The following is a 72,089-nucleotide window of genomic DNA, read 5'->3' as shown; positions in this document are numbered from 1 at the left end:
CACTAAATACTTAATGTAAGTTATGATTTTACACAATCATACTGCCCTCTACAGTATTAAAGGTGACAGTACATAGATATAATATTACTCATTGATCAGCAAACCTTCAGCCTCTTAAAGTTACTAATGAAGTCAATGCCAACTCATATTTATCTTTGACATTGTCTCACAATAAATAATGGATTCCAGCAATAGATTGTCAATTACATTTTAAATGCCTAACATAGACAACCTCTCAAGAAATACAGTTCATGGTGGAAGATTATTGTTTGTGGTCTTAAAGGAAATGCTCAACTTCCTGCCCCACAAGCAGCAACTGCCAGAGCCCAACAGTGAATTAGTCAGAAACATGCGTCAAACATTTGAGAAACTCTTTACTATCTTTTCAGTTACTGAATGTTGTCTACTTCAAAACGGCATAAATTGTTTTCCTAGTGCATATACTGCCTGAAATGTATGTGTTGTTAGAGTGCTTCATAAAGCAGAAATAAACATAAGCACATATATTATTTTTAGAAAGATGTTATCTGCATCTCTGCAACGTTTTCCTGGTAGATGTGGTAGATGTTTGCACATAAATCATGTAAAAATCTCATATAAAACATAGAAAAATGAATGAGTGCCTAAACAAAAATGAGATGTTAACAAATCCAGTAGAACCGATCATATAGCTGTCGAGGAATTACTCAAAACAAACCTAGAATAGTAAGCAGAACATAAGGCAAATAGGGGTTATGCACAAACACATGCATTAACATTAGCATGCACTAAGAGGCAAATGAAAACCACAGAATACAGGAAATACAGACGAAATACAAGCTCACTGTTGTTCGGCTGAACATTGAACTTTATCCTCTTCTGCATCTGTAGGCTTGTGTCTTACGGTGTGATAGACAGCAGGCTTAAAACCTTGTGTTTAACACCATACAGATCTACACTATAATCTGAGGTTAAAGGTCCAAGATTTTCTTCACAGACAAACAATTTAAATCTTGTTGGAATTATGGGAAATTGTTTAACGCGATGCTCATCTAGAGAGAAAAGGTACGTACTGGAGACATAAGTCAAACAATAATCTATTTTGTGTACATGCATGCATGTGTGTGTTGTCACATGTCCTGATCAGTAATAGTGGATTTTAAATGTATAAAATGGTTAATTATGTGTGCAATAGATTCTAAGATTTAAATGACATCTTTCTTTCCTCAGCAAAACGAAAGAGGAAACTGGTAAGATAATTATTTAGTTTATAAACATTGAAAGATTTGTGAAAAGGGTCAATGCATTTTTTATGACTGTATAACTTCCTTTTTAATTCATTTGTCCTGCCAATGTTCATGTCACGCTTAATGTTTCTCTTTTCAGGCATACACTTCTGTACTTATTGAATATGAATAGTTCCTTACATTGTTTATGTCCATTTAATTGACAGAAATCAGTTATGCTCTGTTTTGTTTATTTTATCTAGCTGATAATGAGAACCAAAGTGACACAAACAAAAAGGTAAGAAATTCTGCTAAACAATCACATTAAAGAGAGATTTATCATTGTGATTTTTGTGGTAACACCTTATTTTACCACACATTACACTCTAAAAAATGATGGCCGTTGGGTGATAAAGTGATGAACCCAACCCGTTGGGTTGTAATTTAACCTATAATATTGTTTCAACCAAAAATTTGGGGTTTTTTAAGCAATTGTTGTGCACAAATTTAACCCAACGGCCGAATTTGTCTCTTTTTGATCAAACATTGGGTTGAAAATAACCCAGAATTCTTTATAGTGTACATGCAATTACACTACCAATTTTATTTACTGCTAAATCACTAATAACATAAATTATGTGTAATTACATGCATTGTTTTGTCTTAAAACGCACAAATGTAGGGTTTTTGTAAGGTTTGTTTGTAAAAACGTCTTAAATTACCTAATATTAATAAGTCTAGTCCTGGATTAACCTAAACCCTGTCCGGAAAACCGCCCCTAAATGTTGTAAATCATTATTATTCAATACTTAAATGTTTAAAATAACAGTGACACCGTAAAATAAAGGGTAACCACTTTATCTATATTTATCAGATTGTCTGTTAAGATGAGACTTTCTTCTTTATTTGCAAAAAATAAACTTTTTATGCATTTGGTTACGGCTTTATCCAAACAAACTTACATTGCATTCAATCAATCTACACTCTTATAAAGGAAGTGTTAATTTTTTACACATCTTTGTGCGTTACGATTTTAACACATTTTGTGTAATTTTAACACATTATGTGTCATTTTGTGTTAAAATATAATACAAGTTGACCTTTGCATTGCCAAAATGAAGACAATACAAAATAAAGGCTTAACAAAGATGATGCAATCATAGGAATACATCAGCCATTAAATAAATGAGTATAATCTGTAGCTCTGTGTCTCTGGGCCCTAATTTAAATATGGTATATATAGTGTGTAAACTTTATCATGGTTGTTCTGGATCTTCCGCCTAAACTGGTGACTCAACAGCATTTTATGTGTTTGCTTGTTTTGCATTTTGTGGCATCAAATCTGCTATGAATGAGTCTGTTGACTGAAATATGCAAATGCCAAACTGTATTTAGTCACAGTCACCTGGTAGTTTAAATGTCAAGATGATACTATAAATAAGATATCAATGGAACGTTAGATAACACAGGGTTGGAAATGTAAAGTTTACACAAAATGATTCAGATACTTACAAGAATACAAAGACAGGTGCATTAACTGCAGATATGTGCAGTAAGCAACATAATTATCCTCCAATCCATACGTTTGCTGTGGTCGTTTGTCCATGTCGCCAATATGACCAACAGAAGCATTTACTAAATTAGCGCCTCTACTGGCAGTAAGTGAAACTTCATATATTAGGGTATGAAATTATATTTTGGGGTATAATTTTGCTATGACGACATGTACTGGAATATGATTTTCAATTTAAACCACCAGGATTAATTGAATTTTATTTCACATTACTCAGGCATTTAGGGCAAATAACGTACCCATTTATTTATTATAAACACAGCATACAACACATTCACAACTTTTTTGAGGTCAAACGATTGATTTATTTGAAGAAAAGAAGCAAAAGTGATGACAATCCGCTGTAAATATCATGATCTGGTGTACTCGTTCAAAAACTGCGGCCAGAAGAAGCGATGATACCACTGGCTCTCGTGTGTCTCTTAACCGAGACAAGAACGTAAAGCGCTTTTGGCTCTTGTGGCAGATTGCATCATGCTCTAATGTTCCCGTTTATGTTTGAATGAGATCTGACTGTGCATTTGTTGTTCATATAAAGTGGCTTCAGTTTGCAAGGTTTGCAACGCCAATTGTTTGTAATACTTTTACATGTTGTGTTTTATATGGTTGAGAAGTGGTTGGGTTAAGAGTAAGGCTGGGGTTAAATGCTCCTACATATCTTTAAAATCATAAATGTTTATGAAACCATTTTAACGTTTTCAAATTTGTATAATCTGACGTATAAGGCAAAAAACCTTAAAATGTTACTCCAGGTTGTATAACATACTGGCGCAAGAGGGGATTATTCCCTTAATACATCACTTTACGTCGTAATAACGTGCTTGCACAAATGACCTATGAGGTCATTATTTTTGGAGGACAGTCTGGCAGTAAATGTTAAACAAATATTTTATTAAACCAATACGTTTAAAAACATAAATACTGTACAACTACCCACACATATTATACTTTTCTTAAGGATGTCGACATGTCAGACAAGATGTCAAAATATGGTCCCTAGCTGTCACTGTGTTGGTACCCTTTATCAAAGTACAGCTTTGCACCTAAATAGTTCATATCAAGTTCCTCAAAGGTACATATTGGTACCAAATGTACATATGTACATAAAAGGACATTTTTAAAGGGTACTGCCCCAGTGACTGTCACGATTCTGTCATGTGTTCATTGTTCTGTTCATTGTTCAGGTCTTTTATTATGTAGTTCTGTTTTGTGTTCATGTATTTTATTTTGAAAGTGTTCACTGCCATGTGTGTCTCTTGTTTCCTTATTCCCTGATGTGTCATGTTCTGATTGGTTCTTTACCTGTATATATAGCCCTCATGTTCCCATTATCTTTGTTTGATTATGTTTGATTAAACTGCACTTTGGTTCTCTTTACTCTCGCCTGTCAGTGGATTATAACAGTGACAGCTTGTTACCTTTTTTTTCTGACAGTGTAACATATGTATGTAATGCATAAATATGTGACTTAGATGACTCTTTGGTTATGTATTTGAATGGATTAATAGCTTCATTGTGATAGATTTATGTTGTAATTTAATGTAGCAATAGAAATTGCTTGTATACTAAAGTTTAATTGCTGTAAATGTATGAACTGACACACAGTTGAACCAATAAGATAAAGGACTTTTAAATAGGATGGATTCAGATTTTTCATGGTTTCTTACGGCTTGTAACCAAAGGGTCAATAGTTTGATTCTCACGACTGGCAGGAAACGAATGAGGTGCTCTTGATCAATGACCTTTCCTCCAGTTGCTCCCCGAGCATTGCACTGTAAAAAAAATTGTTGACTGAAATAAATTATTTTTTAGTAACTAGTTCCACAGAAATTGTATGTTCACTACATTTCTGTCTCCAAAGTGTTACCTGGATTGTTGTTTTTTAGTTGGCCCAAACTTGACTCAAATATAAAAAAGTTGTTTGCTCAACTAGCTTTATAGTTCATTCAACTAAAATGTTTTAATCAGTTGAATCTTTAAAAACTTACATCAAAGACTCTGTCAATTAAAATGTAAGTATTTACTCGATTTTTTATGTATTAATTCAATTCATATTTATTATTTGGGAATTTTTAATAAACTTTTTACAATTATTTATCAATAATTTAATGCTGGTGTTGTTATCAAAATTATTAACTAAAAACAAAAGCTTTATTCACTTATTCACTTATCATACAGACTGAACATACAGAATTAAGTCTTCTCTAAATAGAGGGCATAAAACAGTTCAAAAAAGCACTCCAAAGTCAGTCAGAAAATCTGCAGGGCCATTAGGAGAACTTCTTCAGCCCGTACAAGAGGAAACTGTCTCGCCATGTATCCCTCTGGTCTGCCTCTCACACCATCTCCGCTCTGGTTTGATAAACAGAGGAATATAAATACACACACACATACATAAATACATGTTTAATATAATAAAGCTTGACCGTAAAATATTTTATTCCCTAAAGTAATGTTAACGTTAGGCCAAATTTCCCTCAGACATCACACGTAATTGAATTAAACACTATTGGGCGGTTTTCTCAGACAGGGTTTATCACTGACTAAAATACTGACATCTCTTAAAATATGAGTGCTATTGTTTTGTCTCAAAATGCACGCCAGTATTGTATTTTATAAGGTTTGTTTGTAAAAATGTCCCAATTATAATTAAGACCGAGTCCTAAACCATGTCTGGTAAACCCACTCTATATCCAGGCTATCTTAACTAAAATAGCTCCACTTTAACTCGGACACATAACACAACACACCTTTATATATCTTGTATCTTTACAAAAACGTCAAGTTTCTGCATCTTTGCCAATTAATATCTAAGGTCTAAAATTAACATTTATTTACAACCACTTACCTGACGTGAACTTGAGAAAACGGCTGATGACTTGTGTTGTTGTGTGAAACAGTGAGTGATTCCGGCTGTTACGTGCGGATTGATCTCAGATGAAATGACCTGTGATCCAGATCCTTCCGAGTTAAGACATTTTAAATTCAAGACACGCACATACATACATACATACACACACGCGGGGCGCGCACACACACGGGTATATTTAAAAGTTTTATTTAAGATTGTTATGATATTGGGACTATTTCTCCACCCGCTCCTTCAGCTCTGAAGTTCAAATTCGCAGCAGGACACAGTCGGGTTATAACAAATGTAAAAGATATGAAACATCACTCAAAGCGATATCAATTAAGTGCAATCCTAAAATATGATTTAAAACATAACCCGTTCATTATTAAGTATGAGAAATTAAAATGAATTAAATCAAAAGTTTAAACGGAGCCAGCAGTCGATTTCTGATGGGCTTGCCGAAGCGAGGCTGCGATGGGCGGGGTGTGAGCGCTTGAGCGACGGTGATCCTCTGGATCTTATCTCTGTCCAAAAGTGTTGAGCACATTTTTAAATAGACGCTATCTTTATTAACCGACTGCATTTTTAAACTTTAAGCACTTTAATACATTCACGCCTCAACAACTCTTACAATTACATTTTGTGACCAAATAACAGTAATATTATGAGCATTTTGTTGTCAGGAAACAAAGTCCAAATATTTACCTGATTTGTCTTTATTAGTTCAGTCAACATAGCCATTCTGAATGTTGACTGGATTTGAAAATAACCATTAATTTAATGTTTTAAACACAGATTTATCTAGACTTAAAATAATATGTCTTCTCAACTAAGCTCAAACAAGAAAACTGGTTTAACTTATATATTTTTGCCTGTGCAACATTTCATTAATTGGATTTTTTACAGTGTGCACTGAATGGCTAACCGCTGCTCTGTGTGTGTTTACTAGTCACTGAGATGGATTAACCACTTAACTACAGCATTCAGAAGCCAAAGAAAAATATGTGTATAAAAAACTATCAAATGCAAATGAATGGTTAAAGGGAACATTTTCAAGAGTCAGTATCATGCAGAAGTTCACAGTGCCGCCTCTGTGACAATACACCATTGTTGTACAACACAGTTAACTTTATATGAGAATCATTGCTATGGCCTCATGGAACAAAGACGAATTTAACCTAAACCAAATGTCCATGCCAGTTCATGTAATACAAATGTCTGGTATAATTCACATTTGTTTTTCTCTTCGACAGACATCGGGTAACGAAGACATCCTATATGCATCCATTGACCACAACAATCCCAAATCAGAAAGACAACAGAGAGACGTTGAGGAAAATGATTGTGATTATGCAGTTGTGAAGATGCCTGATAAGACAAAAGACAGACACAAAAGCAATGAGGACTGTTCAGATGATTATGTGCTTATGGCCTGAAGTCACTGCATTCTGCTGGATGGACAATCTGAGATAAAGTACATAAACCAAACTGTAAAGACCTTTGTAAAGGTTTTAATGACTTTAAGCTGTTTTATATTTATTTGTTGATTTTGCATTTCTTTCCATTTGCAGATTACGTTGTTATTTAAATATGTCGCTGCATCTATACCGCAAACATTTTTGTATATTTTGATATATCAGGGCACAAAATATGTGAAATGATTCTGCCTTTGCCAATGTGTACAGTGAATAAAATGAATATTGTGCCCTGTGTACTGTATGTCATTTTATGTATGTGTCAGGATTACATTGTACATTGTAGTTCACAGAAGGGTCAATAAAATAATGAATGACTGTACAGTAACGACAATGCATTGTGCTGGGAAAATCATTCAGAGCCGCTCACATCCAGGACACTTTCTGTTTCAGAATTATATAAAGGGGCTTTTGTTTTCAGCTCTTTTTAATATATAATCTTATTTGATCACATTATATCTTATCTGAGCTCCAGTTGGAAATGCATTCAACCAAATTTGCAATGGATTGAAAGTGACCCATTTTATTATTATATTTTTTGTGTTGTTTGTTTTTATAGTACATCAGTTCATTTTTATTAGTTGCAATTCAATATACTGTAATACTTTTACAGCATTTTTTTAAAATCTTTTACATTTAATACATTTTCACGTTTCAAGTTGTACAAGTTAAAGGTGTAAAATGTAGAATTCGCGGCTAGAGGGTGCCAAAACAATAACAATGACGTAGATTAATGACGCTCTGAAGCAGCCTGGAATTATGGGATTTGTTGTCTTTAACTTAACCGCTGATGGCCATCAATCAGGTGGAACGAGAAATCATGTTGACTGATATGGTAATAAGTAATCAAGTCTTATAAATGTTACGTTTGATGACATTGTTTTATTCCATTATGTAAGGTTTCATGTAATGTTCACAACTAAATTGTTTGTCATAGATGTTACAGTATTAGTCTAATTTGATTATGTGTTAACACAGTACAAAATTAAATGTTCAAACTTACAATCTACAATGATTTTTCACATAATGTATTGACAGTACAAATCTCTACTCTATTAGTAATAGGGGTGGCACGGTTCATGAAAAAATCCGAACCATTCGGTTTGCTTGTCTCGGTTCGGAGCGTGTGTGTGTCGTACGGTTCAACGGTTCATGGCATTCGCAATGTAGCCTCATGCCCTGTATGTGACCTCAGATAGCGTGTTTCCCTTTCGCGAATAGCGCGAAAGAAGAGGTGACTGGTGTGGAGAGTGAGTGCTGCCGGTCATGTCACGTGTAGAAATGGCAAGAGGGAGAGAAAAAGAAGTCTGCCCGGAGTTGGAGGATGCGCCAGCGTCGTATAAGTTTGGTGTGTTTTATGTTTTATTTCATGTTACCTATGATGACAGCAGAAATAAAAAGATAGATAGAACTGCAGTGGGTTGAATGTGTTCGAACAGCCACAGGAGACAGCCTTCTCTCTGACCATTTAATCTGAGGTACTGAACACAATGTTTTACGTCTTTTCGTATTCAGTGCTTTTTTTAGCCTTTCATTGATAAAACGAAAGCGGCTGATTTCCGCGTAGGTTCATTTTGCTAGCGTGTGAAAGTTGCGCGATCTTATTTCATAAACTGCCCCTTAAAGTAATCAGGACAGTCAAAAGTGGACAAAAGAGACGGATTTAAATATTACAGGTGAAAACGTTATGTAGTCTCTCAGTGATAAATCTTATATCGCTACACTGAAGTTGGCATTTTGATAAATGCAAGTTATCTTTGTGTGCTAAAAAGGCACACAAAGTTCATTTAGATGGCAATACACATTCTCTTTTTTGCCAAATAAATAAAAAGCATGTTGAAATCATCAATGTCTTCCCTCTTGCTGTGTCGATCTGGCTTTCCTCAGGGATGGTCCCAATAATGTGCTTAAAGTCAGATTCAGTTTGTGCATGATTACATGATTACATTAATACTGTATCCTAAATTATGGATAATTAATACATTAATAAGATAATACATTTCTGGAGTGTTAAAAATTAAAAGAAAAATTAACAAGAAGAACCGTACTGAACCGAGAACCGTGAACATAAAACCGTGATACGAACCGAACTGAGGGTTTTGTGAACCGTGCCACCCCTAATTAGTAAGTGTCTGAAAATGACCATCTTGACATGACACCATTGAATGTTGCGTTATGTTATATTGGAGTACAATACATCTTGATGTGCATTATATCGTCTGCGGGAGGACACACTGATTACAGTTAGGGTTGCCACCTTTGATTTGTTGATTTGAAAAACCAGGACACTCAGATGAAATGTATTTTTGTTTTGTTTTGTTTTTTGGAGGGGGGATCAATAACATTTGCAAATATACTATGTTAACAGTTGTAGGACTCTATTCCCTCTCTTACCTATTTGTCCTGAAGTAGATGCACTCCCTGATGTAGATGCACTCACTCTGGACTCCTTTCTACATTAAATACATACATTAAATACACTTTTGTATAAACATTGTGTAAACATACTGCATAATTATATTCTATTATAAAATATAATCATTTGTACAAATATAGGATATATTCTTTAGCAATTAAAACATGATTACATGTATTATAACAGATTATAAACAGCTTTTTGTTTTTGTTAAAGAGCATTTTCCATGACATTTTGTGAAACAGATTTTTTCTTAAATGTTAAAGCAACACTATGTAGTTTCCATGTAAAAATGACTTACAGCTCCCCCATGTGGTTGAAAAGCGCAACAGTGCCTGATATCAGACACACTCTTCTGCAGGCAAGGGGGAGGGGCGTGGCTGTGTGCTCTACCCTCCACCGCCACTTTCAGAGTGTGCTTGTAGCAGCTAGGAGGCTGCTCAGGTTGCAGCAACAGTACAATTTGTCCAGTTAAAAGTTGGTCTATCACTGAAATAATTTTAGAGACATTATTTAAAGGTAAAAAAGTACATAGTGTTGCTTTAAAATATTTTCTGTAAAACTACTATAATGAATCCAACCAAAAGCTCAAAGAAAGACAAAAATCACCACAGCACATTCCATCTCCATGGTGAAGACAATGAAGAAGGGCTGTATTAAAACAGTAGACCCTTACTTCTTTGTCTATTTCTTTACTTTGTCACTGAAATCTGAAGTGCGAGTCTAGCGGTTTATTAAAGGACAACACTCACAGAGAGAAGCATACACCTGCTCTCCTGTATATCGCTCTTAAAAAACACAAGAGTAAGAAGTAAGAAGGCCCAAAGTGATCGAACTGCTAAGAGAAAGAGATTTCAGAAGCCATGGTTTACATGTTTTCATAATTTATGGAATGTCTGTTTATCTCAATAAATTGGAATGTTGTGGAAAATTTCATTTATTTCAGTAATTCAACTCAAAGTGTAGAACTTGTGTATTAAATAAATTCAATGCATGCAAACTGAAGTACTTGTGTCTTTTTTCTTGTAATTGTGATGATACATTTAGATAAATATATTTCATACAACTTCTTATGCCTAAATATTTATAGAATAGCAAAGTATCCCAAGCATTAAATATACTTTAAAAAAGTGTACTAAGTATATTTTCTACAATTTGTACTATTTTCGTCAAATCCAAGTATAGTTAAGTGTATTCAATTATGTATTAACTTCAACTAAACATCTATTTGACTATACTTCAAGTGTAAATGGTATATTAAAATGGAACAACTTTTTTAAAACTTCAAGTGCACTAAAACACATTACTGAAAATAAAAATTTATGAGCAATTAAGCGCACATTTACAGTACAATTGCATTGCATTGCCATTCTAATGGAAATATACTTAAAAAGGCATTGCAGCGCAAATTATAGTTGTGTTTAAGTACATTTTGTGCGTACACTAAAAGTATAGTTTTAAAAAGTATATATTAAATACTCTTCAAATAAAGAACAAGAACCATACTTGTTTTATACTTCATGTACTTCAATCATATTTCTAATACACGAAAGTATACTTCTTTTTAACCTGGGATGCCTAATCAGTATACAAGACTGAACCAAATAGGGGCTGTTTACACTTGGTATTAAGATGTGTTTTCATCGATCGGATCACAAGTGGACGAGAGAGACACATTACGTTTACACCTGGTATTTAAATCCGTCTCTTTTGTCCACTTTCGACCGCTTCTGTGCTGAATACTATGAGGGGGTGGTCTGTGAGACGGTGGGCGAGTCTCTCTGCTGTCATTCAAACCCGAGCGGGAGTAATTATGAGTTTATATGGACGCAAACTAATATTATGTCGGAGTGCACTGCTTGTTTAGCAAGTAAACATGCTGTGCAGTGTTTTGTACATGAGTATGTAAGAGCTTTCTTTGAATCTTCAGCGCAATTGATGAAATAGGATCGCGCAACTTTCACACGCTTTCAAAACGAAACTACGGAGATCAGACGCTTAGTTTTATCAATGAAAGGCTAAAAATAGCGCTGTTCACCGAATGTTCACGCCAGAAGTCAAAAAAAGACGTAAAACTTGTGTTTAATACCTCAGATTAGATAAATGGGCGGAGAGAAGGCGGTCGCGTATGGCTGTTCGAACGCATTCAACCACATGTGCGTTCCGCAACTCCAAAGCGATCAGATCGAAAGTGGTTTCGACCACCTCTGGATGTGGTTGAAAGTGGACGAGCTCAAAACGTTTTGAACACCGTTTACACCTGGCATTAACGTCGTCCACTTGTGATCCGATCGACGAAAACACATGTTAATGCCATTGCCAAGTATAAACAGCCTCATAATAGATGTGAAATATAAAGGCTATCATGATCATTTTGCCAACAATGAACCATGGATTTGTTAAGTTTATAATATGTCTAAAACCTCTTCAAAGACCCCAGTCTTTTTTAACCTTGAGCTATCTAAATCCATAATTATTTATTAAGAAACCCATCAGAAATGATTGACACATTATGAGACGGGAGGGAGCGGGACACAAGAACAGATCTTTTATATCTTTTAATATAATCACTTTCTTATCAACTATATTTGAGTTTTAAAAATCCACATCATACGAGCCTCTGGAGACGTCTGATGGACAAGGAACGTTGACATTGCTCCCTTCTGTGCCCGCAGCCTCTCGCTCCTCTTGTGATTATCTCCTCATGTGTGCTGTTTAATAATATCACACACTCCACCGTGACAAACAGAATAAACGCTACAGAATATGGTACAGTTGGCCTTGTATTCATTGTCCTCCATGCATTCCAGCCAAGGGTATTCATTTTCTCAAACAATTCTATATTTTTGTGCTTGTTTCTTTTTCGCCGGCTGCTCGGATGCAGTCATTTTTACCTTTCTCGCTGTTGTCACTTGTCGTCATCGTTGCTATGATACGTGACATCAAAATGACTAAAACGATTAATTAAAAGGGCATTCCCCGATGATGCTGCAAGATGTTAAAAACGCTACGCTGATCATAGACAAACAAGGGAAAAAATTATCTTATACAAAGATAATTTTCTTATACAAATGGCGCAGTCTTCGTTCATCGTCTGACATATTAGAAGCTATGTGTCTGTCATGTATTTGCACTGAATTGATTTGCAAAAAATATGGAACAAAGTGCGTTCCGTATCAGTTCAATACGGAACAAGAATTTTATGTGTCAAATATAGGACGATTCCGTATTATACGGAACGGTTGGCAACCCTAGTTGTCCAGAAGACAATCATTGACACGCTTCACGAGGAGGGTAAGCTACAAACATTGCCAAAAAAGCTGGCTGTTCACATGCTGTATCTAAGCATGTTAACAAAAAGTTAAAGGAAAAAGTGTAGATGCACAACTGAAAGAACTACAGCCTTGAGAATTTGAGTGAACTTCACAAGTAATAGCCACCAAACACAAACATGTCAAGGAATTTGGCTGCAGTTGTCATATTTCTCTTGTTAAGCCACCCCTGAACCACAGACAATGTCGGAGGCGTCTTACCTGGGCTAAGGAGAAGAAGAACTGGACTGTTGCACTGTAAAAAGTCATTCTGCAGGCTTGTAGATTTGATGAAATTGAATATGTAAACTTTATTTAATAAAATTAATTTCATGTAGTTTGGTAATTTGTTTGTGTTAAAATTCTTCTAAAAGAACTGGAATAAAAACAACTTATTGTTTTTGTGAAGGATTTAGCTATCAGTTCAGGTTAATATGCAGGTCGTGAGCGCTGAGCAGACGGATTTAGGAAATATTTCTGTTATTGTGCCAAATATCAAAGTTTTGAAAGCATTTCAGTCGAGAATGTATGTTTTTTTAAACAAGAATATGCAGTTGGTTCATAAAGATATCGCCTATTTAAACATTTCCTTCGAGTTCTTGGCGATGGGAGCTCCAGATAATCAGCCGGTGCTTAGGGCTCATATATACAGGACAACAGCGCCTCACCTCGGCCAGTCTTGCTGAAAATCACCGTAGTGTTTAAACTGTGGATACAATTCATTTCGGGTAAATTTATCAGGCAATCTTTGGTCTTATAAGTATATAAGCAGTGTTTCTTTGTATAATTTGTTTGTAATTCGTAAATATTATTTACAATAAGGATTAATATGAACTGGGTTTGGACGTAACTTCAGCTTTAGGACCTTAGGAGGTCGCATATCTAGGATGCATTCATCATCAAGTCAAGTCTTATTTCAGCATATTAACAAGCTGACTTTTATTCTTAGTTAATCGTAAATTGTTGTAATATGCATATGACTTGCGAATGTAATACTTAGTTTACTTAAACAAACCAGGCTTAATGTCGTATGCAGTCTGCACAGTCTGAAGGTGCGTTCCATTCGACCGTAAGTGGACTGCGAAGTGGACTTCACAGGGTATTCCGCCATCTTAAGTGAGATTCCAATCCGAAGGGAGCGAACATGTTCAGTTCGAAGGGCACTGCGCACGGCATAGGGAATCAGGGAACATCGATAGACCCTTTGCAAACACGTGACCTAGACCACGTGACGACGCCATGCTGGACGGCAAAATCACTGACGCACTAGGTTGATTAGTAATAGACGAGCGGGATTTTTGATTAGTTTTAAACAATTTAAATATATATTACACTAAAATACATGGCTTCTTATATTAAAGGCGGAGTCCATGATGTTTGAAAAGCCAATGTTGATATTTGAAATCACCTAAACAAACACGCCCCTACCCCAATAGAATCTGGACCTTCTGTTGATAGACCCGCCCCACACATACGCAACCCGGCATTTGATTTGATTTTATTGGCTGTAAGTGTGTTTTGGTAGTCGGCCCGTCTCCTTTTCCAACGCGTTTTTCAAACATCGTGGACTCCGCCTTTAAGGAAGTTGTTGTGCCGTTATCGGTCGAGGTAGGGCATTTGGTAGGTCCTCACTAAAGCGCTATTTAGAGAAGTTAGAGATAGCGGGACTGGATACCGACCCTTACCTTCCTCCTCCTTCAATTTTCACGGACCTCATTAAACGCCGAGTCTGCCCGACTTCAGCCCGCATGATTTGTACCACTATGTGGTAAACGGGATATCCCCATACACTGGTGCTGATCTTAAGGCTTTTAAAAGTCTGCAGAGCTGCCAACTTCTGAGTTCAGCTTGGAGTGAGATTTTTTTGGGGGGTGGGGGTTTGTGGTAATAAAAAGTCCTAACCATTTGCCAATTGATAATAGTGTGGATTTTAGCTATTTCTGTGTTAAATAGTTGGGAAAGACTGCGTTAAAATGGTTCACAATACAAATCGAATCATATTTTAGAAATTAAATTGAAATAAAAGCTTTTACTGAGTTTATGCCTGAGATTAGAGTCTTTACTATTATTTTATACACTTCTATTATGCTTTCCTTCTGATAAAAGTGCCAAAAAAGTTGTTAAAATCTAATGAATAGGCTACTGGTCTCTGTAAAATGTATAACTGCAGATAACAGCAGCTTTGATTCAGTTTATCCACTGAGAAAGAGAAGCGTAAAGTGATGATTTGTGATTGGTGATAGAGGGACTGTCACAATCAAATAAACCAAATGAGTAGTTTAATATTAAACTAAAGCAACAGATAATGAGTATGTCAAGACCATATAATTATATTTCGTATATATTATTGTTTATAGATGTCAAATATCAATTGACTTTTTTCTCTTTTATTAAAACCTGTCACCGCAAACATCACGCAGGCTTGTACTGCTTGCAAACATGCACACGCGAGTGATGGTTGATTAAAATAGCTGTTTTCTGAGGGTATCTGCGTGCGTGGAATCCGGGCAAGTCTCTGCTTTTCATCCAGACCTTGAAGCTTTGTGTGTTCGACTGGTACGGAGCTGACTGATCGGCGTATGACATCAGAGTAACGCGAGAGCAAAGGTAAAGGCGGACCCTTTTGTAACATTTCGACTTGCTCTCGCGGTACTCTGATGTCCTCGCTGCCGAACTTCCTGCGCAGCGCCACATAAAGTGAAATGCTCTTTGACTCTTTGCAGCAAAGTACCAGCAACGTGAGAAGGTGGCACGCAAAAGACAGTGAAGGTACGCTAAAATATAAAAGTGTCAGTACTGCGAGCACTGGTTTAGCTACTTACATCGTGAAAATGGATGTGTGGCGTGAGAATGGGGTCAATTGCGTGGGTCTCACGGTGAATGCGTAAGAGTTGGCAGCTATGAAATGTATGGTGTCACTGTAGCATTAAACAATAACATTCATGTAAAAATAATGTATTTATGCCACTTTTCTGTAATGGTAGGTGCATCATAGCAACACGAAATAACCATTTAATGACCCTAACGAACACAAACACGTACTTGTTCGGCTTGCCGTCCGTCTACAACATAGCACTTCCGCCGTCCATCATGGCGTCCATAATTCGCGCGAGTAGAGCGTGACGTCACGTGCAAGGGGTCTATACATCACTTCACAGGAAGTGGAGTGGAGAGCGATAATCACCCAACTGTCATTGCGCGCATCACGTGATCACCCGTCCGAACGGTCAGACCGATATGCAATTATATGACAAGCGTTTAAAAACACATATATACACATAGTTAACCAAATAAAAGTTTACTTTCATATTTGCATGACAGTTACAGCAGGGCTTCAATTCTGTTAATAGTCAAGTAATAGCAGCAATAGTCAATTAAAGTGTATAATAAACATACGTTTTTCATTACGTAGTACTCTATGTTTTTTTTATTGTATAGACCCCTTCAAGGTTTGTAAACATTGAATGACTATCGGGTGCGCGCGCAGCATAGGGTCAAACTGTTCAAACCATCCAGGCTTTATAATTTAATCTAACAGTGCTGAAAAATGATGACTTACCTCAAATGAAGTGAGCACTACAAACACAAGCCTCTTTGATATTTGCATTGTTCCAGTCTGCACGTTAATTGCTTGCAGCCGCAGATGTTGTCTTTTTTGTTTTTGAGATTCTGCATGAATTGCGAAAACTTAACGGAAGACCTGGTGCGATTTTCACAGCCACGACGTAAGTAGACATTTTTGATGATACTGAATAATACGCAACTCAGTCTGCTGTAATGGCTTTTCTGACCCCGACATGTGCAGTGGGAACTTTCTGTGATGTGAACCGTGAAGGGGTCTATAAAGTACATATTTTAAATGTGATAGTTAATAAAAATTAAAATATGAATGTAGTCCTATATATATTTATGTTATATCAATCTGCGCGACCCCGTTGTTGACTTTCTTTGATGACGTTTGCAGGCCGTTCCAAATGAGCGGTTTGTCCGTGAAGTCCACTTCAACTGATATACCGTGCTCAGGGAGTAGGGAGCAGTGAACACTTCGCAGGGACCCTGTCGAATGGAACGCACCTTGAACCTTCTAACTCAGAAACGGCCTGCGATTGGTGGTCCAGCTGTAACTCATTTTAAGTGACAGAAAAACTGACCAATCATATTGTTCATATGAATGGGTGCGTTCTTTTAATCCACTCGCTCGCTCTGAGGACGCTCTTGTTTTAAAAATAAGTGTGACTTTACTGCGGTCTTTTTCGATTTATTTAGTTTGTGTTAATTATATACACAAAGTATTCGATTAAAATGTTAATGTAAAACTATTATCCGCTGTAAAATTGTGTGTTCAATTGCGAAGTTCGCATGGCTGACTGAATGGTTTGACAAAGGCGTCTTACTGGAGATGTCTGCTGCTCTCCGAAACTTGAAGCAAAACTGCAGGGAAATGTAACGTTATTCGTTTAATTCCACAAAAGGTGAGGAAGATATTCGTTATCTTTTTAAAATGTTTAAGCTTTCAACATAATGTAAAATTAACATTATTAATTTTGACACCTATTAACTAAATTGTACTGCAATTTCCTGCAGGCAACGTGAAACATTGCTAGGTAGAACTATATTCACAACAAAAGGTGAGGAATATTATTAAAAATATATATTGTATATATTGTGTATATAGTGTATGTGTTTGTGTATACACATGAGTAACTTGGATACAAATAAATATGTGACTCTATCCTATGGTGTGACAGAAAAAATGTAGGGAATAGATTTGCCCTAATTATATAGATTATATATCTTTTCAAACACTTTTTGATATTATTTGTAATTCTAATGAGAATTTATTATCAGTTTTCTTCAAAACATTTTAATATACAAGTTTAATGTGTTGATTATTTCAGTATTCAAGCTGGAAAAATGTATAAAGGTTTTAAGACATAATTGCTGTTTAATGTTGCAGGATAATGATGAAGAGGCGGGACTTGAGCAGCTTGTGATGGCTGTAATTGTAAAGAATGGACCTTCTAGGAGTGGAAGCCCAAAGGATGCTGGAATTGTTATCGAAGCCTTAAAGGTGTTCCCAGGGCATGCTTTATTCTCATTGGATTGGATTGGATTGGATCTATGCATTGAATCTCCAGTATCCCAGGCATCTTTTCAGGTGTTTCAGAAACTTTTCTTGGAGCTGGATTCTTTAAAGTTTATGAACTGATTACAGTACAGTAAGTCTAAACTGCTGTCTGATTTTCTGGGTGTGAATCAATGTAACAGAACACAAACATGGAACCTTTCGTCGGGAAATGTGGATGGTTTTCTTTAAAGACTGTAAAATACTTTGTTACAAATACACCATTAAAAATGAGATGCTTTCCTGTTCTTTTGACTGCAATAAAATAAGAATTGATTCATCTTTGTCTGTCATTCTGAAATCAGATATAATACTCATTACTAATAATAATATTAATGGATGATGTTAAATTAAAATAGTATAATTGAATAGTATTTATTGTATAGTGCTAGGTCTTTGTCCTGTATACCCAATATTTTGTTTAAATTTAAATTAATTTCTAATTGCAAATTGCAGATTACCTTTTTGAATGGTTTTTATTAAGGAGTTTATGGAGTGATTCTAACTCAATTTTTATTTGTTGAATTTAATTAATGATATTGCTTGTAATCTGTTGCCACACTTTTATTGAGTAGATATGGCATAATATTTGTTATTGTATAGTGCTAGTTCTTTGTCTAGTATACCCAATTTTTTGTTTACATTTTAATAATTTTTTTAATTGCAAATTGCAGTTTGTCTTTTTGAATAGGTTAATATTAAGGAGTTTACTGAGTAAATCTAACTCAATTTTTATTTGTTGAATGTAATTAATGATAGTGCTTGTAATCTGTTGCCACAATTTTATTGAGTAGATGGGGCATATTATTTTTTACAGTGTGCCCAGTGGTCCAAAGTCAGATGAGAACAAGTTTTGTATTTCATTTGGAAACCAAGGTCCTAGCGTCTGGAGGAAGGGTGGAGATGCTGTGTTGGTGGAGAAGTCCTGTGTTAAGTTTCCACAGTATTTGATGATTTGGCATGTGTATGTGCAATGTCCTCTGCTTGCATTGGTAACTACTGTATTTTAAAAGAGCAAAGTCACTGCACCCGTTTACCAAGAAATGTTAGAGCACTTTATGCTTCCTTCTGGTGACCAGCTTTTCAAAGAAGCTGATTTCATTTTCCAGCAAGATATGGCACCTGCCCACACTGCCAAAAACACCAAAATTAAGTTAAATGACCATGGTTTTGGTGAACTTGATTGGCCAGCAAACTCACCAGACCTGAACCCCATAGAAAGTCTATACACCTGTTATTTGGTTGCATAAAAATAAGTTCCCTTTCAAGGGATACTTGACGCTGTGTCATGTAATGACATTATGGGGAACGCTATGCAGCGTGACGCGCGTGAATATTGTGTCAACTAGGTCTATATATAGACGCCGGCGGATGACGTCAAGAGTGACGTGGCAACGCGAGGCTATAAATAGGCGGAAATAATATAGGTCAAACAGCTTCTGCTATTTCAGCGAACGCTTGTGTGAATGTGAATGTGTCTAAATCTATATCTAGTGAGATTAGATTAGATTAGTTTAAAAAACTAGGGAAACATGGATAAGAGAAAGGGATTTAGAAGTGTGTTACCCCCTGTCCTAGATTATTATTGACGGGGATAGCACGAGTTTTGTGTGTTTGGTGCGGACTACACGCACGCTTTCCCCGAGGGGGAGGCGTGCGGGCATTGTGAGGAAATACCATTCAAATGCTTCGCTCTCGATGGGTTTTCGCAAGCGTGGTTCAACGGGTGCCCGTGAGCGGCTTCACCCGTTTTATCCGCGAGTGTTGTGAATTACTCTAGTTCTGAGGATCTAGATGTAATTAATGTTTATACAGAAAACACAAAGCTTACTGATGTATACCCTTTCTCCATGTTACGAAGAACTATTATGTTGTGACCCGATCGGCTGTAACAATCTAATATTGACTTTACTGACCAGCACAAAGTGAAGGCTGCCAGTGAACTTGACGATAGAGGTTTAACTTTCTTCCCTGATTTACACTGATAAGTTTTTAAACGGAAGACCATGCAGATATGCAGACTCCTCTCATTTATTGTTAAACACATCAGCGAGTTTCTTAACCCTTTTTGGGGTTTTTTTAAATAATGCAGATACGGCAAATGCCCGTATTGACAGTATCTCGCGGTTTATTTGTTGCGAGAGACAGCAACAATGTAAATGGATTAACAAGTTTATATGGTCGCGGGTCGCGATGGAGCATGCCTTCGCAATATTGGCATTCTTCATGCATATCAAGCAGATATTGTATGAAATAAAGGGTGAACCTGAATCCTGTAATATTAGATGAGCTCAGGAGAGCGGAGCTTCTCTCCGTGCTACTAAAGAAACGGGTTTTTCCTCGTCGCAGTTTCCCCCGAGAATCTGCATCTAAACAGTATTAACACAACATACAGATAACAAAAACAGAGTGTTGTCTCTCGTGTCCCCCCTCTCCCTCAGAGAGCTTGGGGGACGAAACAACAACCAGCAACCAGAGAGGCATAAGGCTGATCTGAGAGCAGTCATTATCTCAAATCATAAAGCTGCGTTAAAGGGGTCCTGTCGTTCACAAGTGGCCTCTTAAGGCACTTCTCATGGAGCACAGATAAAACCTGTGCCCGATGTGCCCTCAAATACAAAATAGTTTGTTAACCCCTTATGTTCTGTCTTCATTAAAGAAGACCTAATTTTTGTCTCCATTAAAAAAGACATATAAAACAGAACAATAGGGCATTTTTAGTAGCTCAGCTGTGCCCTGCCGGTCCTTCGCTTCAGGGCAGTGAGCATTCTGGAGTCCATCCCCTTTTTAGGGCATTTTTTCCATGAGTGAAAAAAAAAAAAAAAAAAAAAAAAATCACAAAATGGCTGCTAGAGGTTATAGAGAGAGGCTACATAATTCAGTTTGTTTCCCATCCTCCCAGGTTCGGAGGGGTTTTACCCACCGAGGTGGGCCCCGGAAAAAGACCACCTTATTAAAGGAGTAGGTCATCGCTTTATAGCCATTATTTTATTGTACCAAAAAAGGATGGAGGGCTGAGGCCTATTTAGATCGATCTCTGAAGAGATAAAAATTCTAAAACTGACATTTCCTTTTATTGTGGCGTTAATCAGGTCTGAGGACTGGTTCGTCATGATACATTTTAAGGACCCCTATGTCCATATATCTATCCTCCTGCAGCATCTGGAAATTCCAGGTTTGCTTTCGGGGGCAAACCATACCAATATCGGGTTCTGCCATTCAGAGTAGTTCTTTCACAGCGCATAATGCATGGATTTAACCCTTGCTCCTCTGAGACTTCAAGGGATCCAAATACTTAATTACATAGACTATTGGCTTGTGTTAGTCCAGTCTCGAGACATGGCAGTTCGGCATCGAGATGTCGTCCTTGCCCATATGAAGCGCCTAGGGCTACGGAACAACGCCAAAAAGGGCATTTTAACCCACTAGCAGAAAATATTATTTCTTTGGGTAGCTTGGGACTCAGTGAGGATGTAGGCACGTATGTTTCCTACACACACAGAGTCAATCCTGGCATCAGTGTCTAGGATCAGATAAGGCCAATTTTACACCGTAAAGCACTTTCTAGAGTGTTAGGTCCGTTGGCGGCAGCATCTAGTATTAGGGAGGCCTGGGGTCGCGCCCTCTATACAGACTGGCGCATCAGGTTCTCCTTTGGTCTCACGGGAAAAAAAAAAAAAAAAAAAAAAAAAAAAAAATGTTGTCATTCAGACATCCCCAGGGTCCAGAATGTGAGAGCAGACACCCTGTCGAGGCAGGGGCTGAGGTTGTAAAGCCCATACTATTCGAAAGATTATGGTTTAAAATGGAGATTACTCCAGATTTAAGATCCACTATTTCTGTTTTTATGCTCCTATTACTAAGGGCTCTCTTTAGTGTTTCGAAAGCCCTTTTCATGGCCTCTTTCAAACACATTTGACTTGTGTGCAGATACATTTCTGTCACTGAAGTTAGCCTTTTTATTAGCCATCATAGTTCAACAGGTGCCCGCAAGTCGGCTTCATCCGTTTTAACTGTGAGGGCTGTGAATTACTCTAGTTCTAAGGATCTAGATGTAATTCATGTTTATAAATAAAACACAAAGGAGCTCCACACGAAATTAAATCTATTTTAAATGGAGACTATTCACTACTCGGTTTAGTGACAAACATTTATTTCCAAACTGCCCAGTGGCTTCAGTTCTGGAATTTTTACAAAATCGGTTTTCATCCGGTTTATATCCATTTACTATCAGAGTATAGGCTGCGGCTATCTCTGTGTCTATTCTCCTATTTCTAAGGGTTCTATCTGTAGTGCTTCGAAAGCCCTTCTCATGGCCTCTTTCGAACACATTTGACTCATGTACAGATACATTTCTGTCACTGAAGTTAGCCTTTTTTATTAGCCATCATGGTTCAACGGGTGCCCGCGAGTCGGCTTCACCCGTTTTAACTGAGGGCTGTGAATTACTCTAGTTCTGAGGATCTAGATGTAATTAATGTTTATACAGAAAAACACAAATGAGCTCCAGATGAAATTAAGGCTATTTTAAATGGAGGCTATTCACTACTCGGGGTAGTGACAAACATTTACTTCCAAACTGCCCATTGGCTTCAGTTCTGGAATTTTTACAATACCGTTTTTTCATCCGGTTTATATCAATTTACTTCCAGAGAATAGGCTGCGGCTATCTCTGTTTTTTATGCTCTTATTACTAAGGGCTCTATCTGTAGTTGTTTCGAAAGCCCTTCTAATGGCCTCTTTCGAACACATTGATTCATGTACAGATAAAGTTCTGTCACTGAAGTTAGCCTTTTTATTAGCCATCACTTCTCTGAGGAGAGTGAGTGACTTCTTATTCATGCCTGGAGTTCGCTTCAGACGAATTAAGGCTATTTTAACTACCTGGTGTAGTGACGACCATATTTAGTTCCAAACTGCCCAGTGGCTTCAGTTCTGGAATTTTTACAATACCGGTTTTTATCCGGTTTATACCCAGAGTATATGCTGAGGCTATCTCTGGTTTCACACTCGTATCCCTGAGGGCTCTATGGGTAGTAGCATCACTTCTCTGAGGAGAGTGAGTGACTAACAAGCTTATCAGCTGCTTCTTCATGCCTGGAGTTTCGCTCCAGGCGACATTTAAGGCGGTTTTAAATGGAGATTATTCACTACTCTGTGTAGTGACAAACATTTACTTCCAAACTGCCCACTGGCTTCAGTTCTGGAATTTTTACAATACCGGGTTTTCATCCGGTTTATATCCATTTACTATTGGAGTATATGCTGCGGCTATCTCTGCCTTCACGCCTTATTGCGTGGTACATTTAGGATGAGGCCTCCTGCTCAAATCAGAGTTCCAGTATGGGACAGTAGTAGTTCTGAAAGGGGTTCTTTATGGCACCTTTCGAACCCATTAACTTGTGTACAGTTAAGTTCTGTCACTGGAGTTAGCCTTTTTATTAGCCATCACTTCTCCGAGGAGAGTGGGCAACTTCCAAGCTTATCAGCTTCTTCTCTACCCTGGAGTTTGCTGCAGGACATATTAAGGCTATTTGCACCCAAGACCGGGTTATGTTCCCAAGGTTCCTAGCAATGTGGCTAGAACATTGGTCTTTCAGGCTTTTCATCCTCCTCCTCAAGAGTCGGCGGATCAACAGAGGCTACATCTTCTATGCCCTGAGGGGTTTTTAGAGGTTTACATTAATAGATCTTCCACCTTAGAAGATCCGACCAACCTTTGGTCTGTGTTTGGTTCTCCAAGAGAGAACATTCTTCCTCTAAACAAACAATCAATAATTGATTGTGGAGGCTATTTTTATAGCGTATGAGGTGCACATTATGTTTTCACCTCTGCGAAAATTAGGGCACACTTGACTAGGAGTATGGCGTCTTATCTGGCCCCTTTGTCAGGGACCTCCGTGCTTTGTGGTGTGGCGGGATAATCTCCCCCACACATTTTTATGAGGTATTATGTTTTTAGACCTCCCTTTTCTACCGGGATCTCAGGTCTTTATGTCTTAAGTTGTGCGTAGACACCTTCACACTTACAGACAGTCACAATTAATTATGGCGTAGTGGGTATCTCGTTCCCCATAATGTCATTACATGACACAGCGTTAAGTATCCCTTGAAAGGGAACGTCAGGTTACGACTGTAACCGTGGTTCCCTGAGATAGGGAACGAGACGCTGTGTCCCTTTGCCATAACTCCTTGTGCCTGTAGCATTCGCTTCAATTTTAACAGAAGCTGTTTGACCTATATTATTTCCGCCTATTTATAGCCTCGCGTTGCCACGTCACTCTTGACGTCATCCGCCGGCGTCTATATATAGACCTAGTTGACACAATATTCACGCGCGTCACGCTGCATAGCGTTCCCCATAATGTCATTACATGACACAGCGTCTCGTTCCCTATCTCAGGGAACCACGGTTACAGTCGTAACCTGACGTTTTATATTATAAAAAATTTTTCAGATAAAGATAAATAAATTTAACTTTTTAAAATAAAGTACCCTGATTTCCAAAAGGAATTAATTGGAGGTCATCTGCTGTCTGCTGTGAGAAATAAAGGCCATAAACTTCAGCTTTCCTTCCATCATATCTTTTAAAACCAGGGGCGTCATGCGCCAATAAGGGGGCACAGCTCACAGAAATTTGTGCATACACAGACATCAAACAAAATATTATAGAGCTTTCAGTCTTTTCCATGGCACCTACATTTCTAATAATCAGAACACCCCTGCTTTCATGCAAAAAACCTCCAAAATAAAATGTTGACTAACTTTCATATCAAATACTTTTTAATCAGAATAATGACATATTGGTATCATATTGCCATCTGAAACGGCATGTTTTATTTATTTAAGTTTTAATAAATGACTAAATTGTGTCATTAATGCATTTTGCACAACATCTGCATTATCCTATAAATTAATGTAATTTTAAATCCATAAAGTATATAAACAATGAAAATGACATAGCCATGTGATTGATTTTAATGTTCAATAAAGATAAAAAAAATGTAGATAAAAGTATTAGAGAAGCGCATTATTGCATCAAATTTTACCTCATATGTGAGCAAGTGTGATTCCGCGCCCGTGAACTTTGGCGAACTTTGGCGCAGTACCAAGATGAATCTTGAAATCTACTAATATAACGTCGAGACTGTCACATTTTAAATCATACATTTTCTACACAAAGGAGGTTAACTGCACATTAACGTACTGGGGTTTGGAAATGTTGCAGCAGCAATAGAAAAGCTTGTGAGTGCGCTCAGATGCTAATGACGTCTGCGACTGCTGCCAGAATAAAGTAGTGTAACACGATCAAAATGGCAAAAATCTATGAAAAGTGACAAGGATGCAGCAAAGAATTGATAATATTGTGCATATTAAACAGATTAAATAACATATTAATGGATTTTTTTTTTTTTTGAGGTTGCATGTAAAATCCATTTGGCTCAAAAAAAAACAAGGGGCCACGTTCCCCCTCAGTTCGAATGGGCATGACGCCTCTGGTTAAATCCCATGCAAAATATTTTCACAATAACATCACTTCAAGAATTCAAGTCAAATCTCAAAACGTATCTCTTTGCGCAGTACTACCAGTCATAATGTATGTCTTCTAATTCTTCTGCTTTTTTTCTTGTATATAACACTTTGCAATGTGCAACTGCAATTGCTGATGCTTTGGTCTGTAGCAAATGACTACTACCTATTTCTATGTTCAGCCCCGCCGCTCCCATAACGCGCATCACGCGCTGTGCGTAGGGCACCACGTGCTGAGGGGGCACCAAAAATAATAGCCTAATGAAAAAAATGATAATGCTGAAATTATTTCATTAGCCTATATAAATAATATTAGGCACTTTTTATCCATGTGTATGTTACAAAAAAGGGGGAACGAGATAATTTAATTACTCTGGTATAGAAAGTATGCCCCCCAGCCTTTGATGGTCCGTGCCGGTTGATCGCGCAGGCGCATGACGAAGTTTGACAGAGGCCGTTTCTCAAGCCGAAGGCTGCAGCCTCCAGAGGTCGCACTCCCAGGCTGCATACGTCATCAAAACGTTCTTATTTCGTAAAATTACCGATTATAAAGTTGACTATTATTCTTAGTTTATCGTAAACTGTTGTAATATGCTCATGACTTGCTAATGTAATGTTCAGTTAACTGAAATAAACCATGCTCGATGACGTATGCAGCCTGTTTGGGACCTCGCGCAGGCTGCATCGTTCGGATTGAGAAACGGCCAGTCAGTAGGCAACTTTTGGAAATGGCCCCGAAAAGACAGCAGGAGTCAGTATCGGAAAAAAGAAAAAAATAGAAACTGCCCAAAACTGCGGGATGATGCCCGTGCATCACTTGCATGTAAGTCCATCATGTTTAATCAATCCTAAATAAGGGAAATGTGCATGGGCTGCATGCAGCTGCTGCTAATCGTATTGCGCCTCGAACTTGCAGTGCTGACATTATGTTGTTATAATTTATAACTTCAGTGCAAGCTAAATTGAGATTTACTGTAAAACATTACCTATGCATATGCAGTTTACAAGTAACTGACGCTGCTGTTACTTTCTTTACTACGTTTCTTTAGATATTGAGCAGTAACGTTAGTTTATTTTGTGGTTTATTTTGACGTGACGGTGGTTAATACTTTCTCAGTAAAAGTTAACGTTAGAAGTCAGTGCAGATGGTAGGCTAACAACTCCTCTTAAATATATATAAATATAAAACGTCATTATATATGATATGAAGCAAACATTACTGTGACACTTAGTTCTCTGAATCTGTGTTTTATTTAAGAATACTGAGTATTCTTGTTTACTTATTGATGTTTATTTAATGTAATTTATTTAAAGTGACATTGTACTTGGGATAAACATGTCTGGATTATTTTGATAATTTAAGTTTGGTGATTTTTTTCTATTTTGCTATTCTATAAAAGTTTGCACTTTTAAATGTGTAGTGTGTGTTGGCTAAAGCTGTGAAGATTTTACTTTCTGCTTTTAAGTTATATGTTTGCTAATAAAAAATTAAACTGGCAAAAACAGACTTTTTTCTCAGGGTCGGGGTGGGGGGCATTATAAAGGAATTATGCTTAGGGCACCAAAATGGCCAGCAGCGGCACTGTCTATGTTCTGTATAAGTGTTGAATGTCTGTTGTATTCTAACTGTTCTTTGTAAAGCGTCCTTGAGCATTGGAAAGGCGCTATAGAAAATAAACTTATTATTATTATTATTAATTACAGTAGCGTCTAACTCATCACATTCGTATTAGTTGTTTTTTTATTAGTTTTACAGATGCAATTCTGTATCAGTCTGGTTACATACGTAAACTGTGGTAAATTCAACTTGTTTATATAAGTGTTTTCCTTCTCAGAAACAAAAAAAACACATTTGCCTCATAAATTATTACCATTTGAACATGTGCAACTGAATGTCTTTAACAACTTTATTTTCTGTGAAACCAAAACGTAGCAGAAAACACACCAGGGTTGAAAAAATGAAAGTGATAATCATGTGAGACGTTGAACTTCTGGACAGCACCTTTTCTTTTCTTACACATTGGTAGTGCTAGCTCGGACTCTGCAGTTGTGAAAGAGGTAAGATTAGCATTTTCTTCCTGTTTTCACATTCTACACACTATTATATCTGATGTAACTAACATTTTTTTTATTCATTAGATAATTTTGCTATTTTTGTCTGAAATTTGTTATACATATAACATTTAAATAAAAATAAACTTTTACCATTTAAAATGAACAAGTGAAAGGGAAAACAGCAATGACAAAAAGGATAAAACTTAACCAATTACAGCACCTACAACATAAAACCTGTAATCTGTCACTAGATGGACTATATTTCATTTTGTTATGGTATTTTTTGGCTTTGAAATGGTTGATAATGATAGCAATCATATTTTAAGACATTGTTATTCATTATTCTGTTGATAGGGACTGTTAAAAAGTTGTCAAATGACGTCTATTCTTCTTCTGATTTTTCTGTTCATAATTCAAGGTGAGTTATCATTTTGTCACATCACCCCACTTTAATACAACTTGAAATGTTTTTATCATGAACGATACTACATTATATCTGCAGCATTATTGAGGAAGTTTCTCTGTGCCTGCAGACACATTTGTTAATTTCTGCTTTTCTTTAAAACTCCAACGACAACCGCAAGAAAAATTTTTGGCAAGAATTTGCATTTGCAGAAATTGTTGCTTGTTTGTGTTTCAGGGGTTTGTAGTACAAATGGTGAGTGGGGTGTGAATTACAGCTCTTTAAACATCTGTGCACTAACGGGTTCAACAGTGATGATAAACTGCACTTATAAATACCCTACTGAACATAAGATCACCAATGTGTTCTGGACTAAGATTGAGAGTTCTGATCCTCCAGATCTGTCTAAGAACTCTAAATACAGTCAGAGGATTAAATATCTGGGTGATAAATATCACGACTGCACCGTCAGACTGATTGAAGTAAAACAAACATATTCACACAAGTACTATTTCAGATTCATTACTGATCAAAACAAATGGCTTGGCTATCCTGGAGTGACTCTTAAAATCACAGGTAAGAAAATCACTCTTGATGATAAAAATGGCTGTTGAATGAGTGTAGAAAAGATGTGAAGTATCACTGATGTGTTGTGTTGTCAGATCTTCAGTTGGAGTCTTCAGATGAGAGAGTGACAGAGGGACAATCAGTGACTTTAACGTGTAAAAGCAGATGCAGTCTGACTAACAGATTCATCTGGTTTAAAAACACACAGATATTGAGTGAGAAAACAGACGGAAACAATAAACTTATTCTGCAGTCAGTTAAAAGAGAGGATGCAGGCAACTATAGCTGTGCTGTACAGGGACACAATCTCACATCACCTCATCGATATCTCAATGTCATCTGTAAGTTCATATTTAATTATTTTTTTATTTTTTTGAAAGCCTTCGCTTTCTACTTCATTAGGTCAGATCCTCTACTACTAACTAAGCAGTACATGTATTTTATTTCATTAGATGCTCCAAATAAACCTGTAATCTCCATCAAACCTGCTGGTGCAATAATGGAGGGTGATTCAGTGAATCTGACCTGCAGCAGTGATGCAAATCCACCTGTTCAGAGCTACAGCTGGTTTAAAGTGAATGAAACAACATCTATTGGATCTGGTCAGACGTACATCATCACTAACATTAACTCCAGTCACAGTGGAGGGTTTTACTGTGAGGCTCAGAATGAAGTTGGATCTCAGAGATCTGCTGTTGTTTCAGTCAGTGTTAAAGGTACGAAACTGTTAATCAGTTTTTATATTAACAAAAAACCTGAAATTAATTTTTGACATTGGCACAGAAAAACACATCTTAACAAACAATACGATACATTCACATATCACATAAAACATATGTTACTCATAATTAATCATTTAAAAATTGATTCAAATGGTCACAGCCAATGAAACAAATGATCTAACAAAATGAATGAGATGAGTTTGATCTGAATATACAGATAATACGCAATTGCCTTTTTCTCCATAAGTCTGAAAACAAATATTGCATTGTACTTTGTTTCTGACTGATTGGCCTTATTTATTAAAAGTTTGTTCTATTACTTAATTTACATTTTACAAGTTTAAATTGTTTTCATCGAGTGGTTTAGTGGACATGTAGTGCAACATATTAAGCAATGTTGTTATAGTGCAACAACTGTTGTGCAACAGTACTGTATGTATAATACAAATATCTTAGATATTAATACAGAATAATTACTTTATGGTGATATATTATGTATACTTTTTTAGTATCCAAGAATTTTACCACAGTTTACTATAGTGTATTATATACTGTAATCAGTGTTTGGTAAGTTACTCAAAAAATTTAATTAATTACTAATTACTAATTCATCTTCAATCATGTAATTAGATTACTTTACAAATTACTTTCCCAAAAAGTATTTAATTACTTATTACTAATTACTTTCTAAATCCTATTTAGTACATGATACAAGGATAGGCTTGAAATGGCTCGAAGAACAAATTTATAAAAGTCCATAAATTATTCAATTATCCCACTTTAGGGTCCAATTCTCTCTTTTAACTAACTATTAAAGGTGCAGTGTGTAAATTTTAGCGGCATCTAGTGGTGAGGTGCTGGTGAATTGCAACCAATGGCTCAGTCCACTGCTTACCCCTCGTTTTTTAATTACATAGAGAAGCTATGGTAGCCGCCACCGGACAAACATGGCATCGGAGACAACTTACTAAAAAAGTTTGTCCTGTAGAAACATAACGGCACAAAATGGTGACTTCCATGTAAGGGGACCCCTGATATAGATAAAAACGTCTCATTCTAAGGTAATAAAACATAACGGTTCATTATAAAAAGGTCTTTATACACCACTGATAATATAGTTTTGTATATTATTTTGCATTTCTGTCAAGAGATCCTTCTAAAAATTACACACTGCACCTTTAACTACTTTTGTTTCAATATACTCCAACAACTGCTTATTAATACTAAAGTAGTTGTTTATTTTAAGTATTGGTAGAAATGGGGAGGGTTAAGGAAGTAGAATAAGGTTTTGCAGAAACAGGCATTAAAATGTGCTATTAAGTATTAATAAACAGTCAAAAATAAGACTAATTTTACTTTACTTTTTCAAGGGAAAAGTAATTAAATTACAGTAACTAGTTACACCCAACACTGACTATAATATACTTTTTTCATGTGGGTTAATATATAAAGAGTGATGGACATTTTTTATGTCCATACACATTAAACAATGTAAAGCAGAACATACCTTTACTTTGAGATTGCTTTTCTTCCTCTGCTTTCTCTCCTGAAAGGTACCGTTTTGATGACATAGTTTGCCTAAGCCCACCGCAACCTCACTAAAATAAGTCTTCTTTTTTAATCTTTGTTGAAAGATGTAAAGTGAACATTCTCCATCCTAAAATCCAAACAATGAGAAATCTTTGCCGGCTAATTCGGCAACAACAAAGCTGTGGGAAATGTTCTTGAATGCTGTGCACAAGCGTAAAAAAGTGATTACTTTTTATATTTTGTCATAGACAAAGGCTATAAAATTATAGAATTTCAGGGTTTTTAAATCAAATTGTAATTACGTTAATAAAAAATTTATTCATATTAAAACTTATCAAATTCATATTTTATGACACATATCTGCTATGTACAAAAAAGACACTGGGTAATGAGCATATAGCTTTTGCAGGCAGACAACATTTTAAGCATTTACAAAAATGGACATATGAGCATCTCTTTTATCATAAACCCTTTCAACGCGTGTGCAGCATGCACTTATTTTGACAAGATGCACATGGTTTGCACCAAACGCATATTTAAAATTTGCGCCCCTCCAAAGAGAAGTCACCAGCTGCCACTGTCCCTGCGCATGTATTGCCTTCTGATCAAGTCTATGCGGTTTGATGAAGGTAAGTGGTCACACAATTTACGTTTCTACTTTGGAAACGCGCTGTGGTGCGATTTGAGATCACATTGCGCATTCCGCGCCTGAGCCCAAGTGAACCGCGATCAAGCCCATCTCTGCTAGCTGGCCGTGGTTTGGTTTGGATAGTGTGTGGCCCTAATATCTTGTCACTTTTTATGTTGTAGTTGGAAAAAACTCAGTTCTGTATGTGGTTGCTGGAGTCTCAGCTGGATTTGGAGGTTTCATTTTCATTCTCATCATTGTGGTTGTGTGGTGAGTTTATTCTGACTGTAAGATAAAGAAAACTTTCACACTGCTTCTAAAAATTCCAATTGGTCACAATCTTTTTATTTAATGTAGAACACCAAAAATACTATTGATTAAAACAAAAGCTTAATTTGTGGGTGATCTTGTGTACATACCGATTTGAGTGAATTGTACCAATGTACCATTATGTGTTTCTGAACTCTTATATTCTTATTCTTTATAACAGGCACTACAAACACAGACCTGATGACGTCAGACAAGATGAGGTAAACTTAAACAATTAACTGACTGCAGATCAGTTTTAGTGGAAAAAAAAATTAAACAGGTCATACACTGTAAATAAGTAATTTACATGGTTGCCTTTTAGTATTAGTTTAGACAATTTTACATTTTTTGAGTTAACTAATATTTTTGGTGAATTAACTTAATTTTAAGGCAATCAGGTAACTTCAGGGGTTACATCATTTTGACAACCTTAGTGTAAAGTGTTGCTATTCCAGGTTGTACTTCAATATTTAGTTTTGTCCCAATATAGGATCATACGTATTCCACCATTACAAAGACTCATAAGAAAGTCTCATCCCCTGAATCTGGAAATGATTAGGAGATTATGTACGCAACCGTCCAAATCATCAAAAAGCCAAATGCTTCAAAAGAGACTGGAAATGAAGAGATTTCTACTGAGAGGTGACACAATATGACACATTCATAAAAGAATAAAACATATCCAGATTTTAATCAGCTTTTATAATGTGCACATTTTAATCTCACCCGTACAAATGTATTCTTTAGCTGCTTATTTATATTACATGTATTTATTCAACAGATCTGCTGTTGATGTGATGGAGGATCCGTTTGTGATTTACAGTGGAGTCAAATGATCAATTCAGGATTTTGTAGGGGAAACAAGCTTAAAATTGTTTATTAACAAATATTTTAGCAAAAATCATACAGCAAATATGTGGTTTACAGGGACATGAATAGTTTATAATGACATGTTAACTATGCTATGGTTAATGGGGACAGAGGGGTTAGGGACCGGAGTAGGTTAGGGGAATAGAATATACAATTTGTACAGTATAAAATGCATTGGGTTGATGTCCCCATAAACCACATATGCCAACGTGTGTGTATGTGTGTGTGTGTGTGTGTGTGTGTGTGTGTGTGTGTGTGTGTGTGTGTGTGTGTGTGTGTGTGTGTGTGTGTGTGTTTGTGTGTGTGTGTTATTATTTGATTATTAAAGACATCGTATGATAATGAGTAGAAGACTTACAGCCACTGTCTTAGATAAAATCGACTGAAAAAATGTTACGTATCTCTTAAAATTACCCAGACCGCCTTTATTTCTGTTATGCTTCTACTTATTTGAAAATGAATAGAGGTTTAGGTGATGATGTTTTATTTGGAAGTTTGGTCACTGTTATAATGATCATTGTTCCCTTTAGTTGAGTAGTTTGACTCTAGGCTTTTGATTTAATTTGTTGTCTTTATAATAGTTTTTACCAAAACACGCTAATTATTGCAAAATGTTATAACCAGAGGCTATTAGTTGATAAAGCTTCAGTCAAAAAAAATTAACTAATGTCATCAGGCATTAAAAGAAGAATCAGTACATGAATCACAACCATGGTAACATGTTGCAATGCATAATGGGATCTACTGTATTATAAAACTTATGAATTATGTCATCAATGTTGCGATAAATGTGCTGATTTTTGATATCTGCAGGTGAGGCAAAAAATAACTAAAAACTGAAGAAAAAAAACTAGAGTAAAACATCCCAATTAAAGACAACACTGATCACCATAATGTATACCAAACAATTTCAATAAAACATTAATCTGTTATTTCTCAAAAATGACAAATGACAGAAATAAAGTCAGTCTGTTTTGTAATAACAGAGATTTAATGTATTTTCAGTTGATTTAATTTAAAGGTGCAGTGTGTAGATTATAGCATCTAGTGGTGATAATGTGAATTGCAACCAACGGATCAGTCCACCACTCAGCTCTCCCTTCCGAAAAGGATAGAGAAGCAACGGTAGCTGCCAAAGGACAAACATGTCATCTGAGACAATATAGTTATGAGTTTGTCCATTTAGGGCTACCGTAGAAACATGACAGCAACTTCCATGTAAAGGGACCCGCGGTGTATGTAGATAAAAACGGCTCATTCTAAGGTAATAAAAACATAACAGATCATTATGTACACCACTAAAAATATAGTTAGGTAAATTATATTGCATTTCTGTCAAAAGATCCTCCTAAAAGTCACATACTGCACCTTTAAGGCAGTAGCTGGAAGTCAGTTGTAGTTCTTGTATTTTATTTGTCCTTTATTTTGCTCATTATCATCAGGGGTCTCATTTATAAAACTGTGTGTGATCCTTACTAAAAGTTTACGTGCACCCAAAAGCGAAAAATGGTACCCAAAAATAAGCAGATTTATAAAACCATGCCTACACACTCCTGTAAGCAATGTTCCCTTTTTTAATCACAGATCAAGTGTGCATACGTGAATCAGCCTCAGATCCTGCCCTGTACACGTCCATTTTTTCCCATAAATAGTCAATGCAAATTACCTCATGAATCTTCATTTTAATGAGAATGGCTTTCCCATAAATAGTCAATGCAAATTACCTCATGAATCTTCATTTTAATGAGAATGGCATCCAATTGTTTGTACACACAGACGGGGGTCACCACAGCATTTACATTTTTACAGCAGTTAGACTAATCGATATTAATTTGCCAAAATCACAGCATGAATTTGTGCTATCAATAATAAAATAAATTATTTCTGCTTCTGTAGTGGTCTGATATATGCATGCTCTTCTCAGCATCACAAGCGTTTTTCTCTGCTCTACAAAAAGCAGAAATAAAAAAAAACATTTTAATTTAAAAATATAAATAGTTAAAACCTAACAGACTTACATTTAGTGATCTCCTTATTTTCAAGCTTTATAACTTGCATATATGTGAGTAAATATTTATTTTAATGTATAATAGACGAATGTTTTTCCATGTCGGTATTGTTATGAACACCACAGTTATTATAAGGACTATTATAATGAGAACAAAAAGAGTAACGATTGTCTGAGAGTTAATGGCTGTATTTCTACACCTTGAGATTTGATGATAAAAATCCATTGTATTAAGGTAAATATATTGTTTTTTACACTGTGTTCTGCAGTTGCAGTATCTAATGTTAGTGTATTCGATGCTATTTTGTATTCCATCCAATCGGAACCTCTTCTCCTCCTGTGGTCCCGTAATGGACAATGTGACGGTGAGACAGTGCTGATTAAATATTAAAACTTTTTTATATTTTTTAATTGTGCTGTCAATTTTTCCTCTTTCTCGCTCTATCTCTCCCCAAAATGTCAGTGCCGTGGTTGGATAGTCCAAACACTGATCACCATCCTTAAGACATTTTTGGACATATGACAGAAATAAAATCAAACTGGTTTATAATAAGTAAAGATGATAATCATTTGTGCAAAGTTGTTTTATCCTCTGCTGAGATCTTGACAGATTGCATGTGTTCATATGTTATTTGCAGACAATGTTCATAAGGCTGTGTGCTTGTTAGTCAGTTGTTAATCTATTTCTGCTGGTTTATTCGTCATTTATACTTAATTATTGCAACAAAAAAAAGAAATCTGGCAAAAAGAGCATGTGACATGAGCCTGAGGAAGGTGTCGGGTCTGGTTAAAGTCTGGGCCAGAATTGAAATAGACTGTTGCATATAATGTAGCCAATTCTGCTTTATTTCTTTTCTGTTTCATTTCTTTTATTTCATTGCCTGACACTTGCTATAGTTGCTTGTGGCCCATATATGCTAAACAGGAGCGGACAACCTTAGTGCCATCATTCCAAACAGTAGATTTGGTATGTGGGTGTAAGGTGTGCGCCAGATTTGGGCCATAACACTTATGCTAACTGGGATAATATCACCTGCTAAATCTGCTTCTAGTCAGACAAAGTTAGTCTGACCAGACATGGTTCGACCATCGACGAAGTTAAACAAAGCTAGGCAGACCATCGACAAAGCTTAAGTGAGCATTGAACACAACTAAAATTGTTCAATAAACCATCTTTATTACGTCTCTTGGCTGCTGTTTTCTCATTAATCTCTGTATCTGCATCGTGGCTAGAGAGTTATTCGAGTATGGACTCTAATTAAACCTATATAACGTCTGCAAGACATTTCCATATTGGGATCTATCGATTTTGGTTAGCTCTATTAACCAGCAGTGAACACTGAGCGCTCGTTTGACCTGTCGAGCAAAGTCTCATCTCAGCCACTCCTGAAATTTGTCTCTAATCTATCTGTTTGTTGGTCAAAATGAGATATAATTTGTTATGGGTATATTTAACCACTAGTCATAGACAGAAATTCAATGTATTATCCATGAGCCCGCTATGTCAGAAATTATAACGTTACCTTGCTAAATTAGCTAAACGTCATTTTAAAATGAAGTTAAAATTTCATTGGTGGTTTGACTGTCCAACCTTAAAAACATTGTAATAAATAAATGGTTTTAAAGAAGACATTTTCGTTTTTCTCTGTGTACACGTCCTTACAAGGGCTGCTTGATTAATCGAATGTAATTAGATGCATAGAACTACACATCAAAGCCTATTGAGGCCAACACTATAAACACATACAGGGGAGCTGTTTTTTTTTACTAAAAGCAGTTATGTGAATGTTTTTGTGTTTTTAATACAGAGAAAACACAGCTCCACCATAGCTCTATGACATTTTATATAGTGTATAGTGTAGTGTATAGTCTTAGGTCACCTGCCAGCTTTGTTGTTTCAGCATGTTTTAATAGCAATCCTTATTTATGTTCCGCTTTCTTTATTAGGATACAAACAAAAAAGAATGTATGTACACAAATAAAAACTTTTTTTAACAAAAAGTCAGTATTTAATGTGAGCTTTCTTGGCACTAAACACATTTTAAACTTTTGTTTGAAGAAACAAGTCATTTAGCTTTAAGATAATCGCTTGCTAATAATCTAAAATGAAAATATATTAATTTCGTGCTTTAAACACTTAACATTATTAGTTTACATGGAAGATGTTAGTTCAAATAGTTAACAAGGATGTCAGTGAGGTTACACTACCACTAGAGTGAGCAATATGATTTTCAGCTTCACTGAGCAGATTAGATAGTGAAACCAAAATACACAGCTCCAAGATCTAAATTTAGATTGAATAAAGCCTCACTGTCAAAATGTTTGGGGAACCCCAAGAAGGTTTTATCAAAATCAGGAAAGGCCTGTTCATGTACATGCATTATTTTGAATCAAAAAGTGGTTGAAAGTAGTTCACATAAAAACATCAGATACGTTGTTATATGTAATACTTCATAGTTATTAATGAAGTCATTTGAAGATCAAAATAGGTTAAGAAAACATACAAAAATGAAATGTAAAGTTATAATAAAGTTTATTTAGAGAAACATTTGAATTTGTATATTTTTAATTTAACACTGTGACAGAAAATATATTCATACAAAGCTCAACAGAATGATATTTTTTAAATGAACCCAGGCTCTAAAAAACAGTTTTTTACAAATCTACATATTAATACATATTATCATCACATTTCATCATTTCATGTGATTTTATCCTCATTCACAGTCGGTTTGCTTTTGGGATGCACTCTTAAAATGACAGATTTTCCACTAGTATTGTTGTCCGTGTGTAATTATATGTGTCACTGTTCTGTCCTAATTCTTCTTCAGCATGTATCTCTTCTGTATAATTCTATCAGGTCACGTGAACCATGTGTGTGTGTGTGTGTGTGTGTGTGTTCCCTTTTGAGGGAACTCTATGTTGCGTCATGAAATGACACATTGGGATCATGCCAGCAATATGCAATCATGTGAAATATTTGTACAACTATTCCAAGGCCATTTCTCAATATGTGTTCTTACGCAATATTGTATTCTGGTGTCCTCAATATACGTCATCATCAGTCGACAAAAGACCAGTTCCAATACTCAAAAACACAAGTAAAGAGAATGCATGGAATTAAATGTGTACCCTTGATATCAATGATGCATCGAATGCAGACTTGCGCGTTCGTAACCAGCTTGAATTCATATAAGACACTGCGGCTAATGTATGTTTCATAGGCAGAGCACGTATAATCTTAATGCATTTGCAACATAATGCCTTTATATTTTTATATTAACAAACTTACTGAGAAGATTGGCCTGGTATACACTTGCAAAACCCACATTGAGTGCTAGCATACACCAGCATGACGCACTGCCATGTAAGCTTTGCCCACCATATTAGATGTAACACTGCGAGGATCAATGGGCAGTGTCTGGGGTTTTAGAGATTATGCAGATTCTGAAGATAAACAATGAGCAGATGCCTACTTTCCCTGAAAATAGTAAAAAAGGACAGGTTCCTGAACAAGGTGCAATGTTGTAGGGTAATAATTTCGACAGACGGGGAGCGGTTGTGGTGGCCATTCAGCCAGGGGACTGTGGAGAGTGCCACATTTTCATTGGCACATATGTCTAGAGATGTTAACTGTACTTAAAGCATTGAAGGACTTTCTTCCAGTTCTCAGACACCGTAATGCTCTGGTGAAAATACTCAATACGACAGTGGTCTTGTATATAAATCATCAGGGTGGTCTGAGGTCGCGCCCTCTGTGCAGACTGGCACATCAGGTCCTTCTCTGGGCCCAAGAGAAGTTTCTGTCGCTGTAGACAACACATGTATTATATATGCCTGGAGCAGACATCCTGTTGAGACAGGGGTTGAGACCTGGGAATGGAGACTCTAACCTTGGTAGTGGAGGAGATTTGGGAGAGATATGGTCACGCAGAGGTAGACGTGTTTGCATCCCAGGAGAAAACACACTGCCAGTAATGTTTTTTTATGATTCATCCTGCCCTGTTGGGCCTGGATGTGCCAAGGTGATGCCTGTATGCTTTTCCCCGATTTCTCTACTTCCAGGAGTGTTAGTGAGAGTTCGCCTAGAAGGGATCAGTCTGATTTTGCTAGCCTGGTTTGCTGGATCGGAGTATGAATTTCAGATGTCCTAGCCCTCGTGGCAGGCCCACCTTGGGAAATTCCCCTCAGGAGGGAACTTCTAACTGCAATATTTCACCCCTGACCAGGAATGTGGAAACTATGGGTTTGGCATAAGGGCATAAACTTTTCAACCAGGATCTTTCTACAGATGTTGTAGAGACCATTTTAAAGGTGACATAGAATGATTGAACAGAATATTTATCCTTGTTCTGTGATGTGACATGTAGACAGTTTTTTTTTGTTTGGGTCTGTAATGCCTTAGAAGCTTCCTAAAAACCTCTCCAAGAAAGCTCTATTAGGGTGGGGGATTTCAAACAAGTGGTTTTGCACCTATTTGGCTCCCCCTACTGGCTTAACTTGCAATCTCATTACTGATTGGCTGACTTTGCTGCCACTCAAAAAATGTAGCCAATTATTTTAAAGTGGAGGGGCAGTTAGATGCATGTCATGTCATAAGCATCAGTTTTTCAGATTGGGCTGTTTTCTGGCTGACATTTCTAAAAGAGGAATTTCTATGAGACTGAGATGTTTAGCATGTTTAGCACTTTTTGTATGTTTGTAAATGTGGGTAGACTACCATTATTCAACAAAGACAAGGTAAAAATGGTTTTTCATTCTCTGTCCCCTTTAAACTCTCAAGCTCCACCAGGAAACTTTATAAATTAAAATGGAGGGTTTTCACTTTTTGGTGTATTGATAAACATACTGTATCGATCCAGTTAACTGCCCTGTTCCGTTCTGGAATCTCTCCAGGACTGTTTTTTATCAGGTTTTTAACCCTCTTTTTTAAAGGTGTATGTTGTGACTATTTCAGCCTTTTACATACCTCTATCTGAGGGGTCCTTAAGGAAGCACCCTGTGGTTTTATTTTTCATGCATGACGCTTTGAGGATGAGTGCTCCATCTAGAGTTCCGGCCTGGTACTTGGCTGTAGTTTTAGAAAGGCTTTCTTGAGCTCCCTTCGAATTTACAGTCAACTTTTCGACAAAAATGTATTCTTTAAGTTGACCTTTTTGCTCACCATTACCTCTCAGATGAGGTTAGGGGATTTACAGGCCCTTTTCATCTCCTCATCTTTTTGGAGTTTGTTCTGGAATATTAAAGCTATTCTTCACCCGAGACCGGATTATGTTCCTAAGGTTTGTACATGTCCATCTAGGACTCTAGTTCTACAGGCCTTCCATACTCCTCCTCACGAGTCAACTGACCATTAAAGGAATATCGTAGTAGGTCTTCTTCATGGAGAAAATCAGATGAGTTATTACAAGCAAATGGAAAATAGAGGTTATTTTATTGGCTTATGAAGTGCACGGTATGCTTTCACCTCTGCTAATTAGGGCACATTCAACCAAGAGTATGGCTTAATCTCAAGCCCTCTCGTCTGGGGTATCTATGCTAACTGTATGCAATGTGGCAGGGTGGCCTTAAACCACGTTTACAAAGTTTTAGAGATTACTCTGAATCTCTATAAGAACTTGGAATAGTTGTACAAAGATTTCACATGAGTGCACGCTGCTGGTGTGTTCCCATTTTGTCATGTCAAGACACTGCGTCTCATTTCCTTTCTCAGTGAACCATGGTTACATACATAACCGAGACGTTTTCCTCTTCCACAGGCATTGAAGATTTCAACTGATGAGTTATAGATGGAGTTGACTCGTTGTATATACAGTAACTTACACAGGTTTCTACTTCTTCCACATCAGGGAGCTTAAAATGAAAATATGCTTAAGTTTTATGCTGTAACAAAGTCTTACATTTATGATGTTGTAAACAGACATACAAATTTTTTTTTAAATGAGCAAACTCTGATTCTGATGTCATAAATAAGACACCGTAAAATAGTGTTACCGATAGTGTTTATACATTATACTGTGTGCTTATGTGCCCTGTAAAAAAATGGGTTATTTTTAACCCAGCCTTTGATCAAAAAGGACGAGCACAAACATTGGGTTAAGTTAAACCAGAAAATGTTTATATTTGATCTAACAATGCAAACAACCCAGTATTTTGGAGTGTGTTATTCAGGGTTGTTAATATTAGTTTTTTTTAGGGATAGAGTGTAGCAGAGACTTTTAATGTAGGTACAATGTATTAGCACATGTACAGAATAAGTATATATGTGTACACAATTACATTAACTACTAACCATGTAAAATGTGTACAAAGACAACTAATATTGTATAAAGTGCACTGAAATTCTTTACCTGGGCTAAGCTGCATTGTATGAAAACCACAGTCAGAGATACAAGGATAAAACAAATGGATGCAACCGCAATGGTGTCTGTAAGAGAAGAATTTAGAGATTACTGAAGTTCTTTGGTAATTCATTACTTAATAAATGACTTGTTTTATTTTCACAGTGATCTTTACTGACACTTTTGGCTTGGTAATCAAGTACATTAACGTTTGTTTAAAACGTTTTATTAGTAAAGGTCATGTTCTTTCTGATCCCATTTTTTAAACCCTACTTAGTGTGTAATGTTGCTATAATAGCATAAATAATACCTGTAAAATAATAAAGCTCAAAGTTCACTGCCAGGCAAAATACACTGTGAAACTATCTTGATCTATGGAGTTCATTGACAAATGGTTGATATTGCAAGTGAGAATCTGTGATATTATCATATTTAAATTTAGACAGAACACTTGTGTCCCAGGTAGAAGGTGAAGTTCTCGCGACCTTTCGCAACGTTCCTCTTAAAGTCTCTAAGGGGGACGAAAAATCGAAACCTTTAGAGATCATTAGGCGTGCACATTCCTAAAACATCATTTTTTTGGTCATAAAAGTGTTGTAGTTGAAGGTTATATTCTTATATGACTTTAGGGCACGGGTCTTCAACTAAAATTGGTGGAGGTCCAGTAAATGAACCCTCCTCACCAGTCGAGGTCCGGACAATTATGTACTGCAAGTAAAAACATAAATTGACAGCTTTTGCCAAACTAAAGAAATTAGTATAAATATTTGTTTTATTGAACAAAATCTAATGTTATCTAGTATATTGAATAATGTTTCTTCATATGCATAAGCATAAATAATCCTTCACAAAATGGATCTCATTTTATTGCTGTTCTGTTACTGTATCTCCTTTCAGTTGCTTGGTACAAAATATCTAAATTTATCCAGTTACAATGTCTGACAAAAATATGTGCAAACAGTGCAAAATGCAGCATCTCTAAATCTGCAAAACACACATTCATTTCCACATAACATCTTAAAAGGAAAACTGAGATTTATTACAATCAATCATCACAAACCTCTCTGCCTTAATCAAATCATATCACATGTTACCTTCATTCTCATTTATTGTCTGGACTTCACTAAAAATAATGTTGAACACTCTCTTCTGTGCTTCAAGTTGCACTGGTAAAAGATTATCAGCAATATCAGTCAGTTTCTTTTAAAGTGTCTGTTTAGTTTCATAATGGCTTTTAATGTCCCCACTTTTGACAACCGCAACAGACTCGCGAGCAGATGAGGCTCTCTGCTTTCTTCCCTGAACACCTGTCTGTGATTGTTCGTGCTGGTGCCGCACTCGAAACCTGTGTCGATGTACGACCCATATAGCGCTACTTGACTGAGCATATGTGCCTGATATAAATTGGATTTTATAATAACGTTAAATAGCGTTTTCCATTTATTTATTTTATTGTGTTAAAAGGCTTTGCAGTCCAGATGGACGCATCTTGTTGTCCAGATTCGGACCAGAGTCCGCCAGTTGGTGACCCGTGCTTTTGGGGTACGTTCCATTTTGGTTATTGTATGGTCACATAGTGTACGAACGTTACATAGTTGACTTTCGGACATTAATAGAATGTTCCCACATGGTCCTCTTTTGGTCATATCATAACATTCCTGATATGCCCTTAGAGGGACATTCTGGTTATTCTGTGGTTACATAGCAACTTTACAGAAAGGACATTTGGAACATTAACAAAAGTTCACAAACGGCCCCTGTCAGACATATAACACGTTTACGATCTTACTATAGGGGGACAATCCATATAGGTTATTCTGTGGTCATGTAGAAACGTTACAAAGAGGACATTTGGAAAGTTTATAGAACATCATATAAAAATGTTCCCGATATAACTGTAGGGGGACATTCCAAACTGGTTATTTTTTTGCAACATAAAAATGTTACAGAGAGAAAACCAAGAGCCCAACTGAAGATGATGTATTGTGTACAAAATAAAAATTAGCTTTTTTTGGAAAAGCTTTTGTAAAGGAATTTAATACCTAGTCATATTTTTGTCTTGAGTGATTGTCTTACTCTTTAATTTTACCTCTATTACAATAAAAAAAATAGTAAACAAATGTGATTTGATTTTTGACTTCTGTCTTTGATAGATGCTGCCTCTTGGAAAAGAATAGACCTATGTGCTTTTTGTCCTTGCTTATGCATTTTATATAAATGTATTTTCTAACTGGTTTTGTATTTATATGGTCTTATTCTGCAGGGTTCAGAACTGGAGATTGAAGTTACTAAAGTTTAATGTTTATCAAGTGAGTGACCTTATTAGTGTTATGTTTATCTATCACATTTGCACATCTGTAAACATAAATTTTATATTTCATGTGTATATTTGTTTCTGTTATTACATTGTATGCACTAAAACTCTAAATGTTTTGCTTTAATTGCAGTATTTTTTGTTTGAAACAATTTAATTAATTTGTTTCTATTAGCTTTTATGTATTTTATGTTATTCTTGTATTTTATTGTATTTTTTTCTTTAATATATAATTGTATTTGTAATCACTCATCTATTATGCAAAATATGCTTATTAGAATATTACATGGTCAAAACGTATCCGGCACCAGTATTCCTGGTTTAGGAGGAATACAAAGGAGTATTGGTCATTTTAAGGACCTGACGGCCACCATTTTAAAAATAGGGCCTTTCTTGGAGTCAAACTTTGGTAAACGTTTTGTATGTTTTTAAGTACATCTGATACTACTGTAAACCAACGAGAAACCTTTTGTTAGAATTTTTGGGGTCAAACCATATTTGCAGCTGACTAGAACGTTCTGGGAATGTTACTAGGCAATGTCCTTAACACCAGCAGGGTTGTTCTGAGAATGTCTTGGAAACTTAAAATGTATGCATAAGATATTGTCCTCTTAACATTCCCGCGGAACGTCCTGAATGTTCTGTGAAGGTCTGCCAAATATCATCCTCCAACCCTTTAAAGAACTCCACATCACGTCCATCTCTATAATTCAACATTTTTGTATGTGAAAACATTAGGGGTGTAACAATTAATGTTGCAAATGTGCGTTTTCTCAATGAATGAATTTGAATGAATTACGGTGAAATCTAGGCACATCCGAACGCCAGGGGGTGCTCCCATGCAGAAACTCCCTTTGTGCCACAGAAGAAGTAGCCTTACGAATGCTATTCCAGGAAATATCTACAGGAATATTTATATCACTGTTCTTCAAATTGTTTCAGGTATTTTCATGATAATAAAGAATATTTTAAATGATTTTGTTTAACGAGTGTTGCTTATTTAAATGCACTTTATAAACGACTCCGACTCGTTATGATTTTAGACCATAGACCGTAAAAAAAGATGGACGACGCGACGTCGCCTCCCACCATTGTAATGAATTGAAGCCAAAAATGTCCGACCACGATCGCCACCATGTTACGTAAAAACGTCAGTTTGGAGCCGAGGCATGCGCAGAAGGTATCGTCCGTGGAGCCAGAGGCGGAGCCGAGGTATCAAATTTCCGCCCAAACGCTCGCGCGACCAATTCAACCACTCCAATCATAACGACACGCCCCGTTTCTATAGCATCAAATTACAAGCTAAAATGAAACTTATCACAAAAATTAACACTTGAGCATATATCAGCGTGATAACAACTACTTGAAAGGACCAAAACCATCTTTCGAAAACTTTTATTGGAAGTGTAAATTTTTTTTAATTTAGAGCATAGTCCCATTCATTTGAATGGAGAGGGCGGGGTTATGACTTGTACTGCAGCCAGCCACCAGGGGGCGATCAAAGAGCCAGAGGCTTCACTTTTCAAGGTTTATGAGGCACACCCGTTTTAGACTGATAAGGACTTCCTACTGACCAAATGCCGTAGTACACGCACAAGCTGCGCATGAAATAAAGAATCCCAGTCTTGCGATTCAGAATCGATTTCAGACAGGCATTTTTAAAGCGTAACTAAACCCCTGGTCAGAGCCTCACTCCACCCACTGGCAATATTTGAAAAATGCGAGAAAAGTGGGCAGATCCCAACGGAGATAGAGGGGACGAACTAGCTCGTACCAAGCATGTGGTGAGATCGTAACAAGGGCGTGATGAGCTTGAACCTGCTTACGTCACGAGTTACTTTTTGGACCCAACATCCAATAGGAAAATTCAACTGCAGTAGCCACCGTTCAACCTGAAGAGGGCAGCACTCAGACGTTTACACCATATATTGTAGTATTGACACACTTTATATCCAAATGTCAAAAAACTTACTAAAATCAATGAACAGCACTAATAAAGCATCATTCTTACAGATCATTAACTAAAAAAAGTTGGTTAAGGGTTTAGTTACTCTTTAATGGGTCACGTGGTTGAATTGATACATTCCTACAAAACATATATTTTTATGCTACTTTAACCTAAAAATAAATTTTTTAAATTTTAACTCTTTTTTTATAAGTTATGTCAACAATTCACAGGCAGAAGCAAGATGTCTTAACTTCATGCTGCATTTTTTTACAGTGTGCTCATCTTATAAATAACTGGATATATATCGAAAATAATATATAACAGAAAATTGTTCACCAATTGTTTTATATATATATATATATTTTATATATATATATATATATATATATATATATATAAACGTATGTTTTAAAACCCTCTTGCTATTTCAAAAATAGTTGGAATTTTACCCCCGGTCTGGGTTAAAAATTATGATTTCATTGATGTATTTTACATTACTGTGACCTTTATATAACAAAAAGCTAAATTTAAGATGTTAATTTTAAGAAAAATAAAAAAATAGGTTTTCCTTTTAAAATTTAATGAACTTACCTGAAGTTGTATTCTGTTGCCCTGACTTACGAGGGTACGTAGCAACACATTTAAGGTCACTGATGAAATTAGGCAAGTATACTCGACTCTCCATAAAAGACATATTGCTGATCTTGACATAACTGATATTGGATGAAAAGTTCAAGGGAGGTTCCCATTGAAGAGTGGGTTCAGATTTTTCATATTTGGCTTGACAGATGGCAACTTTCTGACCATTGATAACCTCCAGCCAACTGGTAAAGTTGCTAACTTAAAACAAGGATATTTAAAATTTTGTCAGTATAATTAATTCACTTTAAATTCACTTCATATTTATTTGTCATTACACCACATTTTTTTTATTCTGAATGGCTGAGAAATGTTCCATGGGTGTTGATTATTTTTCACACACCTAACTTGTCAAATGTCTTAAATATAGGCACCAAAGCAATGTTTGTGGTAACCGTGGTATAATTTTTAAATAATACACATCTGCGGTGTAACGGCACGGTGTGCATTATTTTCTTATCATTCAACGGCCCATTGTCAATTATTACTTACGTACATCAATGTAATAACAAAACTGATTTACTTTTTATTTTAAATACATTTTTAAGGACATAACATTTTGTTATAGTAAAATGAACTCAACTTAGTTTTAATACTCACAGATTAGCCATCAGTTACAGTAGCTGTTTTTTTTTTAAGTAAATATGTTGATTGACATCTGTAACTGAATGTAACAATAAAATGTTTCTCTCAGTTTTTACAATAAGATACTTACCAGTGATATTTATTTTTTGTTTATATCCACCACCTTTATATGATACGTCACATATGTAAGATCCTTCATCTTTTTTTGAAATCTTTGAAATGAAAAAAGAAAATCCATCTGAAGAGTTGAGCAGCATCTTTCCATCATTACAGGTGTTTTGGATAGTTTTTTCAAAGCCAATCCAACATTTCCTGCTTTGTAAGTTAATATTCCAGATGATGTAAAGGAGTTCATTCCATTTGATCTCTGTATTGTCACACTTTAAAGTGACATTGCTCCCCTCCATAAAAGTTTGAGCTTTAAAAACTACAATAATGGATAGAAAATTATTAGTCAATTAAAATGTATACACGTCATCTCATTTTTTTTAAGTAAACTTATCTTTCCCTGACATGCCAGACAGTCTTTTCATCACTTCCTTCTCCAACCCTAAAATAGTTCAAACATATAGCTACAGACAGCTACTCTGACATTAAATGTCAAACAGTTGTTATATAAGAATACACTTTGTGTTTTGTTTATGCACTTAAAGCAAACATTTAGTATTTCTGTATTGAGATCTACATAATTATGTTCAGTGTTTACTCACATAATAGTACATTTCTGCATCCACACATCCAACTGTGTTAGCTGTATTAAGTCACTGTATTATAAAAAAAATAATAAATGTAGGCTATTCTCTTTCATCTATAAGAAATTTAAGCCAATAAAAACAGCATTTGGTTGTAAGCTTGCTGACCCTTGCTAAACCAGTAACCTTAAATATAGTAACATCTGTACATTAATATTAGTAAAATATTAATATCATAAGGTGGACATTTAATGACAACATTAATTGAAGCTAAAGTAAGCAAAAAGACAAAGAAGTAATTACAAAAAAAAAAAAAAATCCTAACCTGAACCTGTAATTCTACTCTCCACTTTGTCAGCCACAGAAGCTGGTCTCTGTTGTATTAGGTTAGGGCCTACAAAGATTGTTTGATCTTCACCTTAAAAGGTTAGTGACACAGCATTAGTAACAGGTAATAGAACGCAAATGGAAAATGAATCACTCGAGTGAGTATTTCTGTTTCAGTTAGTTTCTCTGTAACGTCTTTATTACACAAATGTAAGTGGAAAATATTGAAGCTTCTTTAACATTGAAGCTTCTTTTACATTTTACAGCAGATTAGACAAACAAAGAGATTATATAACATGCCAGGGGGCAGGTTGTTTTCCCCCTCACTGCCAAAGGTCGAGAATTTAAGTACATTTTTTAAATTGTCTTTTTTTCAAATAACGCAGCATTTTCAGAGAATGTTAATTTCAAATTGAGGCTGTGAGGGAAAGTTTTTTTTTTTTTTTCATTTCATGGCCTCTATCCCTTACTGCCTTTTGGTGGCGGCAGGCTGAATAAAGACTATATATTAATTTTTATATATATAAAATTCTATAACCGACACCAAGTTCTTATAAGGAGTCAATACCAATCGTGCTAGTAAACAGTCAGTCAAAAACAAACAGATATGAAGTATATCACATTAAAATGTATTTGAACAAACCTCTTGAATAAGTTCTTGCCACAAACATGCTCAGGAAGACGATTGATGTCAATGTCATTTTGTTCATCATAGCTCCAAATCTCCAGTCAAACTGTTATTCACAAATCTGTTCTTCCTTTAAATGTACTTTTTTTTTAGTCCAGAAAGATATAAACTTTCATGCACATTGAGTCAATGGATCTTCAAATATAATAACCAACTTTTCTGGTTGTCTTTTTTTAAATGTTATACATTCTGTCTTTACATTTAGATTCAACATCTTCAACACATATATTTGTGTATGTGAAGCTATGTTTGATTGTCTCTATCTGTCAGTCTTTCCGTTTCTTGTCTCTCTCCTCTGTTTGTTTCCCTTCATGCATGTGACACTATTTTGAACACACCTCTATAACACACCTCTATTTTTTTCTTTTTCATCACTTCACATTTGTCCACAAATGCTTATTTCCTGCCATGTTAACCACAGTGTTATGTTCACAAAAGGCACAGACTAAAAGGTAAGAAAGAAATGGTTCATTTAAGAACCTTTGACCTAAATAAGTAATGCATTTTATACTGTACAAACTGTATATTCTATTCCCTTCCCCTAACCCCAACCATCACAGAAAACGTTCTGCTACCTTAGATTTTCAATAAACAACATTCTGTTTGATTTATAAGCTGGTTTCCTCATGGGGACCTCAAAATGTCCCCACAAGGTCACAAAAATACTGGTATTCCTATCTTTGTGGGGACAATTGGTCCCCACAACGTGATAATTACCAGGTACACACACACACACACCAAACACACACACTGGGAGATGGACACAAAATATTGCCAACTCTCCGCCTATTGTCTTATGTGTAATGTACCAAGCACAATGTTTTTTTTTTACCTGTGACCTGACTTTTAGCGCAAACCCCTGGTGTTTAGAGCAGTCTTTAGGCTTTCAATGATAAAACTAAAGCAGCTGCACTCCGGCTCTTTCATTTTTGTTTATTTTGCAAGCGTGTAAAAGTTGCTTGAGGTTATTTCATCAATTGCTCTGAAATATCAGAGAAAGCTCTAACACGTAAATAACATTGTGCAGCATGTTTACTAACAACACATGCAGTGGACTCTGACATTATATTAGGCTGTGTAAATTTAAACCCATAATTTCTCCCACTCGAGTTTAAACAATAGCAGAGGGACTCACCCAAATATACAATGCATGCATAAATACTGTGATAGCTTCTGCAAATCACAGTGCAGTGATTGGATTAGACAAGTCCTTCTTATAACGCTCAAAACCAATGACATAACAAGTGTCTTGCAGCTAATGAACACTCGAATCACTTGCATATACTTCACATATTATGACGTGGCTTCAACTTAACTTTTTTAAAGAAATAGAGTCAAAGAAATTGTCTCAAAAAGGGAAAAAAATGACCAGTTTCCACTTTTTAGTATAACTTGTGACAGCTATTACTGTGCAACACGTACATATCAAAGTTTGGGGTGTTATGACCCTTTAAAATGCACAATGATCTGTTAGGCTGTCTATATTTTCATATTATTAAATTAGACAAACTGTAGACTTTTCATCATTATACCTTAATTGTTTTTGTTAAATGAGGTTTTAAACAACAGCACAGTCAGACAATTCATGTGCAGATGTGGTTCAAAAAGAATGGTGCAATCACACAGGATGTGGTTTAGCAGTGGCCCTTCCAGTCTCACATACATATTAGTGCTGACATGTGTTTCAAGATTTCTGATAAAGCTATCGACTAAGAAACCTAAAGGGGAAATATCACAAAAATCTGACTTTTTCCATGTTTAAGTGCTATAATTGGGTCCCCAGTGCCTCTATCAACATAAAAAATGTTGATTTGACGTCTTGTGAAATGTCCCCTAAACGCTTTTTAAAATGTACAGTGCAAATAGTGGTATAATTCTGACATATTACAAAGCATTCATTATTTCATAACACCTTCAGACAAACACACAACCCCTTATAATCTGATGAACTACATATTCTTCCAGAATCCTCTTTATCCTACTACATTCATTTTAATTCTTAGTCATTAGATTTTATAATTATTTGTTTACCTTAAACTTGTGAGTTACATTTTAAGTTTTATTAGCAGGTTGGCAGCAGTGGATTTTTTTATTTATGTAGAGCTTTTAAAATTGTTTAATATTCCAAAGCAGCTTCACATGAAATTGAAACAAAGAAAACACAGAAAAGCAAATCCGTAACAAAGAATGGAGACAGTGTTAACTTCTGATTGCAACTACAACATACTGCTGTAACATTATATAATTTACACTAAACATATGCTATATAGATTATTGTGAATACTATATTATAGAATTTAACATCACTGCAAGAGCACAAGGAAGTGGTCAGTTATTGCTGAGCAGTCATCAATTTAGCAGCATAACCCTACAGTCACATTAGCTACAAAAGTGACCGACACGCACTTGCTTGATGGGCGTTCCTTAGCTAGTATCAGTAAGTCACTTCAGAAGTATTGTTAAGAGAAAAGAATGATGTTTTTGGATTTAAAAGTATTTATTTCCAGATAAAAGTAACAAAATATATGAGATAAAATGCCAAACCTATCAGATATATACAAAAATACGCATTTTCCACCATCTTGAATCTTTTCTTCGATTCGAGCCACAGACCTATGCTGCCCCTACACTCCGATTGGCAGTCGCTTTGTCGCATCGCTCAGCATTTGCATAAAATAGCCTTCTTGTCTATTTTGGCCCCACCTTGCTCGGCACAGCAGCGAGCTCGTCGCTTGTCGCTGGCAAACGGCCACCAAACTTAAATTTAACCTGTTTATCTTAGATGTCCTCGATTAACAGAGAAACAAGGTGCTATTAAGGCAGAGGCTGCTCACGTGTAGGGGAGACCGGGATTGGTTGTCACAATTTTTACTCATGCATGAATTGCTCATCTTCAAAAAATCTTTCAGCAGTAATTCCTACATGAAATGAAAACTTGGGGTCTTGGCTTTAAATGTGTATACTTTTTACTTTTCGAATGTATTGTAACAGGAAGTAATTAACCATCAAAGACACTCTGACACAATGTGACAACCAACCCCATCATGGGGTTGGTTGTCACGGGGTATGGGGTTGGTTGTCCCTATAGAGGTTCAATAGGATCTCAGTGGCTGTTTCTCAATTCCAAGAACGCAAAGAACGGACTTGCGTCCTCGTGGAGATCGGTCTTGCCAGGCGACCTTGGAAGAACGAACTCGGAAGTTTTGCCGCAATGACTTCTGGGGCGTTAAGCGATTTCAGCAAGTCTGCACTCGATGCATCCTCGATATCAAGAACACATCCGGGTATTTTCATGCGTCCTCTGTCCTTGCGTTCTTGAGAATTGGAATGAACTTCGACCGTTAATGATGACGTAGAGCGAGGACACGAGGACGCAAGAACGCTGAAGAACGCATATTGAGAAACAGCCAGTGATAAATTGGGATCTGAAAAGATAATGCGTAACTTTTTAGTTTTGAACCTAGAAACTGCGAATAAGTTTTAATATGAATACCACCCCTATAAAAGTTGTCATCAATGCCCATTGTGTTTAAACAATGGGATTAACGTGGGTGATCAGTTACTTGAATTGTCTACTGTGTTGAGAAATAAAATGAAATATTTTTTAGTGCTAAAACCTTTTTATTATTGTTTCATTATTTAAGTTGCCTAACAGCAAAAAAAAAAAACAGTCTGCATGTCCAATATTCTTATGTGACAACCAACCCCGCAAGCAATGAGACAACCATCCCCAACTGACTTCTTGACAAACATGCTATGCTAGCTACCACACGGCTTTAACTTGATAGCTAAAAGATGACTCAAAATAAAGCTACTACTTTTGGCTTTTTAATGAGTGTTTGGTTTTTGAATGACTAATATCCTACAAGATCTCAACACAAAAACAACATGAAAATGAAAATTTAACATGAAAATTTACTCTGACCCATGAAAATAAAAAATTGTCTCCTCACCTCAATGTTGTATCTGCTCAGCAAAATTACAAGTGCAAATGAGTAAGCTTTCAAAGGCTAACAGATTGATATCAAAATTGTACCACAGCGCCATGTAATGTGTCTGGAATAAGCAATGTGACAACCAGCCCCGGTCTCCCCTAATGTTGAAGGCATACAGTCATAAAGTATAATGGATGTGTGCTCTGTTCCACTCAAGGTTACTATTGCAGAATAGCTATGTTTACGAGCCAAATAATTTTTTTTCAATTTGTTTATTCGTCACATACACCGTTATATGCAGGATACCACATATAGCATGTAACAATTATATACAAGTATACCAGTAACACTATAAATCTAATGTACAGAAGATAAACAGTATAAAATAAAATAAATATATAACTGAACTCAACTGAGAGTATGTGGAGATAAAATGGATGTGGATTAAAAACTGGCATATGAATATGGTATAAGTGACATGAATGAGGTTGTCATGATTTCCAGGAGGAACCGGAACCAAGTGCAGGTAAGGTGAACTCAACGGGGTTTATTTATAACAGAAAATGCTCACATGGGATCAAAAGACAAAACATTAACAATAATAAACAAGATCAAGCCAAGCAAGACACTATGACAAGGCTTCTTAACTAAATGACTTGACTATGACAGTGCAAAACAAATCAAACATAGCAGACTAACCATAATGATTTAGCACAGGACAGAACATACTGGGGCCTTAAATAGAAAAACTAAACGAGATAACGACGGAAGGTCAGGTGAGGGGAGTTAACCAATAGTAAATAATTAACTAGGAGCAAGGGGGTGGGGTCAGAGACAAGACACAGCAGCAGACAGCTCAAACAAAAGGCCACTTGTTACCACACAAAACACGGGTACCACCACGATCCTGCCACATGACTATGAACAACTATGAATAACTATGACAGACTAGCAGGGTCATGACAAAGGTGTAACAGAAACATACATAATGTGCGAATATAACAGTACAAGAAGCTCCTCTTGAACCTCTCAGTTCTGGTCCTTGGACTACAAAACCTTTTGCCTGATGGCAACAGGTTGAACATAGCTGTTGGGGTCTAGTGTGTCTTTAATAATCTTGACAGCTCTTTTGATGTTTTGCAGGGAAGGAAGAACAGCTCCATTGATCCAGTGTATCCCTTTCCAAGGACTTTACGATCGTGGATGGAGCTGTTTCCATACAAAACAGAGATGCACCGAGAGAATGCTTTCTATAGCTCCTGTAAAGAACGTTTTCAGGATCGCTGGGGAGACCTTGAACTTCCGCAGTTGTCTCAGAAAGTACATCTGCTGTCAAGCTTTTTTTTACCTGAGCTTGGATGTAAACAGCCCAGTTAAAGAGCTCTGATGTGAATGCCTACACTGTATAAACACACCTGTAAATTTTGCAGTAAATACTGGCCGCAGGGTTGCCAGCCGGTTAATGTCATTTTTACAGTAGCTTCTCTGTAATTTAATTTAAAGAATTTTTCCAATATTCTCGGATTACTGTATTTAAATGTATTTTTTACTTGAATTTGACTATTTGCTTTATTTAGAGGAGTATGCAAAATGCAGTATATTCAATATATTGTCCTGATTGCTGAATGACTGGCAGATTTAAATTTATTTATAAACTGTATAGGGTGGTTTCCTGGGCAGGGATTTGCTTAAGGCAGGACTAAGCCTTAGTTTAATTAGGAAATATAACTGTTTTTAACAAACATGCCTTACTAAAAACATTACTTGTGTGCATTTTGAGGCAAAACAAAGGGTAGGCTACTGGTGTACTTTAAAATATGCCATTGCAGGTTATAGTTTGGACAGCTCTTACATTTATTTTAGTCTAGGACTAGCCTAATTCCTGTCTTGGAAACCACTCCTATAAACTTTAAGCAATTTAGTATCTGCAAGTGTTGTATAATGCAAAAAGTAATCCACCTATTATTTTACAAAACAAATAATTTAAAACTTCTTAATCACATCTATCAGACATTGACAAAAAAAAGATTTAAAAAGAAAAATGGCTTCACTGGAGCAGAATCTGGAATCTCTAGACAAACGACTACATGATCATATGTTTGGCAGTGTGTCTAATTTTATTTTAGACAATGACAAGCACACTAATTTTACACAGGTCTACCATCTGCTTCTGTGTTTTTCATCCTCCTCACTTACATGACAACTTACATGACAATCATTTATACACTTACCGAGCAGTTTCTTCTGATCCTGATAAAAATTTGGCTAGGCTTAACTTATCAAGACCTAGGAACTGTCTCAAACATCTTTCATGACTGGCTCGATGTATGGCTAAAGAGTTACAATGGCTTGTCTGGTGGCCATCCAGAAAAGACATCAGAAGAAATCTTCCCCCTCTCTTCACGATTACAGTAGACTGTACTAAGGTGTGTATTACGGTGGCCAAGAAGTGCAAATCTAAACAACAAATCTAAAATCAAAACAACAAATTAAAACCACAAATGCAAATTTAAAAACATAATTGCAAGTCAAAAAACACAACGACGAATCCAGTGACAAAATAACAATTCAGAAAACAAAATAACAAATGAGAAAACCAAAAAACAAATGAAAAACAAAACGACAACTCAGAAAACAAATTAAAAAGTCAGAAAACACAACGACAAATCTAATTACTAATGTTTCACTGTAAGTAAAGAATCCATTTACAATGCATGTTGTCAAATGTTGATCTTCCACATGTGCAAAAAACTATTTACATGTTATAAAATTCTGCCTCAAGTTTTACAATGAAAGAGGTAGTATGTTATGTAAATGTTATGATAGAAATTATCCAGTTATTTATTCCTCACTTTATTTGTATTTTCTCAACTACAGTATTGTTCAAAATAATAGCAGTACAATGTGACTAACCAGAATAATCAAGGTTTTTAGTATATTTTTTTATTGCTACGTGGCAAACAAGTTACCAGTAGGTTCAGTAGATTCTCAGAAAACAAATGAGACCCAGCATTCATGATATGCACGCTCTTAAGGCTGTGCAATTGGGCAATTAGTTGAATTAGTTGAAAGGGGTGTGTTCAAAAAAATAGCAGTGTGGCATTCAATCACTGAGGTCATCAATTTTGTGAAGAAACAGGTGTGCATCAGGTGGCCCCTATTTAAGGATGAAGCCAACACTTGTTGAACATGCATTTGAAAGCTGAGGAAAATGGGTCGTTCAAGACATTGTTCAGAAGAACAGCGTACTTTGATTAAAAAGTTGATTGGAGAGGGGAAACCCTATAAAGAGGTGCAAAAAATGATAGGCTGTTCAGCTAAAATGATCTCCAATGCCTTAAAATGGAGAGCAAAACCAGAGAGACGTGGAAGAAAACGTCTCGGGTTACGTATGTAACCCTTGTTCCCTGAGAAGGGAACGAGACGCTGCGTCGCCATAGAGACGCTTTGGGAACGCCTTCAGGTGTGAGTCGTCTGAATGTGTATATCAAATCCAACCAATGGTGGGGCGTGACGTCACCGGCGGGGTGACGTAGGAGCCGGGAAGCATAAAAGGCGACGTACAACCACGCCCCCACTATCTGAAATATTGCCGAAGACGGCTTACAGGTACGCAGGAAGTATGGCAAAGGAGACGCAGCATCTCGTTCCCTTCTCAGGGAACAAGGGTTACATACGTAACCCGAGACGTTCCCTTTCGAGGGAACTCGCGCTGCGTCGCCATAGAGACACTTTGGGAACGCTATACCCAATCCGCCAGACTACGAGTGCCTGTCTGTGTGTAAAAAGCACAACTAAGACCTAAGCACCAAAGATCCAGGAGTAGGAGTGAGATCCATCTCATAAAACTGTACAAAAGTGAGCGGTGAGGACCAGCCTGCCGCATCACAGACATCCTGGACAAAGGCACCTGCCCACAGGGCTTTAGATGCCGCCATACCTCTAGTTGAATGCACTCTGACGGTTAAAGGAGAGGGCCGTCCAGAGGCTTCATACGCAAAAGAGATAGCCTCGACTATCCATTTACTCAAAGTTTGCTTTGTGGCCGGGAAACCTTTCCGGGCCGAACCAAAGCACAAAAATAACTGCTCTGCTTTCCTGAACTCCGCTATTCTGAGCACATACATGTCCAGTGCTCATACTGGACAGAGTAAATTAAGCTTTCTTTGGCTCACGTTCTTAAATGGTGGAGGGCAGAACGCCTGCAAGACTATGGAGCGTGGTATGTTGCTCAAAACCTTCGGAACGTAGCACGATCTAGGGTATAGAAAAACCTTTACCATGCCTGGAGCGAACTCGAGACAGGTTGGTGAAACTGAGAGAGCCTCTAAATCTCCTACCCTCTTAAGGGAGGTAATAGCTAGGAGAAATATAGGGCCAATCCCATTTCTCTGTCTTACCCCTTCCCCTACCACTTCGTCTTACCCCTACCCCTTGTCCCTCAAAACCAAGTGTTAAGCGCTAGGGGTGAAAACATACCCTTATAAAATGAGACACCGCTTGGTTATGGTTACGTCATCATACATCGTCGTTTGCTGGCTGCCAGTTAAAACTGTAGACAAGCATGCAGTCCATTCATGGCTAGTTAGAGAAATACGGGAATGTTGTGCAAATCAGCAAATACGGGAATGTTGTGCAAATCAGCAACGTAACGTTAGCGTAGCAAACTAGCGAAATTTTAAAACATTTAAATTAAGAACATAATTCAAATATATATGAACAGGAAGGACTGTGTAGAGCACAAAACAAGACGTTAGTAATTTTTAAATTAATTATTAAGCCGAAAATACTTACATTTATGGGACTCTCTGGACGTTCTGGCCGCCATTTTTGCCGGTTGCGCAGTGTATTCTGGGTACCCCTTGGTTTCAAGTAAGCTTGCGGAAATTCTTGGTTTTAAGGGGTATCTACCACTTGCCCTTAGCCCTACCCCTTGATCAAAACCAGAATTGGGATAGCCCTTACTCTCACGTGAACGTGCAAAACTAAGGGGTAGGGGTAAGGGAAAGGGGTAAGACAGAGAAATGGGATTGGCCCATAGTTTCCAGAGTAAGAAACTTTCTGAAATTATATCAATGGCTCAAATGGTGCCCCTGATAAGTCCTCCAGGACCACAGACAGATCCCACGCAGGGATCCTAAAATGACTCGCAGGCCTCAGCCTCCGAGTGCCACACAGGAAACGCATGAATAGATGGTCTCTACTTAATGAGGGACTGACCACTAAGGTATGAAAGACAGATATAACTGCCACATAAGCCTTAATGGTCAAAGGAGGCAGCCCTGCTGCAAGCTGCTCCTGTAAAAACTCCAGAACTGTACCAAGGGGCAGTTAACTGGGTCATATAAGTGCTCTTGGCACCACGTAATAAAAGTCTTTCTGCAAATGCGTATAATTTCCTGGTGGTGGGAGCTCTGGAAATAAAATAGTCTCAGTTGAGAGACCCATTTCTATGAGTCTGTCCTCCTCAGAGGCCAGACCCAAAAACTCTAGGCAGGGGTAAAACACAGTGCCCCTTGCCTGAGACAACCGATCCCTCCAGATCGGCCCCTGAAATGGGGAGCCGTCCAGGAGGGAGACCAGGTTTGAAAACCACACTCGGGTCAGCCAACACGTGGCTAAGAGCAACAGCTGTGCCTGTGCTGCCGGACTCTCTCCAGAACTCCCGGGAGCAGAGCAATTGGGGAAAAACACACAGGAGGCCCTCAGACCCTTCCTGTGTCATGGCAACCAGTCCGAGTGGGACTGGGTGAAAGAGAGAAAACCAAAGAGTACAATGTGAATTCTCCTGAATTGCAAACAGGTCAGCTTTCGCTTGGCCGAACCTGAGCCAAATTTGCTCCCCCACATGTGGGTGGAGTCTTCATTCCCCAAGCTCAACGCCTGCCTCAGCAGAACGTCTGCTCCATGTGGACTTACATAGATTTTTACCTTATGGTCTTCCATAGCCACTTCCCGGCCTTAGAGGGATGCATCCGTCGTAAGCCTGATGTGACGACCCTGAGCCCCCAATATTGGCCTTCATGGGAAAGGAACCATGGTTTCTTCCATAATACTAATGCACAAAGCATCTGCGTGTGACCTTGATCATGAGAAACGGGTTGCCCCTCAGGGAACCCCATGGTTAAAGGATGGATTCTTTACGACCAGGAGACAACCGTGCCTGCACTCGTTGAAATTCATACCACGCCCAGAAAAGAGGTCCTCTTTGTTGGAGAAGCATACTTTTCCTGGCGTTTAGTTGATGGGACATTTTTGGCCCTTTTGGCTTTCCATAACTGATCACAGCTAGAAAGGGATGCGTCTGTCATTAATGTTATGCGGCGACAGACCGCACCTAACTTCGGGCCTGTAAACAAATACCCAAAATTTTTCCATATTCTTAGGGCATAAAGACATATGCGCATAACCCTGAACATGTGAAAAAGCCAACACTGGCCTCTTTGAGAAACCAACCGTGGTTTCTTCCATAATACTAAGGCACAAAGCATTCGCGTGTGACCTTGATTATGCAAAACGGGTTGCCCCTCAGGAAATCCCATGGTTAAAGGATGGATTCTATACGAGCAGGAGACAACCGTGCCTGCAGTCGTTGAAATCCATACTACGCCCAGAAAAAAAGGTCCTCTGTACTGGAGAAGCACAATTTTCCTGGCGTTTAGCTGATTGGACATTTTTGTCCTTTTGGCTTTCCATAGCCGATCCTCAGCTTAACAGAAATGCATCTGTCATTAATGTCATGAGACAACAGTCCGCACCTCACCCCGGGCCTTAGACAGAAACCTGGCATTTTTCCATATTCTTATGGCACAAAGACATGTGCGCGTAACCCTGAACATGGTAAAACCGCCAACACTGGCCGAAAGAAACCATTGTTTCTTCCATAATACTAAGGCACAAAGCATCTGCGTGTGACCTTGATCATAAGAAACGGGTTGCCCCTCAAGGAACCCCATGGTTAAAGGATGGATTCTATACGAGCAGGGGACAACAGTGCCTACTATCGTAGAAATCCATACTACACCCAGAAAAGAGGTCCTCTGTACTGGAGAAGCACACTTTTCCTGGCGTTTTAGCTGATTGGACATTTTTGTCCTATTGGCATTCCATAGCTGATCCGCAGCTTAAGAGAGATGCATCTGTCATTAATGTCATGCAGCGACAAACCACACCTCACCTCGGGCTTTGAGACAGAAACACGAAATCTTTACATATTCTAGAGTACGAAGACATGTGCGCGTAACCCTGAACATTCAAAAAGGGTTGCCCCTCGAGGAAAAACCCTGATTTTAAAACCATCACTTGGTGTGCGATTGACCTAGCTTCAACTCATTCACTTATGTGAAAAATGGACACGACACGAGCAGGAGACATCTGTGCCTGCATCATCGTAGAGTTCCATTTTATCCCCAAAATGTGATCACCTGTGTTAGGACTAACATACTTTTCTTGGTGTTCAGTCTCAACGCTAGGTATCTAGATGTGCAAACACAAAATCTCGATGCTGTGCTGCCATCTGTGCTGACTGTGCTAATATTAGCCAATCATCAATATAAATAGTATGCAAATGCCCTAAAGATGCAATGACACCAGGGCAGCATTTACACATTTTGTAAATGTGTGAAGGGATATATCTAGGCCGAAGGGAAGGCTGATATTGGTATGCCATGCCCCCAAAGGCAAACCTGAGATTCTGTGAGCAGGAAAAATCCATTAACAAAAACCAGTCCTCGGATTTGATTTGAGATTAATGTGAGTGACGGTCAACATCATGAACCATAATTTTGTGACAGTTTCGTGTAGCCTTTGAATAAAAGGAATTCCAATTCCTGCTCTAAAATTAGGGATAGCCTAATTTTCTGTGCATAAAACCCATTGAGATATGTTTGGAATGTTTTTTTCATTCTATTGTAATTTTTACCAAGGGAACCTGATTTACTGTGCTCTGTACTACAAGAGGCAGAGTGTTCACAGTTAATACAGAAGGGTACTGAGAAGTGTGGGGACCCGTAAATGGCGGATAAAACCCACACTCCCCAGGAGGGCATACCCTGATAGGGCTTTATACATATATTTGACACTGTGGAGGCTTTAGGGATGAAGCCACTCATGGCAACATAAAAACATCCTCTAAATATAGCCTATTATGTTTAAAAGCTAGCTGAAGTGCTTGTGTAAACATGGTCAGATGGTATTTTCCATGACTTGCATAATAATGGAGATCAGGAAAGAAAGAAAGTCTCTGGTGTTGAGATTGCACTCATTTTGTAAGAAAACTCTCATCTAATTTGCTGGATGATATAGTTTCTTTTTTTTTCTTTATATATATATATATATATATATATATATATATATATATATATATATATATATATATATATATATATATATGTATGCTGGTTCATACATATTAAAACTAGCAGTGACGAGTAACTACCTCGATAAACTTTAATAGACCGGTCGAGGCGGGCCTCGAACCGCGGGACACGCGAACATCGTCTGACACAGTCAAACAGTAAAGCACGGGCTACCGATCGGGGCGGGAGAAACCGACATGCGGGCTCCCGAATCCCTCCCGATAGCAATGATAAGTGCACACCGCCTTAGCGGACGCGGATCTGAACCGGTCGGTGAAGAGAAGGGCTGTGTTTACAACATATATCTCCTCAGAGGTAAAACATTGCATAGAGCTCCCGTTCGGGTTGGAAGTGACCGCAATGCGTGCCTCCAAACCCTCCCGAGGCAGAGCTTTCACGGTTAAAGTACACTACACCACCTCAGTGGACGCAGGACTTAAGCCGCAAGAAACGCGATCATTGTCTTGACTCATCAAAACAACGACACACAGCCCGAGTGGTGTGTGGCTGAGTTTAAGCATTTTGGAAGGGCTCTGGCAGCTTAACGTCCGGACGCTCTTCCGGCCATAGCTATGCGTCCTTACTACCCTGTACTCGAATATATCAACCCCCTCGGGGGAAGATTACACGAGATCACGTCCCTCTCAATGAGGGGAAGTAACTGCAGTGCAGGCTTCCACACCCAGAGGAGGAACAACGGAGCATTTTGAAAAGTAAGTTATCATAATAAACACACGTCACACCGCGCCCTCAAGAGTGGCGTGAGCGTGCTCAGCTCCTAAACTTTCTGATTTTTTTTCCCCTTCATTATCAGCCACACAGTTAAACTATTCAGTGACACAGTTTTTAAGCTATTCAGACACTCTTTGACACACACACACAGATAGCCGTCTGAGGCAATAGAGATAGTGGGGGCGTGGTTGTACGTCGCCTTTTATGACGTCACGACCCACCATTGGTAGGATTTGATATACACATTCAGACGCACTCACACCTGAAGGTCTCTATGGCGACGCAGCGCGAGTTCCCTCGAAAGGGAACGGAAGACAACCATCAAAATGGATAGAAGAATAACCAGAATGGCAAGGGCTCAGCCAATGATCACCTCCAGGATGATCAAAGACAGTCTGGAGTTACCTGTAAGTACTGTGACAGTTAGAAGACGTCTGTGTGAAGCTAATCTATTTTCAAGAATCCCCCGCAAAGTCCCTCTGTTAAAAAAAGGCATGTGCAGAAGAGGTTACAATTTTCCAAAGAACACATCAACTGGCCTAAAGAGAAATGGAGGAACATTTTGTGGACTGATGAGAGTAAATTGTGCTTTTTGGGTCCAAGGGCCACAGGCAGTTTGTGAGACGACCCCCAAACTCTGAATTCAAGCCACAGTACACAGTGAAGACAGTGAAGCATGGAGGTGCAAGCATCATGATATGGGCATGTTTCTCCTACTATGGTGTTGGGCCTATTTATCGCATACCAGGGATCATGGATCAGTTTGCATATGTTAAAATACTTGAAGAGGTCATGTTGTCCTATGCTGAAGAGGACATGCCCTTGAAATGGTTGTTTCAACAAGACAATGACCGAAAACACACTAGTAAACGGGCAAAGTCTTGGTTCCAAACCAACAAAATTAATGTTATGGAGTGGCCAGCCCAATCTCCAGACCTTAATCCAATTGAGAACTTGTGGGGTGATATCAAAAATGCTGTTTCTGAAGCAAAACCAAGAAATGTGAATGAATTGTGGAATGTTGTTAAAGAATCATGGAGTGGAATAACAGCTGAGAGGTGCCACAAGTTGGTTGACTCCATGCCACACAGATGTCAAGCAGTTTTAAAAAACCTGTGGTCATACAACTAAATATTAGTTTAGTGATTCACAGGATTGCTAAATCCCAGAAAAAAAATGTTTGTACAAAATAGTTTTGAGTTTGTACAGTCAAAGGTAGAAACTGCTATTTTTTTGAACACACCCCTTTCAACTAATTGCCCAATTGCACAGCCTTAAGAGCGTGCATATCATGAATGCTGGGTCTTGTTTGTTTTCTGAGAATCTACTGAACCTACTGGTAACTTGTTTGCCACGTAGCAATACAAAATATACTAAAAACCTTGATTATTCTGGTTAGTCACATTGTACTGCTATTATTTTGAACAATACTGTATATCTGATTGTATCTGACACCCCTCTATCTGTATCTGACATTCCTCTATATCTGACAGTATCTGACACCCCTCTATCTATATCTGATTGTATCTGACATTCATCTATCTATATCTGATTGTATCTGACACCCCTCTATCTATATCTGATTGCATCTGACATTCCTCTATATCTGACAGTATCTGACACCCCTCTATCTATATTTGATTGTATCTGACACCCTCTATCTATATCTGATTGTATCTGACATTCCTCTACCTATATCTGATTGTATCTGACACCCCTCTATCTATATCTGATTGTATCTGACATTCCTCTATCTATATCTAACTGTATCTGACACCCCTCTATCTATATCTGACAGTATCTGAAATTCCTCTATCTATATCTGATTGTATCTGACATTCCTCTATCTATATCTGACTGTATCTGACATTCCTCTATCTATATCTGACAGTATCTGACATTCCTCTATCTATATCTGATTGTATCTGACATTCCCCCATCTAAATCTGATTGTATCTGACACCCCTCTATCTATATCTGATTGTATCTGACACCCCTCTATCTATATCTGATTGTATCTGACATTTCTCTATCTATATCTGATTGTATCTGACATTCCTCTATCTATATCTGACTGTATCTGACACCCCTCTATCTATATCTGATTGTATCTGACATTCCTCTATCTATATCTGATTGTATCTGACATCCCTAAATCTATATTTGACTGTATCTGACACCCATCTATCTATATCTGATTGTATCTGACACCACTCTATCTATATCTGATTGTATCTGACATTCCTCTATATCTGACAGTATCTAACACCCCTCTATCTATATTTGATTGTATCTGACATACCTCTATCTATATCTAACTGTATCTGACACCCCTCTATCTATATCTGATTGTATCTGACATTCCTCTATCTATATCTGACAGTATCTGACATTCCTCTATCTATATCTGATTGTATCTGACATTCCTCTATCTATATCTGATTGTTTCTGACACCCCTCTATCTATATCTGATTGTATCTGACACCCCTCTATCTATGTCTGATTGTATCTGACACCCCTCTATCTATATCTGATTGTATCTGACATCCCTCTATCTATATCTGACTGTATCTGACATTACTCTATCTATATCTGACTGTATCTGACATCCCTCTATCTATATCTGACTGTATCTGACATTCCTCTATCTATATCTGACTGTATCTGACATCCCTCTATCTATATCTGACTGTATCTGACATCCCTCTATCTATATCTGATTGTATCTGACACCCCTCTATCTATGTCTGATTGTATCTGACACCCCTCTATCTATATTTGATTGTATCTGACACCCCTCTATCTATGTCTGATTGTATCTGAAACCCCTCTATCTATATCTGATTGTATCTGACATCCCTCTATCTATATCTGACTGTATCTGACATTACTCTATCTATATCTGACTGTATCTGACATACCTCTATCTATATCTGAAAGTATCTGACTGTATCTGACATTCTTCTATCTATATCTGACTGTATCTGACATTCCTCTATCTATATCTGAAAGTATCTGACATTCCTCTATCTATATCTGATTGTATCTGACATCCCTATATCTATATCTGACTGTATCTGACACCCCTCTATCTACATCTGATTGTATCTGACATTCCTCTGTCTATATCTGACAGTATCTAACATTCCTCTATCTATATCTGATTGTATCTGACACCCCTCTATCTATATTTGATTGTATCTGACATTCCTCTATCTATATCTGACAGTATCTGACATTCCTCTATCTATATCTGACAGTATCTGACATTCCTCTATCTATATCTGATTGTATCTGACATCCCTCTATCTATATCTGACTGTATCTGACATGCCTCTATATCTGACTGTATCTGACACCCCGCTATCTATATCTGATTGTATCTGACATTCCTCTATCTATATCTGACAGTATCTGATATTCCTCTATCTATATCTGATTGTATCTGACATTCCTTTATCTATTTCTGACTGTATCTGACACCCCTCTATCTATACCTGATTGTATCTGAAATACCTCTATCTATGTCTGATTTTTTATGACACCCCTCTATCTATATCTGATTGTATCTGACAACCCTCTATCTATATCTGACTGTATCTGACATGCCTCTATATCTGACTGTATCTGACACCCCGCTATCTATATCTGATTGTATCTGACATTCCTCTATCTATATCTGACAGTATCTGAAATACTCTATCTATATCTGATTGTATCTGACACCCCTCTATCCATATCTGATTGTATCTCACATTCCTTTATCTATATCTGACAGTATCTGACACCCCTCTATCTACATCTGATTGTATCTGACACCCCTCTATCTATATCTGATTGTATCTGACATTCCTCTATATCTGACAGTATCTGACACCCCATCTATCTATATTTGATTGTATCTGACATCCCTCTATCTATATCTAACTGTATCTGACACCCCTCTATCTATATCTGATTGTATGTGACATTCCTCTATCTATATCTGACAGTATCTGACATTCCTCTATCTATATCTGATTAAATCTGACATTCCTCTATCTATATCTGACAGTATCTGACATTCCTCTATCTATATCTGACAGTATCTGACACCCCTCTATCTATATCTGATTGTATCTGACATTCCTCTAGCTATGTCTGATTGTATCTGACATTCCTCTATTTATATCTGACAGTATCTGACATTCCTCTATTTATATCTGATTGTATCTGACATTCCTCTATATCTGACAGTAGCTGACACCCCTCTATCTATATCTGATTGTATCTGACATTCCTCTATATATATCTGATTGTATCTGACACCCCTCTATCTATATCTGATTGTATCTGACATTCGTCTTTGTATATCTGATTGTATCTGACATCGCTCTATCTATATCTGACTGTATATGACATTCCTCTATCTATATCTGATTGTATCTGACACCCCTCTATCTATATCTGATTGTATCTGACACCCCTTTATCTATATCTGACTGTATCTGACACCCCTCTATCTATATCTGATTGTATCTGACATTCCTCTATCTATGTCTGATTGTATCTGACACCCCTCTATCTATATCTGATTGTATCTGAAATTCCTCTACCTATATCTGACAGTATCTGACACCGCTATATCTATATCTGATTGTATCTGACATTCCTCTATCTATATCTGACATCCCTCTATCTATATCTGAATGTATCTGACATCCCTCTTTCTATATCTGATTGTATCTGACATTTTTCTATATATATATGATTGTATCTGACATTTCTCTATGTATATCTGACAGTATCTGACACCCCTCTATCTATATCTGATTTTATCGGACACCCCTCTATCTATATCTGATTGTATCTGACATCCCTATATCTATATCTGACTGTATCTGACACCCCTCTATCTATATCTGATTGTATCTGACATCCATATATCTATATCTGACTGCATCTGACACCCCTCTATCTATATCTGATTGTATCGGACACCCCTCTATCTATATCTGATTGTATCTGACATCCCTATATCTATATCTGACTGTATCTGACACCCCTCTATCTATATCTGATTGTATCTGACATTCGTCTATCTATATATGATTGTATCTGACACCCCTCTATCTATATCTGATTTTATCTGACATCCCTCTATCTATATCTGATTGTATCTGACATTCCTATATCTATATCTGATTTATCTGACATCCCTCTATCTATATCTGATTGTATCTGACATTCCTTTATCTATACCTGATTGTATCTGACAGCCCTCTATCTATATCTGATTGTATCTGACACCCCTTTATCTATATCTGACTTTATCTGACACCCCTCTATCTATATCTGATTGTATCTGACATTCCTCTATCTATGTCTGATTGTATCTGACACCCCTCTATCTATATCTGATTGTATCTGAAATTCCTCTATCTATATCTGACAGTATCTGACACCGCTATATCTATATCTGATTGTATCTGACATTCCTCTATCTATATCTGACATCCCTATATCTATATCTGACTGTATCTGACACCCTTCTATCTATATCTGATTGTATCTGACATTCTTCTATCTATATCTGATTGTATCTGACATTCCTCTATCTATAACTGACAGTATCTGACACCCCTTTATCTATATCTGATTGTATCGGACACCCCTCTATCTATATCTGATTGTATCTGACATCCCTATATCTATATCTGACTGTATCTGACACCCCTCTATCTATATCTGATTGTATCTGACATCCCTATATCTATATCTGACTGCATCTGACACCCCTCTATCTATATCTGATTGTATCGGACACCCCTCTATCTATATCTGATTGTATCTGACATCCCTATATCTATATCTGACTGTATCTGACACCCCTCTATCTATATCTGATTGTATCTGACATTCCTCTATATCTGACAGTATCTGACACCCCTCTATTTATTTCTGATTGTATCTGACATTCGTCTATCTATATATGATTGTATCTGACACCCCTCTATCTATATCTGATTGTATCTGACATTCCTCTATCTATATCTGATTGTACTGTATCTGACATTCCTCTATCTATATTTGATTGTATTTGACACCCCTCTATCTATATCTGATTGTATCTGACATTCCTCTATCTATATCTGATTGTATCTGACATCCCTATATCTATATCTGACTGTATCTGACACCCCTCTATCTATATCTGATTGTATCTGACATTCCTCTATCCATATCTGATTGTATCTGACATTCCTCTATCTATATCTGACGCCCCTCTATCTATATCTGACTGTATCTGACATTCCTCTATCTATTTCTGTCAGTATCTGACATTCCTCTATCCATATCTGATACCCCTCTATCTATATCTAATTGTATCCGACATTCCTCTATATCTGACAGTATCTGACACCCCTCTATCTATATCTGATTGTATCTGACATTCCTCTATCTATATCTGATTGTATCTGACACCCCTCTATCTATATCTGATTGTATCTGACATTCCTCTATCTATGTCTGATTTTATATGACACCCCTCTATCTATATCTGATTCTATCTGACATCCCTCTATCTGAATCTCACACCCCTCTATCTATATCTAACTGTTTCTGACATTCATCTTTCTATTTCTGTCAGTATCTGACATTCCTCTATCCATATCTGATTGTATCTGACACCCCTCTATCTATATCTGATTGTATCTGACACCCCTTTATCTATATCTGATTGTATCTGACACCCCTCTATCTATATCTGATTGTATCTGACACCCCTCTATCTATATCTGATTGTATCTGACATTCCTCTATCTATATCTGAAAGTATCTGACATTCCTCTATCTATATCTGATTGTATCTGACATTCCTCTATATATATCTGATTGTATCTGACACCCCTCTATCTATATCTGATTGTATCTGACATTCGTCTATGTATATCTGATTGTATCTGACATCGCTCTATCTATATCTGACTGTATATGACATTCCTCTATCTATATCTGATTGTATCTGACATTCCTCTATCTATATCTGACTGTATCTGACATCCCTCTATCTATATCTGACTGTATCTGACATCCCTCTATCTATATCTGACTGACTGTATCTGACACCCCTCTATCTATACCTGATTGTATCTGACATTCCTCTATCTATGTCTGATTTTATATGACACCCCTCTATCTATATCTGATTGTATCTGACATCTCTCTATCTATATCTGACTGTATCTGACATCCCTATATCTATATCTGACTGTATCTGACACCCTTCTATCTATATCTGATTGTATCTGACATTCCTCTATCTATATCTGATTGTATCTGACATTCCTCTATCTATAACTGACAGTATCTGACACCCCTCTATCTATATCTGATTGTATCGGACACCCCTCTATCTATATCTGATTGTATCTGACATCCCTATATCTATATCTGACTGTATCTGACACCCCTCTATCTATATCTGATTGTATCTGACATCCCTATATCTATATCTGACTGCATCTGACACCCCTCTATCTATATCTGATTGTATCGGACACCCCTCTATCTATATCTGATTGTATCTGACATCCCTATATCTATATCTGACTGTATCTGACACCCCTCTATCTATATCTGATTGTATCTGACATTCGTCTATCTATATATGATTGTATCTGACACCTCTCTATCTATATCTGATTGTATCTGACATTCCTCTATATCTGACAGTATCTGACACCCCTCTATTTATTTCTGATTGTATCTGACACCCCTCTATCTATATCTGATTGTATCTGACATTCCTCTATCTATATCTGATTGTATCTGACATCCCTATATCTATATCTGACTGTATCTGACACCCCTCTATCTATATCTGATTGTATCTGACATTCCTCTATCCATATCTGATTGTATCTGACATTCCTCTATCTATATCTGACGCCCCTCTATCTATATCTGACTGTATCTGACATTCCTCTATCTATTTCTGTCAGTATCTGACATTCCTCTATCCATATCTGATACCCCTCTATCTATATCTAATTGTATCCGACATTCCTCTATATCTGACAGTATCTGACACCCCTCTATCTATATCTGATTGTATCTGACAACCCTCTATCTATATCTGACTGTATCTGACATGCCTCTATATCTGACTGTATCTGACACCCCGCTATCTATATCTGATTGTATCTGACATTCCTCTATCTATATCTGACAGTATCTGAAATACTCTATCTATATCTGATTGTATCTGACACCCCTCTATCCATATCTGATTGTATCTCACATTCCTTTATCTATATCTGACAGTATCTGACACCCCTCTATCTACATCTGATTGTATCTGACACCCCTCTATCTATATCTGATTGTATCTGACATTCCTCTATATCTGACAGTATCTGACACCCCATCTATCTATATTTGATTGTATCTGACATCCCTCTATCTATATCTAACTGTATCTGACACCCCTCTATCTATATCTGATTGTATGTGACATTCCTCTATCTATATCTGACAGTATCTGACATTCCTCTATCTATATCTGATTAAATCTGACATTCCTCTATCTATATCTGACAGTATCTGACATTCCTCTATCTATATCTGACAGTATCTGACATTCCTCTATCTATGTCTGTATCTGACATCCCTCTATCTATATCTGACTGTATATGACACCCCTCTATCTATATCTGATTGTATCTGACACCCCTCTATCTATATCTGATTGTATCTGACATTCCTCTAGCTATGTCTGATTGTATCTGACATTCCTCTATTTATATCTGACAGTATCTGACATTCCTCTATTTATATCTGATTGTATCTGACATTCCTCTATATCTGACAGTAGCTGACACCCCTCTATCTATATCTGATTGTATCTGACATTCCTCTATATATATCTGATTGTATCTGACACCCCTCTATCTATATCTGATTGTATCTGACATTCGTCTTTGTATATCTGATTGTATCTGACATCGCTCTATCTATATCTGACTGTATATGACATTCCTCTATCTATATCTGATTGTATCTGACACCCCTCTATCTATATCTGATTGTATCTGACACCCCTTTATCTATATCTGACTGTATCTGACACCCCTCTATCTATATCTGATTGTATCTGACATTCCTCTATCTATGTCTGATTGTATCTGACACCCCTCTATCTATATCTGATTGTATCTGAAATTCCTCTACCTATATCTGACAGTATCTGACACCGCTATATCTATATCTGATTGTATCTGACATTCCTCTATCTATATCTGACATCCCTATATCTATATCTGACTGTATCTGACACCCCTCTATCTATATCTGATTGTATCTGACATTCCTCTATCTATATCTGATTGTATCTGACATTCCTCTATCTATATCTGACAGTATCTGACACCCCTCTATCTATATCTGATTGTATCGGACACCCCTCTATCTATATCTGATTGTATCTGACATCCCTATATCTATATCTGACTGTATCTGACACCCCTCTATCTATATCTGATTGTATCTGACATCCATATATCTATATCTGACTGCATCTGACACCCCTCTATCTATATCTGATTGTATCGGACACCCCTCTATCTATATCTGATTGTATCTGACATCCCTATATCTATATCTGACTGTATCTGACACCCCTCTATCTATATCTGATTGTATCTGACATTCGTCTATCTATATATGATTGTATCTGACACCCCTCTATCTATATCTGATTGTATCTGACATTCCTCTATCTATATCTGATTGTATCTGACATTCCTCTATCTATATTTGATTGTATCTGACACCCCTCTATCTATATCTGATTGTATCTGACATTCCTCTATCTATATCTGATTGTATCTGACACCCCTCTATCTATATCTGATTGTATCTGACACCCCTTTATCTATATCTGACTTTATCTGACACCCCTCTATCTATATCTGATTGTATCTGACATTCCTCTATCTATGTCTGATTGTATCTGACACCCCTCTATCTATATCTGATTGTATCTGAAATTCCTCTATCTATATCTGACAGTATCTGACACCGCTATATCTATATCTGATTGTATCTGACATTCCTCTATCTATATCTGACATCCCTATATCTATATCTGACTGTATCTGACACCCTTCTATCTATATCTGATTGTATCTGACATTCTTCTATCTATATCTGATTGTATCTGACATTCCTCTATCTATAACTGACAGTATCTGACACCCCTTTATCTATATCTGATTGTATCGGACACCCCTCTATCTATATCTGATTGTATCTGACATCCCTATATCTATATCTGACTGTATCTGACACCCCTCTATCTATATCTGATTGTATCTGACATCCCTATATCTATATCTGAATGCATCTGACACCCCTCTATCTATATCTGATTGTATCGGACACCCCTCTATCTATATCTGATTGTATCTGACATCCCTATATCTATATCTGACTGTATCTGACACCCCTCTATCTATATCTGATTGTATCTGACATTCCTCTATATCTGACAGTATCTGACACCCCTCTATTTATTTCTGATTGTATCTGACATTCGTCTATCTATATATGATTGTATCTGACACCCCTCTATCTATATCTGATTGTATCTGACATTCCTCTATCTATATCTGATTGTACTGTATCTGACATTCCTCTATCTATATTTGATTGTATCTGACACCCCTCTATCTATATCTGATTGTATCTGACATTCCTCTATCTATATCTGATTGTATCTGACATCCCTATATCTATATCTGACTGTATCTGACACCCCTCTATCTATATCTGATTGTATCTGACATTCCTCTATCCATATCTGATTGTATCTGACATTCCTCTATCTATATCTGACGCCCCTCTATCTATATCTGACTGTATCTGACATTCCTCTATCTATTTCTGTCAGTATCTGACATTCCTCTATC

The 72,089-nt window shown here is 37.0% G+C and overlaps 2 protein-coding genes and 1 long non-coding RNA gene across 3 annotated transcripts; 2 read left to right on the top strand and 1 right to left on the bottom strand.

Moving 5' to 3' along the window:
• The first annotated feature begins 828 nt into the window (after positions 1 to 828).
• LOC129451766 (uncharacterized) lies at positions 829 to 7,307 on the top strand. The gene is made up of 4 exons (XM_055215202.2): positions 829 to 1,044; positions 1,210 to 1,229; positions 1,469 to 1,503; positions 6,883 to 7,307. The coding sequence occupies exons 1-4, from the start codon at positions 1,004 to 1,006 to the stop codon at positions 7,063 to 7,065; spliced, it is 279 nt and encodes a 92-aa protein (XP_055071177.1). The 5' UTR covers positions 829 to 1,003; the 3' UTR covers positions 7,066 to 7,307.
• Positions 7,308 to 28,733: 21,426 nt separating this feature from the next.
• Positions 28,734 to 32,924, top strand: LOC129451695 (B-cell receptor CD22-like). Its single transcript, XM_073854804.1, has 6 exons — positions 28,734 to 28,852; positions 28,964 to 29,227; positions 31,574 to 31,661; positions 31,882 to 31,921; positions 32,191 to 32,342; positions 32,482 to 32,924. Exons 2-5 carry the CDS (start codon positions 29,011 to 29,013, stop codon positions 32,257 to 32,259), a joined length of 414 nt encoding a protein of 137 aa, XP_073710905.1. The 5' UTR covers positions 28,734 to 28,852; positions 28,964 to 29,010; the 3' UTR covers positions 32,260 to 32,342; positions 32,482 to 32,924.
• Positions 32,925 to 38,602: 5,678 nt separating this feature from the next.
• Positions 38,603 to 46,016, bottom strand: LOC129451760 (uncharacterized). Its single transcript, XR_012358286.1, has 3 exons — positions 45,773 to 46,016; positions 40,929 to 41,005; positions 38,603 to 40,431 (listed from the first exon to the last, which is right to left on the bottom strand). It is a non-coding gene; the product is annotated as an uncharacterized lncRNA (long non-coding RNA).
• Positions 46,017 to 72,089: the final 26,073 nt, after the last annotated feature.

The sequence above is a fragment of the Misgurnus anguillicaudatus genome, chromosome 17 (assembly GCF_027580225.2).
Source record: "Misgurnus anguillicaudatus chromosome 17, ASM2758022v2, whole genome shotgun sequence".
In the NCBI taxonomy this organism is placed as follows: Eukaryota; Metazoa; Chordata; class Actinopteri; order Cypriniformes; family Cobitidae; genus Misgurnus; species Misgurnus anguillicaudatus.
This window is presented reverse-complemented; position numbering and strand designations above follow the sequence as displayed.

Bases quoted from the DNA above. Each gene is read 5' to 3' on its own strand.
- LOC129451695 (XM_073854804.1), top strand. From the start codon at position 29,011: ATGGAGGGTGATTCAGTGAATCTGACCTGCAGCAGTGATGCAAATCCA. The intron at 31,662-31,881 runs GTGAGTTTATTC...TCTTTATAACAG, and splicing joins CTCATCATTGTGGTTGTGTG to GCACTACAAACACAGACCTG. The intron at 31,922-32,190 runs GTAAACTTAAAC...GTCCCAATATAG, and splicing joins ATGACGTCAGACAAGATGAG to GATCATACGTATTCCACCAT.
- LOC129451766 (XM_055215202.2), top strand. From the start codon at position 1,004: ATGGGAAATTGTTTAACGCGATGCTCATCTAGAGAGAAAAG. The intron at 1,045-1,209 runs GTACGTACTGGA...TTCTTTCCTCAG, and splicing joins TGCTCATCTAGAGAGAAAAG to CAAAACGAAAGAGGAAACTG. The intron at 1,230-1,468 runs GTAAGATAATTA...TATTTTATCTAG, and splicing joins CAAAACGAAAGAGGAAACTG to CTGATAATGAGAACCAAAGT.